Raw genomic sequence first — 72,089 nt, 5'->3', positions numbered from 1 at the left:
AAATAAACGCAATGCGGGCAAACATGTCAGTACAAAATAAACGCAATGCGGGCAAACATGTCAGTACAAAATAAATGCAATGCGGGCAAACATGTCAGTGCAAAATAAACGCAATGCGGGCAAACATGTCAGTACAAAATAAACGCAATGCGGGCAAACATGTTTGTACAAAATAAACGCAATGCGGGCAAACATGTCAGTACAAAATAAACGCATTGCGGGCAACATGTCAGTACAAAATAAAACGCAATGCGGGCAAACATTTCACCAGAAAATAAACGCAATGCAGGCAAACATTTCACCAGAAAATAAACGCAATGCGGGCAAACATTTTACCAGAAAGTTAACGCAATGCGGACAAACATTTCCCCAGAAAAGAAACGCAATGCGGGCAAACATTTCCCCAGAAAAGAAACGCAATGCGGGCAAACATTTCCCCAGAAAAGAAACGCAATGCGGGCAAACATTTCACCAGAAAAGAAACGCAATGCAGGCAAACATTTCACCAGAAAAGAAACGCAATGCGGGCAAACATTTCACCTGGAAAAGAAAGCATTTACTCACCTGGCAGAAGTCTCCGGCCTCTGACGCGCTGCTCCCGGGACCACCTTCCTCCTGCTCGTCTCCCGCGCTGACAGGGCTATGGCAAGATGGCGCCCGAAGCCCTGTACTGGAGACACAAATAGTCTCCAGTACAGGGCTTCGGCAGCCATCTTGCCGTAGCCCTGCTCGCCTGCCGGTGTCGGAACAGACACCGGAAGACTAAGGAGGCTGGAGCGGGGCTGCAGGCAATGAACTGGCACGGCGTCTATAGACGCCGCTGCCAGTTCATGAGGATAGAGTGGCCAGAGTCCCGAGCCCGGGACGTCCCGCTGCTGAAAGCGGGATGTTTCCCGGGACCTCATGCAGCCTGGGACAGCGGACCCCGAATCCGGGACGCGTCCCGGGCAATCCGGGACATCTGGTCACTCTGGACTTGATGCAATTTACCCTATTTGTATAGTTTCCCCTTTAAAAGAAGAATGTTCAGATATTTTTGGGCTCACAAACCTATCAATGGATTAGGAGCACACATCCTAACTTCCTCTCCTGGGAAAGACAGTGCATCTTACCAGTCGCACAAGGGAGCTAACATTATGTGTCCATGTGCACCATGCGCATACACCAGCATAAGCTGTCTGCATGCTGACAAACATACAGGGGAAGGGGGAGTGCACCGAATTGGACCCTAGCCACAGGGGTCAATGATAAGAATAAACATACATATATCCAGGCACATCGCCTCTAGTTAGGACATTAAATAAATTATTAGGGAAAGGGAGGTGCTGAAGGGGGTGTGGCTAGAAACAGAAAAAATCAATTAACCCTTCGCACACTCACATGCAAATGTTCAAACAAATGCATTCACAGATTTACTCATCCAGGCACAACTGTTATCCCTACAGCTAAATTAAAAGCCAGGGTTTTAGTCCACAGAAGAATGCATTCTTATGCTTAGTCACCTATACTGCGTAGAAGTACCCAGGTAAACATAGGTGTCCTAACTCTGGCCCTGTAACATGCATAGTGCAGACATGCAAACACATTCATTGCATCAAACCTATCAATGGATTAGGAGCACACATCCTAACTTCCTCTCCTGGGAAAGCCAGTGCATCTTACCAATCGCACAAGGGAGCTAACATTATGTGTCCATGTGCACCATGCGCATACACCAGCATAAGCTGTCTGCATGCTGACAAACATACAGGGAAAGGGGGAGTGCACCGAATTGGACCCTAGCCACAGGGGTCAATGATAAGAATAAACATACATATATCCAGGCACATCGCCTCTAGTTAGGACATTAAATAAATTATTAGGGAAAGGGAGGTGCTGAAGGGGGTGTGGCTAGAAACAGAAAAAATCAATTAACCCTTCGCACACTCACATGCAAATGTTCAAACAAATGCATTCACAGATTTACTCATCCAGGCACAACTGTTATCCCTACAGCTAAATTAAAAGCCAGGGGTTTAGTTCACAGAAGAATGCATTCTTATGCTTAGTCACCTATACTGCGTAGAAGTACCCAGGTAAACATAGGTGTCCTAACTCTGGCCCTGTAACATGCATAGTGCAGACATGCAAACACATTCATTGCATCAAACCTATCAATGGATTAGGAGCACACATCCTAACTTCCTCTCCTGGGAAAGCCAGTGCATCTTACCAATCGCACAAGGGAGCTAACATTATGTGTCCATGTGCACCATGCGCATACACCAGCATAAGCTGTCTGCATGCTGACAAACATACAGGGGAAGGGGGAGTGCACCGAATTGGACCCTAGCCACAGGGGTCAATGATAAGAATAAACATACATATATCCAGGCACATCGCCTCTAGTTAGGACATTAAATAAATTATTAGGGAAAGGGAGGTGCTGAAGGGGGTGTGGCTAGAAACAGAAAAAATCAATTAACCCTTCGCACACTCACATGCAAATGTTAAAACAAATGCATTCACAGATTTACTCATCCAGGCACAACTGTTATCCCTACAGCTAAATTAAAAGCCAGGGTTTTAGTTCACAGAAGAATGCATTCTTATGCTTAGTCACCTATACTGCGTAGAAGTACCTAGGTAAACATAGGTGTCCTAACTCTGGCCCTGTAACATGCATAGTGCAGACATGCAAACACATTCATATAGATTAGATAGGTAGGTGCCCTGCAGTATAGATTAGATAGGTAGGTGCCCCGCAGTATAGATTAGATAGGTAGGTGCCCCGCAGTATAGATTAGATAGGTAGGTGCCCCGCAGTATAGATTAGATAGGTAGGTGCCTCCAGTATAGAATAGATAGGTAGGTGCCCTGCAGTATAGATTAGATAGGTAGGTGCCCTGCAGTATAGATTAGATAGGTGCCTGCAGTATAGATTACATAGGTGCCCCACAGTATAGATTACATAGGTAGGTGCCCTGCAGTATAGATTAGATAGGTAGGTGCCCTGCAGTATAGATTATAAAGGTAGGTGCCCTGCAGTATAGATTATATAGGTAGGTGCCCTTCAGTATAGATTAGATAGGTGTCTGCAGTATAGATTAGATAGGTGCCAGCCTGCAGTATAGATTAGATAGGTGCCTGCAGTATAGATTAGATAGGTGCCTGCAGTATAGATTAGATAGGTGCCTGCAGTATAGATTAGATAGGTGCCTGCAGTATAGATTAGATAGGTGTCTGCAGTATAGATTAGATAGGTGCCTGCAGTATAGATTAGATAGGTGCCTGCAGTATAGATTAGATAGGTGCCTGCAGTATAGATTAGATAGGTGTCTGCAGTATAGATTAGATAGGTGTCTGCAGTATAGATTAGATAGGTGCCTGCAGTATAGATTAGATAGGTGCCTGCAGTATAGATTAGATAGGTGTCTGCAGTATAGATTAGATAGGTGCCTGCAGTATAGATTAGATAGGTGCCTGCAGTATAGATTAGATAGGTGTCTGCAGTATAGATTAGATAGGTGCCTGCAGTATAGATTAGATAGGTGGCTGCAGTATAGATTAGATAGGTGCCTGCAGTATAGATTAGATAGGTGCCTGCAGTATAGATTAAATATGAAGGTGGCTGCAGCGGTGGAGAGAGGGCATAGTATAACTCACGTGTCTTCCTCCAATCCTCACAGCTACCATCTATTTCCTCTCCCAGCATCTGTGTTTTGGTAACAGTGCCCCCCTGTGGTGACATGCGGTCACGTCATCATAGGGGGCGCTGTTACCAATACACAGATGCTGGGAGAGGAAATAGATGGTAGCTGTGAGGATCGGAGGAAGACACGTGAGTTTTAACTACTATGCCTGCTCTCCCCACCGCTGCAGAGGGTGCGGGGCCTCTTCAGGCGCAGGGCCTGGGCCGATTGCCCCACTTGCCACCCTCAAAGGCCGGCTCTGGTTGTGCCAAGCTGGGTATACAAATTAGCTGTGACATACAGCTTGATTCGCTAAGCTACACTGCTGTTAAAAATCAGCATGCGCACGCTACGCACAGTAGTGCTGCGTAGCGTGCAGTCCTAAGTTCTGCACGCTCCTTTTCAAATGACGCACGCTCCTTCATCTTCCGTGAGATGTAAAGTAGCAGTCGCGCTACTTCACATTTTGCAAGTGCCAGTACCTTGTAAGGAGCGCATTTAATTTAGAAAGGAGCATGCGTAATTTAGGACCGCACAATACGCACCACTACCGTGCGTAGGGTGTGTGCACTGATTTTTAAGCTTAGCTTAATCAAGCTAATAGACACCAAACCATTCTCCTGCGACCAAACTATCCTAAATTACATACAGTAAGCCACAACTGCACTCTTGCAGGGACAGTCCCTCTTTTGGGATCAGATCCCCTCTCCCTCTTTTACTCTCAGTCATCCAACTTGTTGGACTGATGAGAAGATCTGAATAATTAAACTAATTAAACTGATCATTTAACTACAAAGGAATGTGGAAAAATAAATAAATCAGTATGTTGAGAAGTTAAAGGATACCCAAAGTGACATGTGACATGATGAGATAGACATGGGTATGTACAGTGCCTAGCACACAAACTATGCTGTGTTCCTTTTTTTCTTTCTCTGCCTGAAAGAGTTAAATATCAGGTATGTAAGTGGCTGACTCAGTCCTGACTCAACAGGAAGTGACTACAGTGTGACCCTCACTGATAAGAAATTCCCCTTTTTATCTATTTCCTGCTCTCAGAAGTCATTTTCTGCTAGGAAAGTGTTTTATAGTTGGAATTTCTTATCAGTGAGGGTCACACTGTAGTCACTTCCTGTCTGAGTCAGGACTGAGTCAGCCACTTACATACCTGATATTTAACTCTTTCAGGCAGAGAAAGAAAAAAAGGAACACAGCATAGTTATTTGTGTGCTAGGCACTGGACATACACATGTCTATCTCATTATGTCATATGTCAGTTCGGGTATGCTTTAAAAGACAGAAGAGAGATCAAGAAATGATTATTATCCACCATGTAATTTGTTCATGTTGTTTGATCAACAATCAGCCTACACATAGTCATCTTTACTACTGGCAGACATGAAAAAAACAGACCGCACCAACTGTCATTATCTATAACCACACCCACTAACATTGCGATAGGCTAAATAGGCTTGTTTTTTAAAGGGATACTTAAGTCAAAAATAAAAAATGATTTTTACTCACCTGGGGCATCCCTCAGCCCCCTGAAGCTGTATGGTGCCCTCGCAGCCTCGCTCCGATCCTCCTGGCCCCGCCGGCGGCTACTTCCAGGTTCGGCGACAGCCGCCGACAGGCTGGGAACGCGAGTGATTCTCTGCGTTCCCAGCCGCTATATCACCCTCTATGCTGCTATAGCGTATATATATATACTGAGGGTCAGGGATGCCCCAGGTGAGTAAAAATCATTTTTTATTTTTGACTTAAGTATCCCTTTAATAGCTATACATATGTACAGAGGAAGATACTGGCTGCTTGGCAGTTGGAAACAGCTGTTATTTCCCACAAAGCAACAAGGCTCACAGACAAGAAACTGTCAAGACCTGACATCATGCAGTGGGAGGGGTTTCACCACAATATCAGCCATACAGGCCCCCCTGATGTTCTATTTGAGAAAAGGTAAAGATTTCTCATGGGAAGGGGAGTATCAGCTACTGATTGGGATGAAGTTCATTCCTGGGTTACAGTTCCTCTTAATAGCCAAATGTTGTACACTGTGTCCAGATGACGCATTTCTCTATCCTAGATTGTGGTGTAAAGGTAAAGCAGTGCTGATAATGCTGCTGTGTGTTTCAGCCGCTTCCATTTTCTCAGTACATTTCATATTTTTCCTTTATTTTGCTGACGAAGAGCATTGATTTTTCCCATCCAGAAAAATCCATGAAATGTGTCTTTTGTTAAAGATTTCCACTTGTGCTACAAGAGTGTGGCAAGGGCAGTTTTTTTAATGTATGTTTGTATCATTTTATATTTATTATTATTTCAAAATATCACTAGAAGATTTATGGCATTTGGGCATTGCACCAGTTGTGGGATAGATTACAGTGGGGGCAAAGCTGGGACAAGGTCCTCCAGCACCCAAGGCTGAGACACCAATGTGCGCCCCCCCCCCATCCCGCCCACCCCAGCCGTCACACTCTGATTGTTATTAGACTAAGAGGTGCCCCAGGGCCCCCAACTGCCCCCCAACACCTTAAAGGATACCAGAGGCGAAAGGCTCTGGTAAAAATGTAAGATGCAGTGCTTAGGGGGTGAAAAGTCGATACTGACCATGCCTCTTGTTCCCCGCAGTCAGCCGCCGGTCTTCGCCTATACATCCCGGTGTCCTGGCAACTTGGCTGACCTCTAACCCGGACAGTCTTCGCTTCTGCCAGGCGCATAATTACGGGCAGAAGTACACACACTCCCCCGCCTCTTCCGTCCTAGTGTCTGCACTCGAAGACAGTCGCGCTCACTTAGCATCTGACGCGTGCTTTTCAGTTGCTTCTTGCAAGTGTGTTTTCAAACGATCTGTGCAATGTGGGGCTGCCTGGTTAGGGGTGCACACCTAGCTATCCATACTAGGGGGGAGGGGCATCTGGCTATTCTGGAGGTCTGATACCAGGGACACATCTGGCTATACTGGGGGGTGATACTGGAGACATATCTACCCCTCTATACTGGGGGGGGGTACCTAATACTGGGGGCATATCTACCTTCCTATAGGGCTGGCACTTCCATTAAGGCAAGGGCAGCAATTGCCTCAGGTCCTTGAGCACCAGGGCCAGTGCTGCCATTGAGGCAAAGGGGGCAATTGCGCCAGGGGCCTCCGCACTGCCAGAACCCCCAAGTGGCCTCCCCCTGACTGCTGCCCGTGGCTCCCCATGTTCGGTACTTCAGCTGCCTTGCAATATCTCACCTGTCCTGGCAGCAGGAAGAAGACGGGAGCAGCGCCTCGGGACAGGTGAGATACAAGGCTGTTATTGTGCAGGGTCCCCGGGGAGTACAGAGGAGTTGAGGAGAAGATTGGGGGTGGTTAGAGGGCAGCAGCTAGCTCCAGGTGACCGTTTCCCCAGGGCCCCATTGTAAGTTGAGCCTGCTCTGCCTTTGCACAGACAATGACTTGATGAGTATTAATGTTACAACACACAACCATATAGACCAGGCTTTCTCAACCAGGGTTCCTTGAGTATTCTACATGGGTTCCTTGGCATTTTCCTCCATCGTGGGGGAAGCACATTATAATAGAGGATACTATAAAAAGAAGCTCTAAATTGGGGGATAGAATAATAATGATCACATTAATAAAAAGCACACGAATAAGGAGACAGTATGAGTGTCAATGTAATAGGGGGTAGTGAAATAACCCACCTCACCCACTTTTAAAGACCATGCCTCCTACAAAATAAATGCAGGGGTTCCTTGAGATCCAAAAGTTATTTCCAGGGTTTCTCCAGGGTAAAAAAGTTGAGAAAGGCTAATACAGGGTAAGTATAAACTGGCACTCTAAGGGCTTGATTCACAAAGCGGTGCTAACAGTTAGCGCGCTGTGAAAAGCCCTTTATCACGCCTAAACTCAGTTTAGGCATGATAAGTTTAGGCGTGATAAGTTTAGGTGTGATAAGTTTAGGCGTGATAAGTTTAGGTGTGATAAGTTTAGGCGTGATAAGTTTAGGTGTGATAAGTTTAGGCGTGATAAGTTTAGGCGTGATAAGTTTAGGTGTGATAAGTTTAGGCGTGATAAGTTTAGGCATGATAAGTTTAGGCGTGATAAGTTTAAGCACCAACTGCGTTAGCACCGCAGTGCACAGCTGATCAAAAGTTTTGCACTAGCAAAGTCTGGTGCACTTTCGCATAGAGTTTAATGGCGCTGCTTTGCGTGCGGGACTTTGCGCGTGATCTAACCTTATCTAAACTTATCACACCTATACTTATCATGCCTAAACTGACTTTTCGCCAGCGTGGTGCAATAGTTATCATGCCTAAAGTCTCTAACTGGGTTAGCACCGCTTTGTGAATCAAGCCCTAAGTAATTTAAAGGGTCTTTTTTTCTGCTAATCATTCATAATCCAATCTTTTGAGGCAGCGGAGTGCCTCTTTTCCAAGGAACACAAAAGCAGAACATGTGTACCAGGGAGCAACAGCAAGCATGGATGAGCAGCAGCAGCACCTGCTCTACGTTTTTATTCCTTGACTAGCTGGAAGCCCGGCGTTGCCTGGGTATGTATTTGGCTAGTGTTGGCTCTGCCCACTTTTCCTAACCCTAACACACAATTACTTAATGGCCAAGTATGTGAGCTTTGCTGTCTTTGGCATCAATAATTTGCATTGAAATGAAATTAATCTGATTGGATGTGGTTCCACCCATTTTCTGAATTTGAACCCCAATCACCCAATGGCCAACTGTACCAGGTACAGGTGATTAACAGTGCAAGAATGGCAGAAATTAAATATTCCCCTTAAAAATCAATAGGTGGATTTTGATTGGCTTTTATAGGCTCCACCCACTTTTCTGAATATTAATCCCAGTCACCCAGTGACCAACTGTGCAAAGTTTGAGAACCCTACCATTAACAGTGTAAGAATGGCTGCAGTTTACATTTGCGCAATGAAATTGTATTTTTCTCCACCCACTTATTTCCTAACATCGTTCAGGTATGTATTTGGCTGGTGTTGGCTCTGCCTACTGTTTCTAACCCTAACACACAATTACTCAATAACCAAGTTTGTGAGCTTTGCAGTGTTTGGCATCAATAATTTGCATTGAGATTAAACAAATCTGATTGGCTGTTTGTGGCTCCACCCCTTTGTCTGCATTTTAACTCCAGTCACCCAATGACCAACTGTACCAAGTTTAAGGCTTGTGCCATTAACAGTGCAAGAATGGTAGCAATTACATATTCCCTCTTGAAAATCAATAGGTGAATTTTGATTGGCTTTTGTAGGCTCCACCCACTTCTCTGAATATTAATCCCAGTCACCCAGTGACCAATTGTGCAAAGTTTTAGAACCCTACCATTAAAAGTGTAAGAATTGCTGCAGTTTACATTTTCTCAGTGAAATTTGCATTTGTCTCCACCTACTGATGACCTGGCATTGCCAGATTATGTATTTTGCAGGTGCTGGCTGCCCCCACTTTTCCTAACCCTAACACACAATTAATCAATCTAATTGATGCTGCCCTTTAGGTTTGAGGTATTTTTCGCATATTTATGAATGGGACTAATTGACGCTGCCCTTTAGGTTTGAGGTATTTTTCGCACAATTAATCAATTACTCAATGACCAAGTTTGTGAGCTTTGCGGTCTTTGGCATCAATAACCTGCATTAAAATGAAACAACTCATATTGGCTGTCTGTGGCTCCACCCCCTTTTATAAATGTAAACCCCAGTCACACAATGATCAACTGTACCAGGTTTGAGGCTTGTGCCATTAACAGTGCAAGAATGGCAGCAATGAAATATTCCCCTGAAAAATCAATAGGTAATTTTTGATTGCCTTTTGTAGGCTCCACCCACTTTTCTGAATATTAACCCAGTCACCCAGTAACCAACTGTGCAAAGTTTGAGAACCCTACCATTAACAGTGTAAGAATGGCTTTGTGGCTCCACCCCCTTTCTGAAATTGAACCCTAGTCACCCAATGATCAACTGTACTAGGTTTGAGGCTTGTGCCATTAACAGTGCAAGAATGGCTGCTGTTTACATTTTCCCAGTAAAATTTGTATTTGTCTCCGCCCACTTATGACCCGGCGTTGCCCATTTATGTAGTTGGCTGGTGTTGGCTGTGTCTACTTTTCTAACCCTAAGGGCCTATTTACACTATCGCGAATTCGCATGCGTTTTTCGCATGCAAATTCGCATAGCAATACAAGTGAATGGGACTGTTTTCACTTGTCAGGATTCCTTCGCGTTTTTCTGTGCAGAAAAAATTCGCATGGCAGAGCCATCAGAATTCGCATATCGCATACCGCTATGCGAATCGCATACAATGTATTTAATAGGAAATTCGCATGAGGTTTGGGTATGCAAATTTTCATGTGAATTCGCATGCGAATTCGCATAGAAACAATGGAAAAGCACACCAGCACTGCCATGGTTAAATTCGCATACATCGTCATCCAATGCGAATTTTCAATTTACCGCGGTGATTCGCACTGCACAAGTGGAAATGCAGCCTAACACTCAATTAATCAATTACCAAGTTTGTGATCTTTGCGGTGTTTGGCATCAATAATTTGCATTGAAATGAAACAAATTTAATTGGCTATTTGTGTCTCCACCCCCTTTCTGAAATTGAACCCTAGTCACCCAATGACTAACTGTACCAGGTTTGAGGCTTGTGCCATTAACAGTGCAAGAATGGCAGCAATGTAAATATTCCCCTTGAAAATCAATAGGTTAATTTTGATTGGCTTTTATAGACTCCACCCACCTTTCTGAATAGTTATCCAGTCACCCAGCGACCAACTGTGCAAAGTTTGAGAACCCTACCATTAACATTGTAAGAATGGCTGCAGTTTACATTTTCCAGTGAAATTTGTATTTGTCTCCGCCCCTTTTTGGTTATGGGAATAAAAAGTATCCTTTACTTTATTCCAGGTAATGTACTATGTGTGTGCCAAATTTCATTCAAATCCGTTCAGCCATTTTTGCATGATCGAGTAACAAACATCCAAGTATCCAAACATCCGAACTTTCCCATTTATTATATTACTAGCTGGTCGCCCGGCGTTGCCCGGGTATGTAATAGGCTAGTGGTACCTCTGCCCACTTTTTCTAATCCTAACACACAATAACTCAAGGATGACCTAGTTTGTGAGCTTTGCAGTCTTTGGCATCAATAATTGGCATTGAAATGAAATGAATCTAATTGGCTGTGGCTCCACTCCTTTGAAAATCAATAGGTGAATTTTGATTAGCTTTTGTAGGCTCCACCCACTTTTCTAAATATTAATCCTAGTCACCCAGTGACCAACTGTGCAAAGTTTAAGAAACCTGCCACTGACAGAGTAAGAAAAACAAAAGTTTGCTTTCTTAAAACAGAAAGAATTTGCTATTATTCAGGGTGGAGTGAACTTAAAATGTATCCCAGTGCATCACTGTTGAATATATGCAAATTAACTATTGTTACCCTTGAAACCTAAACACACCTCCAAAACTGCTGGAATGAAATGATGTGTCAGCTTGTTAGTTTGTACAGAGCCATAAAAATCCAACATGCATACAGACTGTTTTGGATTGCTTGATCCTCATCAGTGCATGGCATGGATTAATTTGGCTCTATGCAGTAGGGCTTGTAACACCGAGAGGTACAGACTAACCAGCAAGCTCATGGTGACCCAGAACTCATTGGAGTGTGTACGGGACTACAATGGTCCTAAAAGCCCCCTTACTAAGATATTAAGAAAAACAAAAGTTTGCTTTCTTAAAACAGAAAGAATTTGCGATAATTCAGGTTGGAGTGAGCTTGAGATGTCTCCCAGGGCATCACTGCTGAATATATGCAAATTAACCATGCTACCCTCAGAAGCTAAACACACCTCCAGTGTAACAGTGTAAGAATGGCTGCAGTTTACATTTTCCAGTGAAATTTGTATTTGTCTCCACCCCCTTTTTGGTTATGGGAATAAAAAGTATCCTATACTTTATTCCAGGTAATGTACTATGTGTGTGCCAAATTTCAGTTTACATTCTAGCAGTGAAATTTGTAATTTTCTCCACCCACTGATGTTTCCCGGGTATGTATTTGGCTGCTGTTGGCTGTGGCCACTTTTTCTAACCCTAACACACAATTGTCAATAGTCAATGACCAAGTTTGTGAGATTTGTGGTCTTTGGCATGAATAATTTTCATTGAAATGAAACACATCTGATTCGCTGTTTGTGGCCCCACCCCTTTTCTAAATATTTAACACCAGTCACCCAATGATCAACTGTACCAGGTTTGAGGCTTGTGCCATTAACAGTGTAAAAATGGCAGCAATTAAATATTTGCCTTGAAAATCAATAGGCGAATTGTGATGGGTTTTTGGAGGCTCCACCCACTTTTCTGAATATTAATCTCAGTCACCCAGTGACCAACTGTGCAAAGTTTTAGAACCCTACAATTAATAGTGTAAGAATGGCTGCAGTTTACATTTTCCCAGTGAAATTTGTGTTTGTCTCTGCCCACTGATGACTTGGCATTGCCCAGGTATGTATTTGGCTAGTGTGGGCTCCGCCCACTTTTTCTAACCCTGACACAAAATTACTTAATGACCAAGTTTGTGAGCTTTGCAGTTTTTGGCATCAATAATTTGCATTGAAATAAAATAAATCTGATTTGCTGTGGCTCAACCCCTTTTCTGAATTTGAACCCCAATCACTCAATGGCCAACTGTACCAGGTACAGGTGATTAACAGTGCAAGAGGCTTGTGCCAATAACAGTGCAAGAATGGCATCAATTAAATATTCCCCTTAAAGATTAATAGGTGGATTTTGATTGGCTTTTGTAGGCTCCACCCACTTTTCTGAATATTAATCTCAGTCACCCAGTGACCAACTGTGCAAAGTTTGAGAACTCTACCATTAACAGTGTAAGAATGGCTGCTGTTTACATTTTCCCAGTAAAATTTGTATTTGTCTCCGCCCACTTATGACCCTACGTTGCCCGCTTATGTATTTGGCTGGTGTTGGCTGTGCCCACTTTCCTAACCCTAACACAAAATTAATCAATTACTCAATTACCAAGTTTGTGAGCTTTGCGGTGTTTGGCAACAATAATTTGCATTGGAATGAAACAAATCTGATTGGCTATTTGTGGCTCCACCCCCTTTATGAAATTGAACCCCAGTCACCCAATGATCAACTATACCAGGTTTGAGGCTTGTGCCATTAACAGTGCAAGAATGGCAGGTTTGAGGCTTGTGCCATTAACAGTGCAAGAATGGCAGAAATATTCCCCTTGAAAATCAACCAACTGTGCAAAGTTTGAGAACCCTACCATTAACAGTGTAAGAAAAACAAAAGTTTGCTTTCTTAAAAAAGAAAGAATTTGCGATAATTCAGGTTGGAGTGAGCTTAAAATGTCTCCCAGTGCATCACTGTTGAATATATGCAAATTAACCATTGTTATCCTTAAAAGCTAAACACACCTCCAGAACCGCTGGAATGCAATGATGTGTCATCTTGTTAATTTGTACAGAGCCATAATAATCCAACATGCATACAGAGTGTTTTGGATTGTTTGATCCTCATCAGTGCATAGCATGGATTATTTTAACTCTATGCAGTAGGGCTTGTACACCGAGAGGTACAGACTAACCAGCAAGCTCATGGTGACCCAGAACTCATTGGAGTGTGTAAGGGACTACAATGGTCCTAAAAGCCCCCTTACTAAGATGTCAAGAAAAACAAAAAGTTTCCTTTCTTAAAACAGAAAGAATTTGCGATAATTCAGGTTGGAGTGAGCTTGAGATGTCTCCCAGTGCATCACTGCTGAATATATGCAAATTAACCATTCTACCCTTAGAATCTAAACACACCTTCAGTGTAACAGTGTAAGAGTGGCTGCAGTTTACATTTTCCAGTGAAATTTGTATTTGTCTCTTTTTGGTTATGAGAATAAAAAGTATCCTATACTTTATTCCAGGTACTGTACTATGGGTATCATTCATAAAGAGGCTGTCGGTAGTGCGGGAAAACACCGTTCTTCTCCGCAACCGGTACTTTAGACTTCTGGGTGGGCATTCATAAAGAAGTGTGTAGGTGCGGTGGCAGTGCGGAGATTCCCCGAACTAGGCTGGCGGTAGGCTGGCGGTAGGCAGGCGGAGACACGGAAGCTGCCGAGTTGATACATTTCTCCGTGTTCCGCTCTGCTGCAGCTGCCTGGGAGGTCTGTGTGTCTCCATTCACTTGCATTGGTATCGCCACATCAGAGGGAGCGGGACTTTCCGACCTGACACCGCTGGCGGTATTCTTTATGAATTAACATTTTGCTACATTGGTTCCGTTAATCACCGCACAAGGCGGTGATTTATCACTCTGCTCGGTATGTCTTTTTTTCATGCGGAAAGAGCCTTTATGAATGCTGACTTTGCCGAGTGGTCGGTAAAGTCAGCTGTTTTTAGCATTTCCGCATGCGGAAATGCTTTTATGAATGATACCTTATGTGTGTGCCAAATTTCATTCAAATCCGTTCAGCCGTTTTTGCGTGATCGAGTAACAAACATCCAAACATCCAAACATCCGAACTTTCCCATTTATTATATTAGTTGGATTAGGATAAAGAGGCACTCCACTGCCTCAAAACATTGGATTATGAATGATTGGCAGCAAATAAAGACCCTTTAAATTAGACAAGACAAATAACACTTATATCACGCTTTTCTCCTGGCGGACTCAAAGCGTCAGAGCTGCAGCCACTAGGACGTGCTCTATAGGCAGTAGCAGTGTTAGGGAGACTTGCCTAAGGTCTCCTACTGAATAGGTACTGGCTTACTGGAAATTACTTGGAGTGCCGGGCCATATACTGACTGAGGGCTCTATTCATAAAACCTTCCCGCAAGTTTTCCGCTCAAAACTGCGGATTTTCCCGTCCATTTAGCAAAGTGGGGATTCATAAAAGCTGTTCCCGCATGAAAATCTACAATCCCCCAGCAGAGCGAGAAATTTCCGCCTTCTCCAGTGTTTTTCTAGATTTATCTAGAAAAAAGTAACAAAATGGCCATTCATAAAGATTAGAGGAAGCGGTATGTGGACGGGAAATACCGCTTCCTCTGATTTTGCGGATTACATACAAGTGAATGGGACAGACCTCCCAGAGAGAGCAGTGCACGGAGGGACTCTGCCGGCTGAAGTGTTTCCGCATGCCTTCCGACAGCTTACCGCCAGCTTTCAGCGGGAGATCTCCGCTCTTGCATCGCAGCTTTCAAGATTTCTTTGAATGACCACCCAGAAGTGTAAAATACCGCTGCGGTATTTTACCTCCAGGATTTTTTCCGGCTCAGAAGTTTTATGAATAGAGCCCTTAATGGCTTGGTTGATCCAGTAACCACGACCTGAGCACCGGGATTAGTACAGGGCACTTACCAGATAGCGTGCACACTCCACCGACTACTATTATACAACACAAACTTCCTGAGTTTCTATATGAGAGAAATATTGAACACAATTACAGACTGCAGATGTTGGAAAAGAAACATAGACAGAGATATTATTATTATTTATTATTATTATTATTATTTTATATAGTGGCAGCATCTTCTGTGGCACTGTACAACAGCATACAGTGTATAACAATACAAAATAGACATTACAACAATTAAAGGTACTAGCCGACCTGCGGCGTAGCATACGCCGCATAAGAGGGAAGAGGGCAGGAAGGGGGTATTGGGCACAGCAGCGGGGAGGGGGGTTGGACCCCCCCCTCAACTGGGTCCCCCATGTGTGCTCTACCTCCAGCTTAAGCTCAGCAGAAACCCCTCCTCACCTGGGTCCCCCATGTGCGCTCCCCCTCCTGCTTAAGCACAGTAGCAGTGTAATGATCCGCTCAGCTGGATGCACTGGCAGACAGCTGTTTGACCATTCCTCTAGTCTGTGGGCTGCAGGTCTCTGCAAGAGAGACCTGTCTTTCCATTACAAGTTTCTGGTCTGTTCTGCTGCTGAGAATTTGCATACACTCGTTATGCAAATCCCCTACCTGCCTCCTTTGATGACTGGCAGTATAAAGAGCTATGTTTCCCAGAGTCCTTTGCCGGTCATAAGGGTTAGTCCTGTGGAACACTCTTGGAGTGTCAGCCTTGCTCATTGTTTGAAGATTAGTTTAGAGTAATTCCTGGAACTGCACTAGGCAGATTCTCTAGTGCAGTTAGGATTGCATATCTGTTTTGTTTGTCTGTTGCGATTGTCCTGTCCCAGCGGTGGCCGACAGGAAATCGTTCTGTGTGTCTGGGTGCTAACCGAAACAGCGGTTGTTATTGGTAGCCCCTTCTGATGTGTCTTGCCTGGATCGCACTCGCCTTGCGCTAGTGCTGTGGATCCTTCTGTCCTGTCTTCCTGGATCGCACTAGCCTCTTGCGCTAGTGCTGTGGATCCTTCTGTCCTGTCTTCCTGGATCGCACTAGCCTCTTGCGCTAGTGCTGTGGATCCTTCTGTCCTGTCTTCCTGGATCGCACTAGCCTCTTTTGCTAGTGCTGTGGATCCTATCTCTCGCTTGTTCATGTTTTTGTGTGTCTGTCTTGTCTGCTACGAACGCTTGCTGGAGGCTCGGTGAGGTAACTGTTAAGCAAGCGCTTGCGTCCTCTGTTTCATGTTTGTCTGTCGGTGGTTAGTTAGGCGTGCTTGTCTCTGTTGTGCTTAACACACGGAGACCGCGCATAAACGCGTGCACAGTTGCGAATGAGTGCGGTGTTTGCGTTTAGTTAGCGTTTGTTATTTTCCTTATCTCCTCATTGTATATTTGCTGTGCCTTTGCTACTCTCGTGCTCTGCCTTGCTGTAGCCTTGTGTCACCTCTGGCAATCGCCTCTCTCGCGATTGCGTTCCTACTTCATATCTGCTGTTCTGTATGCACCGTCGCAGGTTGGCGACTAGTTTGGTGCACACACATACAATCTGTCCCTTTGCTCAATCCTATTCGCAATCGCTTCTCAGGCGATTGCGTTCTCACTCGGTTTCCTTTGTTGTGTGTCCGCCGTCACAGGTGGCGGCTAGATTGGTGGACATACATACATTCCTCATCTGTGCTTATTCGGTCTTGTGTCGCTGTTAGCAATCGCCAATTCTGGCGATTGCCTTCTCACTTTGTCTTCATGGTTGTGTGTTCATCGTCGCAGGGTGGCGACTAGTTTGGTGGACACGCATACCCTCTGTCGCTCTGATCTCTCTCTTTCAGGGCTATCTTGCCCTGCGTTTCTTCCCTTCGTGCAATTCCTGTCTTGCGTCTGTGGCAGGGCAGAGGAGCTGTTCCTCTGCACTCCACAGCTCCACCTGCCGACAGGAATTTCCCTCTACAGGTGCATTGCACCTTTTGCTGGGTTCCCTCAAATTATACGCTTGTGTAGGATTTCCGCAGTGTCAGCGCACGTCTTGTGCGCTGATCACGGAGAGAATTCCACAATCGTTACAAGCAGCCACCACTATTAGTAAGAGGCAGCGGGCGGGGATGACTCACCTCTTCCGTGTTCCATCGTGCGTTCCACTGTCGTCACTTTCTGCAATGCCGCACACTGTATTGGTGTAATTTGCCTTTTTAAAACAGAAGGAAATCTGCAATAATTCAGCTATAAGTGAACATTTGTGGTTACCCACAATGCACTGCTTCTAAATATGCAAATGACCCCTTTTCCCCCTTGGTAAGTCAAGCAAGCATCCAGAACCACTGGTGTATAGCAAGCATAAAACTTTAAATTGTACACAGTCATATCAAACCCACATGTAGACAGCCTGTTTTTAGACTTTTGGTCCTCATCAGTACATAGCAGGGATTAATACGGCTGTATGAGATAGGGCTTGGACCAGTACAACAGAGTAACCAAGCAGCTCAGGGTGACCCAAACCACTCGGAACGTATAGGGGGATAAAAGGGACCAAAAAGACCTCCTACTAAAAAAAGCAAAGCTTGGTGTAATTTGCCTTCCTAAAACAGAAGGAAATATGCAATAATTCAGCTATAAGTGAACATTTGTGGTTACCCACAATGCACTGCTACTAAATATGCAAATTACCCCTTTTCCCCTTAGTAAGCCAAGCAAGCATCCAGAACCACTGACGTATAGCAAGCCTATAGCTTTAAAATTTACACAGCCATATCAAACCCACATGTGACAGCCTGTTTCAGACTTTTGAGCCTCATCTGTACATGGCAAGGATTGATATGGCTGTATGAGATAGGGCTTGGACCAGTACAACAGAGTAACCAAGCAGCTCAGGGTGACCCAAACCATTTGGAATGTATAGTGGGGTAAAAAGGACCAAAAAAACCTTCTACTAAAAAATATTGTTGTTCGGATCATGAACGATTCAGATCTTTGATCCAAATCTCTTTTGTGAGTCAAATCATCAAAATGAGTGATTCGGATCGCAAAGGGGGCGTGACCAGGAGCGGCATGCCCCCCTCTCAGCGGGCAGCGGGGTCCTGGAAGCAGAGCAGAGATGGATCGCTCTGTTGGAGGGGAGCCAACCTTGCAGGGACAGGTAGATGAGAGAGAGGGGACATGGGTGCCACTGCCAGATATGTGTAGAGCACACATACAGGCTACAATGGCTATCATTCATGAATCGGCTGTCGGTAAAGAGAATCAGTGCGGGAAAACGCCGCTGGCGGATTTTTAGACTTCTGGGTGGGCATTCATAAAAATGTATCCATGTGCGGAAGCAGTGCAGAGATTCCCCGAACTAAGCTGGCGGTAGGTTTGTGGAGACACGGAAGCTGCTGAGTTGATACATTTCTCCGTGTTCCGCTCTGCTGCAGCTACCTGGGAGGTCTGTGTGTCTCCATTCACTTACATTGGTATCGCCACATCAGAGGGAGCGGTACTTCCCGACCTCACACCGCTTGCAGTGATCTTTATGAATGAACATTTTGCTACATTTGTACCGATAATCACCGCACAAGGCGGTGATTTATCACTCTGCTCGGTAGTGTCATTTTTCCATGCGGAAAGAGGCTTTATGAATGCTGACTTTGCTAAGTGGTCGGTAAAGTCAGCTGTTTTAAGCATTTCCGCATGCGGAAATGCTTTATGAATGATAGCCAATGTGCTGCTTATTTTATGCTGTCTGTTCCGTAGTTGTGCACAGTGAACAAATTAGAAACTTTTGGCTCAGAAGCACAGCTCAGTAACTTTGTAGACAGCGTGCTGGGCTAGAAGGGCAGGCACTGTGATTGCAGGGCAATATGATCCTCCTGCACTGCTCTAAACAGCTGCACTTTACTTCTGGGAATGCTTTGGGGATTTCTTTCTTTCACTGTGCGACGTTTGCATTCCAAGTATACAGATGAACATATAGTTGAAATATATGTAAAGCATATGATTGCAGCATGTGGGTATTGTGTGCAAACAAACATTTCTGCTCTCTGCTCGTCCCTCCTCCCTTCTCTGTCCACTCCCTGCCCGTCTAAGTTCACCATCTTCCCTTCTCTGTGTGTCCACCCCCCTCCCCTTCTCTGTCCAAGGTAGGTAAAGTCCTGTCCTGCTAAGTCATTTCACCCCCGAATGCTTCCCTAGTAAAATGATCCGAGATTCGGATCAAAGATCCGGATCTTTTCAATGATCCGATTCGAATCATCCGAATCATTGAAAAGATCCGAACTTCCCATCTCTACTAAAAAAAAAATCAAAGCTTGGTATAATTTGCCTTCCTAAAACAGAAGGAAATATGCAATAATTCTGCTATAAGTGAACATTTGTGATTTTCCACAATTATTATTATTATTATTATTAATTGTATTTATAAAGTGCCAACATATTACGCAGCGTTGCACAATAGATAAAAGAGGTTAATATACAAGGTAGGACATACAGGAAACTCACAATGCACTGCTACTAAATATGCAAATTATTCCTTTTCACCCTTAGTAAGTCAAGCAAGCCTATAGTTTTAAGTTTTACACAGTCATATCAAACCCACATATGACAGCCTGTTTCAGATGTTTGGTCCTCATCAGTACATAGCAGGGATTGATATGGCTGTATGAGATAGGGCTTGGACCAGTACAACAGAGTAACCAAGCAGCTCAGGGTGACCCAAACTACTAAGAATGTATAGGAGGATAAAAGAGACCAAAAAGCCCTCCTACTAAAAAAAAGCAAAGCTTGGTGTAATTTTCGTTCTTAAAACAGAAGCAAATCTGCAATAATTGTGGTTACCCACAATGCACTGCTACTGAATATGCAAATTAACCCTCTTTGCCCTTGGTTTGATATGACACTACTTCTTCTTCTTGCTTGGACCAGCCCCTTCTTCTTGCTTGGACCGGCCCTGGGGGCGGGGCGCTACTTCTTCTTCTTGCTTGGACCAGCCCCTTCTTCTTGCTTGGACCGGCCCTGGGGGCGGGGAGCTACTTCTTCTTCTTGCTCGAAGGTTGAGGCACTTACTCTATTATATATATAGATTATATATATAGATATATATAGATTATGTTATCTTTGACTAATAGTTAACGGTTTTTGATGAGCAGAAACATTTAAGTGTGACAAACATGCAAAAGAATAAGAAATCAGGAAGGGGGCAAATAGTTTTTCACACCACTGTAGACCAGCAGGACTGCCAGGCAACTGGTATTTTTTAAAGGGAAATAAATATGGCAACCTCCATATTCTTCTCGCTACACTGTGCCTTTAAGTCTAAACAAATCTGGAAAAAAGACAGTGATTAGATACTGAAACTGTGAAACACACATGTCACTGTTTGTCTTTGCTTATATTTAAACTCTTGCATACAATTATTTAAAAGATAAAAAAAAAAGTGGAGTAGCTGAAAGAGAAACCATATGTAACGATTGGTGTCAGCAAGAACAGATTTTCTGGTTATTGGTGATCTGTAGTATCACCAACAATACAGATACTATACCTGATTATGTGGTGATCTGCAGAATCACCAATAATGCTAGTATAGCGAGACACAGGACAACCAGATGTAAAGATAGGTGTTTAGTGCAACAGTAATACAGATAGAGATACCAACTCCCCCAGAGAAGCTGGTAGAGGGAGATATCTCTACAGAACACAGGGATCAGCACTCCAGCAAGCTGGAGATGCAGATGAACTAGTAATCAGTTCACCCAAGGAGTGGGTGGTGCACAGTAAGACAACGTATAATGATCACCCGTGGAGCGAGTGATTCAGACTGTACTGCATCAGGTGATCACCTGAGGGGCAGGAGATCAAGACTGTACTGCAGCTCCTAATCACCTGAGGAGCAGGTGATGAGGACAGTACTGTAGTTTACTAGTCACCTGAGGAGCAGGTGATTAAGGCTGTACTGCAGCTACTGGTCACCTGAGGAGCAGGTGATTAAGACTGTACTGCAGCTACTGGTCAGTGGTCACCTGAGGAGCAGGTGATTAAGACTGTACTGCAGCTACTGGTCACCTGAGGAGCAGGTGATTAAGCTGTACAGAGAATCCCTCACCAGGGACTAGGCTCACTGGTGAGGGCAGAAGAGTCAGACAAGCAGATTCGGCAACAAACGGACAGATACGGTACAAAGACAGAAGGCTTAAATCAGAGTAGTGTTCAGGCTGAGTCGGCAACAGGATCAGATAGGCAGAAGCACAGAATCAGTAAGCAGAAGAGTAGTCAAGGCTAGCAGAAGGTCATAAAAAATAATACAATTCAATTAGTACTTTAGCTATCAACAGAATCTGACTGTGAAGTGTGGATCCCCAGCTCCAGCTGGTTCTAGCACACTTTGGGATCTGACTAAGGTCTGAGTGCTAACACGTAGCATTTGCAACAGCAGACGAGGAGCTACTGACAGGCAGGTCCTATATATACTGAGAGCGCCCCACAGCACCGCCCCAGTCACTCAGCCAAACAGAAGCACTGCTGGAGTCAGCTGACCGGCCGATCAGCTGACTCCCCTTCTATTCGCATAAAGGTCCTGTCGCCTGGCGCGCGCGCGCGTAGCCCTCAGTCTATGTGCAACTGAAGGACCAGGCAAAACTCCACCATGTAACTGCGCAGGGGAGACCGCGGGCTGAGACACGGAGACAGCCGCCATGCCGCTCACCGATGCGGCGGTATCTCCGCTATCTATTACACCATAACCAAGAACTGAGCTTCACCCCAATCAGTAGCCAATATTCCCTTTCACATGAGAAATCTTTTCCTTTTCTCAAACAGACCATCAGGGGGCTCTGTATGGCTGATATTGTGGTGAAACCCCTCCCACAGTGTGTTGTCAGGACCATGCTCCTGACAGTTTCCTGTCTGTGGACCTCATTGCATTGTGGGAAATAACAGCTGTTTCCAAATGTCAAAAAAGCAAGCAGCATCTCCTTCCAGTGACATCACCTGCCAGCAGTAAAAATGTCACCATGTGATAAATGTCAGAATGTAAATCAGGGAGAGGAAAGATTTTACAATGGTCAAACAATGACTAAATCATTTATACATAATTCTTGTAAAAAAAAAAAAAAAACTGCTTCATTTTATTACATTACTAGTAGACCTAAGCCTGTTTCAAAACGGTCTGTGTTGAAACCCCGCCTCCCTCTCCTCCCCTTCCCTCCCTCTCATCCTCCCCCGTGACCGCCGCACAGTCACCGTGCATCCGTGTGCATGCCGCGTACCCGCCGCGCATCGCACACCCGCCGCACGCCCCTTCTGGCCCCATCCTCCCTCAGCTCTCCTCAGTCTCTGCATCCCTCCCTGCACATGCGCAGTAGCGCAAAACACGAGACACACACACACCGGAAGTGCAGGGATGGGACGCAGAGACAAAGGGGTTTTTATTATAGAGGATTTTCACTGGAGTTCCTCTTTAAGAGAGCTGCAGCCGGCTTGGGTATGAGCTACCAATCACAGACGTGGACAAACAGAAAGTCTCAGGACTCAGAAGGCAGAAGAGGTGAACACAGCGATGATTTTTAAACAGGAGATTTGTATATATTGTATATAGCAAAGTTGTGCTCAGTCCAAAGTGTCAGTATGAAGATGCGTCACAAGATGGTGCTGTTGTAGCATAATGGGAGAGAAAACGTAGCAGTAGAGTCTTTGCAGGATTTTATTGAATGTTTCGAAACAGGATGAAACTCTCACTAGAAAACTCTTGTACCTAAATAATAGTTTAAAATAGTTTTGTTTTTTGTTTAATAATAACACCTGGCTGATCCTGCTAGCGCTAGGCAGGCAGAAACTGCATAGCACACTCCTCCCCGGCCTGCTCCATTGTAATGATGCCTCACCGTGGCAACAGCTGACATGTCACTTGTCAATGGACCTGAACTGTACTGCTTTCACTGGCCCAACAAGCTGTGAGGCAGGGGTCACACTTGTCTGCTTTTGTGCACGTTTTCTGCACAGAAAAAATATTTCAACTGAGAACTCACGTTAATCAATGTGCTAGGTCACACTTGAATGCAGATTTTGCACCTATATAAAAAACTGGCATCCTGTACATTTTGGCAGTTTTCTCTATAAATTACATCAGCTGCTGTAAGGCAGGGGTCACACTTGTCTTGCAGTTTTCTGAAAAGTGTAGAAAACTGAAAAGTGTACAAAACTGAAAGACAACTGAGAGGGATACGGGTGTTTCCTTTTAAACAATACCAGTTGCCTGGCAGCCCTGCTGATCTCTTTGGTTGCACACACCTGAAACAAGCATGCAGCTAATCCAGTCTGACTTCAGTCAGAGCACCTGATCTGCATGCTTGTTCAGGGGCTGTGGCTAAAAGTATTAGAGACACAGGGTGAGCAGGAGAGTCAGGCAACTGGTATTATTTTAAAAGGAAAAAATACATATCCTTCTCAGTTTAGGGTCCCTTCAATATGTCCAGTTTGCCTCTGTTAACAGCAAACGTACGTTTTAAAAAGTCACCCGCCACCATGCACGTGTGCTCCTGCTGTGCGCGTACCCGCCGAGACTGACACATCTTTCATTGCAAGAAGTTTTAAATCAGGATGATATCACTTATCGGCTAACTTAGGGCTGGTGCAAACCGAACGTTGTTTGTAGCGCTTTCAAAACCGCTGCCACCTGTGAAAACGTTTGGCTAATTTATCTCAATGGTATGGTGCACACCAGCGGTTTGAGGTTTTTAGCAAACCGCCAACGTGGCTCCTGCAGCATTTTTGCGGTTTGCAGATGTGTTTCTGCCTCATTGTAAAGTATAGGAAAAGCTCAAACCGCTCTGAAAAACGTTAGATCAGAGCGTTTTTCCAGGCATTTTTGTTACAGTAGTTGTTCAGTAACAGCTTTACTGTGACAATATATGAAAAAACGCTCCAAAAAACGCTAGGCATGTTTAGAAAATCTCTCTAAACATGCCTAGGAATCGCTCTGAAAGGGCCCTTTTCCACTAGCAATCGCAAGTGTTTGCGCTAAACGCTAGTGATTGTGATTCAGCAAAGTCATTTTTTTCCACTGCATGGCATAGCAAAATCGCGGCAATTATAGCTCCGCGGCGCAATCGCTCTTTTGTAATCCAAATTGTGGTAGTGGAAATAACCTACCGCGATGTTATTTAGCAAACCCTAGCGATTTGCGATTTTGGTATTCAGCAATCGCAAGCGCCTCTAGTGGAAAGGGGCACAAAATCTGCTTCAAAAACCTCTAGCGTTTTGCAAATCTGCTAGAGGTTTTTGGTGTGCACTGGCCCTAAATTGGTGAATGGGAACATTTGTGGTCAATCAAAGTGCCTGTAAGGTAATGATCATGGTTTTAACAAGAAGCCAATGATCATTCCTGTAATAACACTGCCTGTGTGCTTTGAACTCTGATCAGAACACACAGAATTGTGTGTGGGGACATCTAGTAATAAAAAAATTTAATACACATTTACACTATATTTTATACTACATGAATTAAATTAGTAAATTAAATAAATTAAACGCTGCTCCCCATACCATTACCAGAATAAAACACTTGTAAAAAAACAAAAAGCGACAACCTTAAAAAGAAAATACGTAAATAGTTTTGTTAGGGACCCAGCTTTTTTTTTACTATGTATGTCATGAGGGTATATTGCTGTTTTGTTGGCAAATAAGGGCTTGTAATTATTGATTGGAAACAAAAAAAACACAAACAAGGAAAAATACACCTTTATTTCAAAATAATAAATTGTCGCCATACAGTGTACTAGGAACTAGAGATGGCTCGAACCTCAGATTTTGGGTTCACGGACGCAAACTTCTACAAAAGTCAGTGAACCGAACCACAATAGACTTCAATGGGCAGGCGAACTTTAAAAACTACAAACACTGTTTCTGGCCACAAAAGTGATGGAAAAGATGTTTCAGGGGTTTTAACACTTGGAGGGGGGCATGGCGGAGTGGGATACATGCCAAAAGTCCCTGGGAAAATTATGAATTTGACACAGAGCAGGGTTATAATCCCTAAAGGGCAGACATCACATTACATATAATAGAGTGTGCTGCCACACAGGTACAGAGGAAAGGTATGCACTTGTATAATAGTGTGCTGTCACACAGGTACAGAGGAAAGGTATGCACTTGTATAATAGTGTGCTGTCACACAGGTACAGAGGAAAGGTATGCACTGGTATAATAGAGTGTGCTGCCAGTAGTGGAACTACAAATCCCAGCTGGCCTGGCAACTGTATGTGAGCTGTATCTATGCAGTGTCATCCACAAAGACAGATATACTTTAGTAAGTGAAATCACAAATACAGTGAAAAGATATGCAATGGTAATACAGTGTGCTGTCACTGCGAAGGACCGAAGGATCGGTTTCTCCCAGCGCGGGCACAGGACATCTGCAGGGGGTCGGTAGAAGTCCCAGGTAAGTTAAACTCTTTTATCCTCAGTTTAGGTTCACTTTAACCTTGTAGTGTGTAGGCAACACAATGACCACACACCTTTAGCAGGCCTCTAACTCTAGACTCCTGCAACAACACAACACTGGAACAAATTGAAGATGGACCAGCACACAAGAAGGCTTCTTCAAGTAAGCTGTATTGGAATCAAACACGACATGTTTCGGGCTACGCCCTTCACTTTAACCTCCCTGGCGGTAATCCAAAGTTATGTTTGGGCTAGTCGCCGGGAGCTCTATGCACAGTATAGCGCGCAGTGGGAGCTTTTACGCACCTCCCGGGGAATTCAAACATCGGTAGCCGTTCTCCTTCCTGTCCACAGAGGCTCTGAATCACTCTGGTGAGATCGCCATCTTTGATCTTACCAACGAGTTACAGCGCCACCGAGAGGACAGAGGTAAAATTGTAGCACTGGAGCTAAGGGAGGTGAGTGAGAGAGGGGGCTGCTGCTGGTGTTCTGGCAGCATGATTTTTTTCCCTGAATTTAAGGTCTGAAACATTTTCACAAAGACCCTAAAATCCAGAAATAATCATACCGCCAGGGGGGTTAATCACTTGGTTGAGTCTGAGCCAACAAGATTCTGGATGATTTGATTGTAGTTCTACTGCAAATTACTTTCTGTCTCATTAGGAGTTTCTAAACACAAATTGTACCATTTATATTTACAAGACTCCTAATCCTTTTATGATTTGATCTTTGCATTCTGACTTTTGCAAAACCTGTTGCCTCACTGCGCTGTAGCATTGGTTCTCTGGCAGGTTCAGTGCACTCCAAATAACATCCGCTGCACCATAGTACCATGAATGTGGTTTATTCTGTGAAAGTCCATGCTGATGTCATCAGATGACTGATCTGCCATCCAACAGCGATCTGCTGTACCTACCACAAGCCATTATTTTTAATATACTTTTAGTTTTTGTATTGACAGATTATGTTATTTGGATTATGAAGTAACTTGTTGTGGTTACCACTGGTACTGACCTCCTCTTAGGGAACTTAAAAAAATAATTTGGGGCCTTTTCTTATCTGATTTTCGGAATGCATGCACGTTTCTGATCACAAAGGCACCAGAGATTTGAAGTGAACCTAAATCAACCTGTAAAAAACGAGTTTTACTTATCTGGGGCTCCTACCAGCCGCCCTGTGCCCACGCCATCACTTGACAATCTTCCGGTCCCCCACAGCGCCTTTCTTTCATTTGGATGCACAGCCCTGGTCTGCGCACCTCTTAATCGTGCTCCCGTGTATGGGATGGGAGCGCTCTGTGCATGCGCAGTACGGGGAAATCTCTATTGCACATGCGCAAAAGCTCCCGACGAAGGGAGCGTGATCGAGGATGCACGCGGCCAGGGCCATCAACTTGCCGAGTCACTGGCCCAAAAAAGAGGCACTACGGGGGAATAGAGGACCATTCAGTGATGGTGTGCGCACACAGTGGATGCATGGGGCTGGTGAAATGAAGTGAAGTGGAATGTGCTTGCATAACAATTGTAAGTGCAGAAAATGCACAAGAGCTTTACGTCCTCCTAATTGGCATTGTTTAACTTAAGGTATCTATTAACAGTGTGATTTTTAGCAATCAATCTTATTTTTGATAAGATCATTCAGATTGAAAGGAAAGATCATATTCAGTTTATTCACACACATCATAGAATCTAACTTGTGATTTAAATTATTGACTTGTCTGAACAGGTGTGTTTTTAAAAGTATGTTTGAGGGTTCCCAGGCTTGGAGGGTGATGGACAGGGTGGGAGAGAGTTCCAAAACAGAGGTGATGCCTGTGAGAAGTCCTGAATGCAGGTGTGAGAGGAGGTGACAAGGCTGGAGAGACAAGAGGGTCTCATGGGATTACATCATTTCCACTCAAGAGGTAAGCGGCGATAGCACTGGTACACAACCTGTGGACAAGTAGCTACAACGAATGTGTTACTGGGGTTGTAAAGTTGGTAGTCCGACTCCTCCATCATGGCTCATCAGTGTGTGCTATCGCCAGATGGTTTCCTGTTTCTTCCCAGCACAGTCTCAAGGGCATGGAGGAGATTCCAGGAGACTGATAGGTAATGTAGGCGAGCTGGACAAGGCTGAAGAAGTTTCTTAACCCATCAGCATGACTGGTATCTAATCCTTTGGGCAAGGAGGAACAGGATGAGAACTGCCCCAACAAAATAACATCCAGTAGTCCACTGGCATGAGAGTCTCTGACCAAACAATCAGAAACACACATCATGATGATCCTCTCGTGGGCCCTGTACTCACTATCCGGTGATGTGGAGCACAATTGTCTGTAGCCAAAGAATTGTCAGGTCCACCACTGGCACCATCTGCTTGTCCAAGATGAAAGCTGATTCACCCTAGGCACATGCGGCAGACATAAAAGAATTTGGAGAAGTTGTTCTATATGACCAGTTTTGGTGGTGGGTTAGTGTCGGTCTAGGGATGCATATGTGTGAAGGAACACACAGACCTCCACTAGCTGAGCAGCAGCATCTTGAAGACCAGAAGATATCAGGATAAAATCGTTGGCCTCATTATTAACCCTAGGTTGGTGCAGTGGATTCTGGGTTGTTCTTGGTGCATGGCAATGTTTGACTTATGTGGCGAGAGTATTCAGGCAGTTCCTGGAGAATGACGGTTTTGATACCACCGACTGGCCTCACGCTCACCTAATTCACCTCTGGGACATTATGTCTAGTGGTGATTGTAATCTACTAATCACGGTTATGCTAAATTTTACGCAAAATTGTAGCAATTATGGACACATGTAATTTACTATTTTGAAATTCAATGGATTTTGTGTATTCCATTTGTAATTTTGTGTAATTGCACAAAAATGTTGTGCAGACTTAAGCAATTATTAGGAAAGCCCCGATACATGCTATTATCACCAAAATTGCTATGTATGTTAAATAGTGGTAACAACAAGGCAAAAAAAATTAATCAAAAAAACCTTGTAGTTGTTGAGAAAATCGATTTAAAAAATGTGATTTTTTTACCTTTGAATTTTTAACATCGCTTTTCTCTAAAAAGTCTTTATGATAAAAAATGTTTAACTTGTTCCCACTATTTTCCTCAAAGAGAAACTCCGACCAAGAACTGAACTTTATTCCAATCAGTAGCTGATACCTCCTTTTACATGAGAAATCTATTCCTTTTCACAAACAGACCATCAGGGGGTGCTGTATGACTGATATTGTGGTGAAACCCCTCCCACAAGAAGCTCTGAGTACCGAGGTACTTCTGGCAGTTTCCTGTCTGTGAACCCTGTTGCATTGTGGGAAATAGCTGTTTACAGCTGTTTCCAACTGCCAAAACAGCAAGCAGCAGCTACATAACTTGACAGCAGTAAAAATGTCACCATGTAATAAATGTCAGAATATAAATCAGGGATTTAAAATATTTTACAATGGGCAAACACTGACTAAATCATTTATACATAATTATTGTAAAAATGAAGCACTTTTTTTTACATTATTTTCACTGGAGTTCCTCTTTAAAATATGTAGCAATTTAAGTTATGATAGCATGTGCGGGGGCTTTGCAATTAAACGCTAAAGTCGGCATTCAATTCTGCTAAATTATGTGTAATTGCGAAATTCTGGTTTCTAATTCTGGTTACAAACAAAATGAATTATGATTGTTCTGGAAATGGTAATTGTGAATTATGATGGGAAATCACATTTATGTGAAATTTGTACCTATCACCAATTATGTCTTAATCTGCCTGACGCCACCAGGTCACACCTCACAGCTTGTCCATGACTGGAGCTCAGTGATGCCCCGCTCCAGATCTGGGACCTAGACATCATCAGGTATGCATACAAGCACATGGGGGGTATAACAGCTACTGAGTACAATTTTAATTGGTTGCAATGAAGCTTTGGGAAAATGGACTAGCCTATTCACTTTGATTTTTAGGGTGTCTTTCGCCCCTTGGTTGGTTGATCATTTTAATTTCCTTTAAATGATTCAAACATATATAGATACACTAGCTTGCCCGGCATTGCCTGGTGTTGGCTCCGCCTACTTTTTCTAACCCTAACACACAATTACTCAATTACTCAATGACTAAGGTTGTGAGCTTTACGGTCTTTGGCATCAATAATTTGCATTGAAATGAAACAAATCTGATTGGCTTTGGCTCCACCACTTTTTCTGAATTTGAGCCCCAGTCACCCAATGACCAACTGTACCAGGTTTGAGGCTTGTGCCATTAACAGTGCACAAATGGCAGCAATGAAATATTCCCCTTGAAAATAAATAGGAGAATTTTGATTGGCTTTTGTAGGCTCCACCCACTTTTTTGAATATTAATCCTAGTCACCCAGTGACCAACTGCGCAAAGTTTGAAAACCCTGCCATTAACAGTGCAAGAATGGCTGTAGTTTACATTTTCCCAGTGAAATTTGTATTTGTCTAGGCCCACTTTTTCGCTATGGGTAAAAACAGTATCCTATACTTTATTCCAGGTAATGTACTATGTGTGTGCCAAATTCCATTCAAATCTGTTCAGCCATTGTTGCGTGATCGAATAATAAACATCCAAACATCCAAACTTTCACATTTATAATATTAGTAAGATTAGAGATGGCCAGAACGGTTCACATTCGAACGTGAACAGTGCTGGTTCGCGTTCACGGTGAACCGTAAACTATATGCGAGTTCGACCCGCCCCTTATACTACATCATTAGGCTCAACTTTGACCCTCTACATCACAGTCAGCAGGCACATGGTAGACAATCAGGCTACGCTCCCTCCTTCACTCACTCGTGTGGCTGCAGTAATTAGAGAAGGGAGAGCTTGCTGCAGAGACATAGGGAAAGCTTAGCTAGGCTCTTGTTAGGCTTGTTAGCTTGTCCTTGCTGATACTTATTGCTAAAAAGCATCCCTCAACCGCTCTTTTGAGAGCTAATGTTGTTCTTTTGATCTTTTTTTTTTGTGTGTGTGTGTGTCCCACAGACACTTGTTGCACATACAGCCCTGTCAGTCGCAGCTGACCCTTGGCCCCTTGGTAATTTCTACTGTGCCACTGCCAGGCCCAGCACATTCAGTGACTACCTGTTCACAGTACCTGTGTGTGTGACAGCTGCACATTTGTAATACCAATCACTGCATACCTGTTCAGTGCACCTACCTACGTGACCGCAAGCAGTGTTAAATTATATACCAGTCACTGCCCCTGTCCACTGTACCTGTGTGGGTGACAGCTGCACATTTGTAATACCAATCCCTGCATACCTGTTCAGTGCACCTACCTACATGCCCGCAAGCAGTGTTATATTATATACCAGTCACTGCACCTGTTCACGGTACCTGTGTGTGTGACAGCTGCACATTGTATTGATACCAGTCACTGCATACCTGTTCAGTGCACCTACGTGACCACACTCAGTGTTATATTATGTCACTGCATACCTGCTCACGGTACCTGTGTGTGTGACAGCTGCACATTTGTAATACTAGTCATTGCATAATTATTCACAGTACCTGTGTGACCGCATGCTGTTTAATATACCAGTTCATGCATACCTGTTAACTGCACCTGTATGACAGCTGCACATTGTATTGTAATACCATTTACTGCATACCTTCCAATGCACCTGTGTGACTGCACATTGTATTAGTCAAGTCAGTGCATACCTTTCACTTCTTCCCTCCCGATATGGACAAAACAACAGGCAGAGGCAGACCCAGAGGCAGGCCACCAGGTAGGTCTGTTCGAGGTCGTGCTGACATGATTTCGTGCGGCCCTAGACCAAAGTACAGTGCCCAGAAGAAGGCACGTCCCATCAACTCCCAAGATTGTCACGTGGACGTGGTTGACTATTTAACACAGAACACCTCATCTTCCGCAGCTACCAGCGATACCACATCTGCTGCATTTGACACTGCGCAGGAGTTATTTGGTGGGGAATAACTGATTCACAGCCATTATTGTTACAACAAAATGAAGGCGCTAAGCAAGTTACACCAGTTATGTCTGAGTTAGGAGACACTATGGACGTAAGGTGCAAGGAGGAGGATGATGAAGTACCTGCTGTTGGCAATGGTGCAGTTTTGGAGGTATCTGATGCAAACGAAGCTGGGGAGGATGATTATAATGATGATGATTATGATGAGACGGATGCCACGTGGGTTCCCCTCCACATGGGTTCCCCCCTGTGTGGGAGGAGGTGGGGAGTGATGAGGGTGACTGCGGGAGTACAGAGCAGCATTGATTCGGCAGAATCTCTAACACGGGAGGGGATACGGCTTCATTTCATGCCTTGTAGCTCCACCCCATTACATCTCATTGCATGTGCCCCAGTATAATAACAATATTACACAGCGCAGTGTGGAAACAAAGGGGATCAAAGCATCGGACTCTGTCCAACACTTTGATCAACATAGGCTGAAGCCGTGCTGAACCAGACCTGGCAATGGCGCCCCTAGTGGTGAGCCCAAATGCTGTGTTTCCCCAAAAATAAGACATATTGTTTGCTCCAAAAGATGTGTGATCAAAGGCGATCCAAGTGTTGAACTTAGTCAGACACTGATATAAAGAGACTGATACTGTGCTGGATTTTATCCAGCAATAGCGCCCCCTAGAGGGAGACATGTTTTCCTATATCAGACATTTGACCTATGCTGGAAAAGGCCTCTGTCGGTCCCAGTCTTACATGGGATTCAAAGGGGTTAAAGGATGCTCATTGAGATATTTTTTTGACTACTGTTTAGGGCTGAGCAGACATCTCATCATCTATTGTTTTAGAGCTATTGTAAAGCTAAACAGATTGTGTTTGCAGGTTGATAAGTTTTAAGAAGTACACACTGTTCAAAAGACAAAGTTCTTCAATATATATTTGCTTGGTTTTCCTGCACCACTATTGTTTTAGTATTAGAGACTTCATTTACTTTCTGGAGATGGAGAACGGTATCCAAAAGAATCCAATTACAACCCACTCACCTCCAGACATGAGGACTGTAGCTAGACATACACTTCTTTTTAGTAATGGTCTAGTAGTGAAACAAACATTACATTTTTGGGAGAGCTTTTCCTGTTTGAATATACAGTTCAGCTTTCTGGGAATCAGCATGTTTTTCTTTACGTAGAGTGGAGACACAGGTGGAAGTGAGCTGCTTGCTAGCACCGTAGGCGGTAAGTAACACGAATGGTGGCCACACACATTACAATTTATTTTAAAAAAATAGATTCAACAATTTCAATCATTTTTTTTTCCCTCAAATAAAAAATTAGACTCTTGTAACCTATGTACCACACACGTTTGTTCGATTTTGACACAAACACAACAAAAACGATTGAATAAAAGATTTAAAATAGATGAAATAATATATACATTTTAACTTAACATTTGGTGCTCGGGCCTTTTCCTACGCAGCCCCTACTCTATGGAACTCACTTCCACAATCAGTACGAGAGGCTCCCTCTCTGGACAGCTTTAAAAAAAGGCTAAAAACTCACCTCTTTTCCCTAGCCTTTGAGACTGCATAATGCAGGTCACAGCGCTTTGGGTCCCCAGGGAGAAAAGCGCTATATAAATATTATTGTTATTGTTATTTATAAATGTGTATGGGGTGCTCTGTGCCATCACTGCTATGTATAAAGGCACACAACATAAACACCCTTAGAAAACGTACCTTACATTAACAAATCTATTCCACGTTTATTTTAATCAACAACACTACATTTCTACAGTGAAGAAATACATCATCTAAAGGTGCCCATACATGGTACATTTATTTTATTTTATTTTTTTTTCGATTAGATAAATTCGTTAGATTATCCCGTTAGAACAAAAAAATTGCATATGTTACGATTGGTGTCAGCAGCACACAGAGAGAATCTGATTATTGGTGATCTGCAGTATCACCAAGAATACAAATGTATACCTGATTATTGATGATCTGCAGAATCACCAATAAAACAAGTATGACTAACCTCTGGACACCTAATAATGTGTAAGTGTTTGGGTGCAACAGTAGAAGGCTATCTCCCGAGGAGCGGGAGATACAGACACTACTGCAGCCAGTGGACACCTGAGGAGCAGGTGACCTATGGCCGAGCAGGAGCTATCTCTAGAGATGAGATAGAGCAGCAGCCAGTGATTCCCTGATGGGATAGGAATCAGACTGTACTGCAGCCAATGGACTCCTAATGGGAAGAGACCACTGACTGAACTGCAGGAAGGCCTCTCTGAGGTACAGGAGGTCCTTGCAGCTAACTGACACCTGGTGGATTAGTGCCAAGGAAGTACAGACAGACTAATCACTCGGGGAACGAGTGACAGCCAGGAAGGTCAGACAGGCCAGGTCGGCAACACACGAACATATAAGGTACAAAGACAGAAGACTGATTCGGTAATAGGATACAAGCAGGGTCAGTAACTGGTAGACAGATGGGCAGAGGTACCGAATCAGAAAGCAAGAGAGAGGTCAGCAAAGCAGAAGGTCATAACAGATATACATAAGCACAATTCTAATCTGAGGTGTGAGGTCCTTGGTCTCGACACCCAGGAACTGGTCTAGAGTATAACAGAGTAATGACACAGCAATCCTAAGCTTGGGTGTGAGGTCCTTGGTCTCAACACCCTGGAACTGGTCTAGAGTATAACAGAGTAATGACACAGCAATCCTAAGCTTGGGTGTGAGGTCCTTGGTCTCAACACCCTGGAACTGGTCTAGAGTATAACAGAATAATGACACAGCAATCCTAAGCTTGGGTGTGAGGTCCTTGGTCTCAACACCCTGGAACTGGTCTAGAGTATAACAGAGTAATGACACAGCAATCCTAAGCTTAGGTGTGAGGTCCTTGGTCTCAACACCCTGGAACTGGTCTAGAGTATAACAGAGTAATGACACAGCAATCCTAAGCTTGGGTGTGAGGTCCTTGGTCTCAACACCCTGGAACTGGTCTAGAGTATAACAGAGCATATACAAAGGTAATCTGGCTAAGTGTAATTTCCCAGCTTCTGCTGGTTCTAACACACTGTAGGATCTGACTGAGGTCTGAGTGCTCACACGTAAGTATTCGCAACGGCAGACAACCAGCAACTGACAAGCAAGATCTATATATACTTGCAATGCTGTGCAGCTCCGCCCCCAGCCATTCAGCCAATCCAGAGTCCAGCTGGGATCAGCTGATTGGCCTGATCAGCTGATTCCTCTTCTGCTGGTATAAATGTCCTGTCGCCTGGCGCGCGCACGCGTAGCTCTCCATCTGTGTGCACTAGAAGGTCCAGACAAACCAGACATGTGTTGTTGCGCGGAAACCGCCGGTCTGAACGCGGAGATAGCCGTCCTGTCACTAGACCATGCGGCGGCATCTCCGCTGTTCATTACAGCATAGTTGTTTTTCGAGGTACCATACACGAACGTTCGATTAGGCTAAAAATCTGGGGAAAATTATAGAATATGCTGAAAAAGAAAATTAAGAAAACAGATCGAGATAAAAAAATAAAGTATTCGATCTAATGGTTTATTTGATCGGAAGTGACGTTTTTTTCAACCTGAATCTCTTTTTTTTTTCAGCTCGAGCTGTATTTTACCTCAAACAGTTAACACAGACGGCAGTTGTAGCTCAAAGCGTCTATTGAGCTGTATTTTTCCTCTGAGTGGTTCAATTTATTTATTGTGAAGTTTCACTCCAGTGAAAATAATGTAATAAAAAAGTGCTTCATTTTTACCATAATTATGTATAAATGATTTAGTCAGTGTTTGCCCATTGTAAAATCTTTTAAATCCCTGATTTATATTCTGCCATTTATTACATGGTGACATTTTTACTGCTGGCAAGTGATGTAGCTGCTGCTTGCTGTTTTGGCAGTTGGAAACAGCTGTAAACAGCTATTTCCCACAATGCAACAAGGTTCACAGACAGGAAACTGCCAGAAGTATCTCGGTACTCAGAGCTTCTTGTGGGAGGGGTTTCACCACAATATCAGTCATACAGCCCCCCTGATGGTCTGTTTGTGAAAAGGAATAGATTTCTCATGTAAAAGGAGGTATCAGCTACTGATGGGGATAAAGTTCAATTCTTGGTCGGAGTTTCTCTTTAATATTACCTCAGAGCAATTATATATGTGTGTTTCACCTCACAGTATTGTTTTGTTTTGTTTTCGTGTTGAGGGAATTTTTACGATATCGATTACAAATCGCTCTATTAACGAACAGGAAGAGGGCAAAAATTGCATTTGCATTGTACCTGTGGACTCTCCTTGATGAGGACAAACTTACTTTACTTTATTAAAAAAAAATATAATTATAATCAAATGATAATAATCATACACATACTTCAATATTTAATCTTTAATCTTGTTATGAAGATAATGCAAATAAAGATTACAGTCTTTGAAACAATTTTTACAATTAGGATCTTAAAGATCTTTTCAAACAATTTAGCATACATGATACAATTATAACACACAATCATCAACATTTTTCCAGCATGTCCGGGATAATCATTCGAATTTCTTGATCGAAAGAAAAAAAATTATTTTCAACTTTCATTCGATTCGACTGTTTTAGATCAAATACCGTGTATGGGTACCACAATGTTTCACTGTGACAAATAAAGTTTCTTTTTTCTTGAATGTAAACTTAAAATTAGGTTGAATTACTTTCACACAACCTACCACACACCATTCAATTTCTAACAAAATTGATCTGATTTTTCCAACCTTTTTGATCGATTTTAATTTAAAAAAATTACAATTTCGATCAAATTTATCGATCAAAAAAATATTTTATCTCCATTTTTTCACACAATTGATCGTTTTAATCGAATTGGGGTAAAATCGAACAGAAAAATTGTAACGTGTGGCCACTATCAGGGTCTGGGATGGTCTTCCAGAATAAGTGCCCATTCACTAATAACTCAGCGGGCATAGGGACCACTTGTACACATTCTGCAAAGGTGTCAACACCAATCAAAATCATTTGATTAGATGGAGTTGTATGAAAACAAAAAATCCCAGTTGATCCTGAAAAAATCAATCGGCATGGCAGATTTGGTAAATTATTAGTATGTATTTACATAGCACTAACATCTTTTGGAGCACTTTACGGAATACATAGCCAGGTCACTGATTGTCCTCAGAGGAGCTCACAATCTGATCCTACCATAGTCATAGTCCTACCATATCCTACCATTATTATTATATTGTGTAGTTATATAGCGCTGACATCTTCTGCAGCTCTGTACAGAGTACATAGTCATGTCACTGACAGTCCTCAGAGGAGCGCACAATCTAATCCTACCATAGTCATAGTCTAATGTCCTACCATATTATTATTGTGTAGTTATATAGCGCTGACATCTCCTGCAGCACTGTACAGAGTACATAGTCATGTCACTGACAGTCCTCAGAGGAGCTCACACTCTAATCCTACCATAGTAATAGTGTAATGTCCTACCATATTATTATTATGTATTTATATAGCACTGACATCTTCTGCAGCACATTACAGAGCACATAGTCATGGTACAATCTGATCCTACCATAGTCATAGTCTAATAGCCTACCATATTAATATGTATATAATTTATAAATTAATATTGTAAAAAAAATAAGCAATCTCTATTTTTACTACAGTTCCTCCTTAAAGCAGACCTAAGCTTTACTGCCCAATAGGAAAACTCTCAGGCTCAACTCATACCCAAGCTGGCTGCAGCTCTCTTGACGGAGTACTGTAACCCCCAAAATAACGCCTACATTAAAAAAGAGTTTAACTTACCTGGGGCTTCTACCGCCCCGAATCCCCCCTCCCCCCTCAAACATTCTGTGCCCGCGCCGGTACAAAACAATCCCCGCCCCCGGCTCCCTTCTGGTATTTGCAACTCTAATGTCGCAAGCCACCGAGCCTGCAAGGCCCTGCCCGCGAACGTCCTCACTCCCGCTGATGTCACCAGGAGCTTCCTGCGCAGGCGCAGTACACGAGAATGAGGACGCGCGCAGCAAGGACCGCACAGGCGCAGTGGCTTGCGGCATTAAAGTAGCAAATACCGGAAGTGAGCCGCAGCGGGGGACCGAAGCATCATTTTGTACCGGCACGGCACAGGACATCTGCGGGGGGCTGGTAGAAGCCCCAGGTAAGTTAAACTCTTTTTTATTTTGGGGGCCACAGCATTCATTTAAGCTGCTCCATTTTTTATCTTTAAACTAATTCTATGAAAGATAAGCGATGACAAACAGTGACATGGGTTTCACAGTTTCAGTGTCTGACCACTCTTTATTGTCCAGATTTGTTTAAACTTAAAGGCACAGTGTAGTGAGAGGAATATGGATGTTGCCATATTTATATCCTTTTAAAGTGGACCTGAACTCAGAACTACCTCTCTGCTCTAAAATATAAGCAACAGCATAATAACCTTTAAAAGAAAAACATTTCTTTTTTGCAGCTGATACAAATCCTGCAATAAATCTGCAGTGTGTCTACTTCCTGCTTTCCTGGAAGCAGACATTAACATCCTGTGCTTTCAAATGAGTTTATCTGCTATGGCAGTCAGGTGACACGGGGAGAGATCAAATTACAACTTGTGATTAGTCACAGATGAGGGGGAATTAGACAGGTTAAACGCTCTAAATACATACAGGGTGCTGTTCTCTATGTTTCCCTTCTGTCCTGTGCAAGAGTTCAGGTCCACTTTGAGTCTGTAAAGATCTGAAGATGAATTGTTTATAACTTTACCTTTCTGGTACAAAGCGAGCTAGCTGGTGTGTGTTTTTTCATACAGTATTTTGTTAATTTTCTTTCTATTGATTAAGTACAATTTCTACCACAGTTTTTTTATTTCTTCTACCTGGAAGAAACTGGTTATGGTTGTAAACACAATAGGAGTTGTTTCTGAAATGTCACTTTAAGTCCCGCAAGTGAGGGGAAAGAAAAGCAGTCTCTCAATGCAGATTATCAGCAAGGACAAAGCCATATTCAAGTATTAGGTGCCTCAGATGACATAATTAGGGGGTTCTGTACATTCAGTGCCTCCCGGAGTTATGCCTTAATGTTGGAATACTCGAGCTGGGAGAAGGAAGGAGGGAGTTGAAGTTTCTTGTTCTGAACTGGCGTAAGGTTTGACATTTGCCGTGACTCCGCCCAGGTGAAATATTGGCAACGTCTCACAGACAGTGCAAGAGTAAAGCTGAGTCTGTGGCCAGGTGAGCAGAGCTTTATTACTGACCTTCTTGCTGGTGATGGCAGCCAGGGCCGGGCCGAGGCATAGGCTGGAGAGGCTCCAGCCTCAGGGCGCAGTGTAGGAAGGGGCGCAAAATTTATTCAGCTGTCATTCCTAATTGTGTTTGAAGCAGAAAGAAAAAAGAAAAGGGGATACATGGCAGTGACTGCAAGCCAGATAACTAGATATTAAGGTGTTGGGGAGGTTGTGGGTCCTGTGGCCCTCTTAGTCTAATAGTAATCAGTGTGTGATGGCTGGGGTCGGGAGGGATGGAGGGGCGCACTTTGGTGTCTCAGCCTTGGGTGCTGGAGGACCTTGTCCCGGCTCTGATGGCAGCTGCCAAGATAATAATAATAAAAATGACTTCTGTATTGCATTTATATGATATAATTCCTGGCAGGGGAAAAGGTGGTTAGTTTGGTATTAGCAGGAATTGAAGATACAGATGGAATACTGACAATGCTGCTCTCAGACATTGCAGAGGTGAGACATTGCTGTACTCTGATACTGTCAAATGATAATACTGATCATTAACATTACTGAATTATAATGCTGCTGTATACCAAAATCACTGAATTATAATGCTGCTGTATACTGAAATCACTGAATTATAATGTTGCTGTATACTCACATGTATTATAAAATTCTGTATAATAACATCACTAAATTATAATGCTACTGCCTACAGTATATGAACAATGCTGAATTATAATGCTGCCATATGCTAACATCCCTGAATTATAATGCTGCTGTAAATTATAATACTGCTAATTAACATTATTGAATTATAGTACTGCTGTATAATGACATTACTAAACTATAATGCTGCTGTAAATTATAATACTGCTAATTAACATTATTGAATTATAATGCTGCTGTTTACTGACATCACTGAACTGTAATGCTGATGTATACTAACTGTACTGAATTATAATGCTGCTGCCAACTGTATATTAATATTGATAAATGATAATGCTGCTATATAATAACATCACTGAGTTATAATGCTGCTGTATATTAAAACTGTATTACTAAATTATAATGCTGCTGTATATTAACATCACTGAAATATAGTGTTGCTGAATGCTAACATCATCAAATTATAATGCTGCTGTATAATAACATCATTGAATTATAATGCTGCTGTGTACTAACATTACTCAATTATAATGCTGCTGTATAATAACATCACTGAATTATGATCCTGCTGTATAATAACATCATTTAATGATAACGCTGCTGTATTCTAACATTACTCAATTATAATGCTGCTGTATAATAACATCACTGAATTATGATCCTGCTGTATAATAACATCATTTAATGATAACGCTGCTGTATACTAACATTACTCAATTATAATGCTGCTGTATAATAACGTCACTGAATTATGATGCTGTTGTATAATAACATCATTTAATGATAACGCTGCTGTATTCTAACATTACTCAATTATAATGCTGCTGTATAATTAGTGTTGGGCGAACAGTGTTCGCCACTGTTCGGGTTCTGCAGAACATCATCCTGTTCGGGTGATGTTCGAGTTCGGCCGAACACCTGATGGTGCTCGGCCAAACCGTTCGGCCGCATGGCCGAACTAAGAGCGCATGGCCGAACGTTCCCCGAACGTTCGGCTAGCGCTGTGATTGGCCGAACGGGTCACGTGGTTCGGACCCGAACGCACTCTGATTGGTCGAACGGTCACGTGGTTCGGGTAAATAAATACCCGAACCACGACATATCTCCGCCATTTCTCTGTGGGTTTAGCTTTGGGTAGGCAGGCAGGGTAGTTCGCTCTCCAGCCACGCTAGCCAGGGTCCCCCCCAGTCATTGTGTGTCGCTGCTGGGAACAGTAGTACACCGCTCGCTCAGCCACACTATATATAGCATTGTTTACTGCCACTGTGTACCTCGCTCAGCCACACTATAAATATAGCATTGTGTTTACTGCCACTCTGTGTACACGGCTCAGCCAGACTATATAGCATTGTGTGTACTGCCACTGTGTACCTCGCTCAGCCACGCTATATATAGCATTGTGTTTACTGCCACTCTGTGTACACGGCTCAGCCAGACTATATAGCATTGTGTGTACTGCCACTGTGTACCTCGCTCAGCCACGCTATATATAGCATTGTGTTTACTGCCACTCTGTGTACACCGCTCAGCCAGACTATATAGCATTGTGTGTACTGCCACTCTGTGTACACGGCTCAGCCAGACTATATAGCATTGTGTGTACTGCCACTCTGTGTACACCGCTCAGCCAGACTATATAGCATTGTGTGTACTGCCACTCTGTGTACACGGCTCAGCCAGACTATATAGCATTGTGTGTACTGCCACTCTGTGTACACCGCTCAGCCAGACTATATAGCATTGTTTACTGCCACTCTGTGTACACGGCTCAGCCAGACTATATAGCATTGTTTACTGCCACTCTGTGTACACCGCTCAGCCAGACTATATAGCATTGTGTGTACTGCCACTCTGTGTACACCGCTCAGCCAGACTATATAGCATTGCGTACTCTGCCAGTCAGTGTGTATATTGCTGGGATCAGTAATACTCCACTCACCGCCAACCACTATATGAGCTCACCATGAGTTCCTCAGAGACCTCCGCTGTGAGCAGCACTCCCAACAACAGCAACAGCCAACGCCCCACGCAAGCTATAACATCCACCCCAGCAGCCAGTGGTCAGCAGCAGCCCTCCCCGGAGGAGAACGTTGTGTCCATCGGTCCATCGCCAGAGCGATTAATGAGGGCTGCCATTGAGGAGATGATGGGGCCTGATGTGGAGGAGGAGGTCTGGCTCAGGCCAGCATCCCAAGTTAATGTTGAGGACGATGAGGGGTCTGTGTCTGGGGATGTTGGGGTGGCAGAGGTGGTGGGTGGGTCAGACTCAGGAGAAGAGTTGTATGATGAGGATGATGATCGGGACCATCTGTATGTGCCTCAGAGTCCGACCCCGGAAAACATGTTGTATCGTGTGTTTAGGTACTAAAATCTGCGTTCCCACTTCCCAGTACTGCCCGCAGTGCCCGGGTCCACGGATCCATATAATTTTTTGGGCAGCACTATCAAACTGTGGTACTATGAGTGAGTTGCCATGGTCCTTCTGTGCTGCCTGTCACACTCACCGTCTGTCTGCAGATGGATTGTTCAACACAGCTACGCCATCCGACATGTAGTCCTGGACCTTGACCATCTTCTCCAGGCGATTGGTGTTGGAGGACGTGGAACTGCCCGATTGCTGTTCTGTGGGCTGCTGCATGGGTGTCAGACCCATTGTGTCTTGAAAACTACTCATAGTATTGCTTTGCGCACACATTTTTTTGTCCTCATGCAAGGCCTGAGTTGCACCTGAAAGCGTGGCCTTCTCCTCCTGCGCCTCCTCCTGTTCCATCACGTCTGCTGCTGCTGGGTTAGCATTGACGCCCGGTCCGTGTTTATTGAACCTCTTATCTTTATTACATTTATGACTGCATGGCGGTAAAAAGCATGCTATCCGCACGCTTCTTGTCCTCATGCAAGGCCTGGGTTGTTGTGTCTCAAAAAGCATGGCCTTCTCCTCCTGCGCCTGCTCCTGTTCCATCACGTGTGCTGCTGCTGGTGCTGGGTTAGCGTTACCGGTCCCTTTTCCTGGAACCTCTTCTCTGTATTACATTTATGACTGCATGGCGACAAAAAGCATGTTACCTGTGCAAAGAAACATGACATTTTCCACATTTAAAAGACAGTTTTTCCTTTGAAACTTTACAATCAATTTTCTCAAAAACTATAAGCTCTTTTTCAAATATTTTTTTTCCTCTTGTACCCACTCCCAAGGTGCACATACCCTGCAAATTTGGGGTATGTAGCATGTAAGGAAGCTTTACAAAGCACGAAAGTTCGGGTCCCCATTGACTTCCATTATGTTCGGAGTTCGGCGCGAACACCCGAACATCGCGGCGATGTTCGGCGAACGTTCGCGAACACGAACATCTAGGTGTTCGCCCAACACTATGTATAATAACGTCACTGAATTATGATCCTGCTGTATAATACTATCATTTAATGATAATGCTGCTGTATACTAACATTACTCAATTATAATGCTGCTGTAAACTAACATCACTGAATTACAGTATAATGCTTCTGTATACTAACATCACTGAATTATAATGCTGCCTCATGCTAAGGTCTGGTACACACCATGCAACTTTCACTTCAGATCCGACTTCCATTGAAGCAAATTATCTGATTGGGGTAACAAATATACAGCCAATTCTTTGCTAGCGTCCAATTTCAAGCTAAAAATTAAAAATAGTAGCAGATGGAACACGGTAGAAATAATTTAAATACTGGCCACCCTCACTTTTGTTGCCAGTGGTTTAGACCTTAACCACTTCACCACTGAGGTGCTTTACCTCTTATTTTCACCTGTCAGCGCCCCTCCCTTTCATTCGCCAATAACTTTATCACTAGAGATGGCCCGACCGGTTCGCCGGCGAATGGTTCCCGGCGAACTTCCGGGGGTTCGCGATCGTGGAGAACCGTGAACTTTATCGGAAGTTCGGTTCACCCCCATAATGCACCATTAGGGTCAACTTTGACCCTCTACATCACAGTCAGCATGCACATTGTAGCCAATCAGGCTACGCTCCCTCCTGAAGCCACTCCCCCCTTATAAAAGGCAGGCAGCGCCAGCCATTTTACTCACTCGTGTGCCTGCAGTAAATAGAGAAGGGACAGCTGCTGCTGCTGCAAACTATCATAGGGAAAGATTAGTTAGGCTCTTGTAGGCTTGTTAGCTTGCTCCTTGCTGATTCTTATTGCTAAAATAGCACCCCACAACAACTCTTTTGAGAGCTAATCTTGTTCTTGTGATCTATTTTTTTTTTATGTGTGTCCCACTGACACTTGTGTTGCATAGACAGCCTTGATAATTCATACTGTGTGTGTGCCCCTGCCAGGCCCAGCATATTCAGTGACTACCTGTGTGTGTGACAGGTGCACATCGTAATACCCAGTACTGCATATACCTACCTACCTGTTGTTCACAGTGCACCCACCTACCTACGTGAGTTGAGCGTATGCAGTGTCATTGTGCCTGTCCGGTACCTGTCTGTGTGTGACAGGTGCACATTGCAATACCCATCACTGCATATACCTACCTACCTGTTGTTCACAGTGCACCCACCTACCTACGTGAGTTGAGCGTATGCAGTGTCACTGTGCCTGTCCGCTACCTGTCTGTGTGTGACAGGTGCACATTGCAATACCCATCACTGCATATACCTACCTGTTGTTCACTTCAGTGCACCCACCTACCTATGTGAGCACACGCAGTGTCACTGTGCCTGTCCGGTACATGTCTGTGTGTGACTGACAGGTGCACATTGTAATACCCATTACGGCATATACCTACCTGCTGTTGTTCACTTCAGTGCACCCACCTACCTACGTGAGCGCACGCAGTGTCACTGTGCCTGTCAGCTACCTGTCTGTGTGTGACAGGTGCACATTGTAATACCCATTACTGCAAATACCTACCTGTTGTTCACACTGCACCCACCTCATCACTGTATATACCTACCTGTTGTGTTCACTGCACCCACTTAACTACGTGAGTGCACACAGTGTGATATACTGCTCCGTGCATACCTGTTAACTGCACCTGTGTGACAGCACATTGTATTAGTCAAGTCAGTGCATACCTTTCACTTCATCCCCCCCCCCCCTTCCCCCCGATATGGACACATCTAACAAAACAGATAGAGGCAGAGGTAGAGGCAGACCCAGAGGAAGGGGGAGTTAATTGGTGGGGAATTAACTGATTCACAGCCATTATTGTTACAACCAGATGAAGGCGCTAAGCAAGTTACACCACCTCATATGTCTGAGTTAGGCGGCGACGCTATTGACGTAACGTGTGAGGAGGAGGATGATGAAGTACCTGCTGTTGGTTCAGTTTTGGAGGTGCCTGAGGCTTGCGAAGCTGGGCAGGATGATTATGATGATATGGATCCCACATGGGTTCCTAAGAGACAAGATGACTAAGGGGACAGTTCACAGGGGGAGTCAAAGAGGAGTAGGAGGAGACGAGTTCCTGAAAGAAGCAGGGGGAGCTCATCATCAGAAACAGCTGGTGGCAGTGTCCGGCGCCATGTATCGCCACCTATGTACAGCCAGCCAACATGCCCTTCAACTTCAGCTGCTGTCAGGGGGGCTCAGCGGTTTGGAAATTTTTTAATGTGTCTGCCTCAGATCGGAGCAATGCCATCTGTTCTCTCTGCCTCCAAAAATTGAGCCATGGAAAGGCCAACACTCACGTAGGGACAAGTGCCTTACGAAGGCACATTGAGAAAAGGCACAAACTGCAATGGGAAGAGCACCTGAGAAAAAGCAGCACACAAAAGAAAAGCCACCCTCCTTCTCCTCTTCCTCCTTCAGGTGCAGCATCTTCAGCCGCTTTCTCCCTTGCACCTTCATAGCCACCCTCCTCCACTCCACCTCTGCCTTTGAGCGGTTCCTGCTCCTCTGCCCACAGCAGCCAGGTGTCCGTAAAGGAAATCTTTGAGTGGAAGAAGCCAATTTCTGCCAGTCACTCCCTTGCCCGACGTCTGACAGCTGGCGTGGCGGAACTGTTAGCTCGCCATCTGTTACCATACCAGCTGGTGGTGTGGCCTTCCGTAAATTTGTGGCCTTTGGGACACCGCAGTGGAAGATACCAGGCCGCAATTATTTCTCTAAAAAGGCGATACTCAAACTGTACCGTGAAGTTGAGAGGCAAGTGGTGTAATCTCTGGCACACAGTGTTGGGTCAAGGGTCCACCTGACCACGGATGCCTGGTCTACCAAGCACGGTCAGGGCAGGTACATAACTTACACAACCCATTGGGTCAACCTGGTGAACGATGGCAAGCAGGGAGTACGTGGCTGTGCAGCGGACCAACTTGTGACACCTCCACGGCTTGCAGGCAGGCCTCCTGCCACCTCCTCTCCTTCTGCTACATCCTCTTCGCTGTCGTCCTCCTCCTTGGCTGAGTGGTAGTTCAACTCTACTGGTGCTGCAATCTTTTCTCCAGCTGCACAGCTCCATCTCCCCAGGGCCTTTGCTGCATAACAGGTACGACAGTGTCATGCCATATTAGACATGTCTTGCCTCAAAGCGGAGAGTCACACTGGACCAGCTCTCCTGGCTGCTCTTAACAAACAGGTGGATCAGTGGCTGACCCCGCACCAGCTGGAGATCGGCAACGTGGTGTGTGACAACGGCAGCAATCTCCTTTCTGCTTTGAATTTGGGAAAGCTGACACATGTACCATGCATGGCACATGTGCTGAATCTAGTCATTCAAAGATTTGTGTCAAAGTACCCAGGCTTAGAGGACGTCCTGAAGCAGGCCAGGAAGTTGTGTGGGCATTTCAGGCAATCTTACAAGGCCATGGCACGCTTTGTGGACATTCTGCAGAGAAACAACTTGCCGGTGAGACGCTTGATATGTGATAGCCCGACTCGCTGGAATTCGACTCTGATCATGTTCTCTCGCCTGCTAGAACAGGAGAAAGCAGTCACCCAGTACCTGTAAAATTACAGTAATAGGACACAATCTGGGGAGATGGGGATGCGACCGTTTGAGGAGGTGACCAACCTGGTGAGTCGCAGTGAAGGCACCATCAGTGACTTGATCCCGTACGCTTACTTCCTGGAGCATGCCGTGCGTAGAGTGGTGGATCAAGCTGTGGAGGAGCGTGAACAGGAACAGTTACATCAGGAACAGTTGTGGGAGCAATTTTTATCAGAATCAGATGTTTCCTCAAGAACTGCGGCAGCACAGAGGGGGGAGGAGGAGGAAGAGTCGTGTGGGGAAGAGGAGTCAGACTCAGATGATGAAGAAGGTGTTTCTTTGGAGGAGGAGGAGGCGGAGGCAGAAGTACAACTGCAGCAGGTGTCGCAGGGGGCTTGTGCTGCTCGACGTTCCCGTAGTATTGTTCGTGGCTGGGGGGAGGAGGAGGACTTACCTGACGTCACTAAGTAAAAGCAAGAGGAAATGGATAGTACATCTGGATCTAACTTTGTGCAGATGGCGTCTTTAATGCTGTCCAGCCTGTTGAGGGACCCCCATATAAAAAAACTCAAGGGGAATGAGCTGTACTGGGTGGCCACGCTACTAGACCCTCGGTATAGGCACAAAGTGGCGGACATGTTACCAACTCACCTGAAGGCGGAAAGGATGCAGCACATGCAGAACAAGCTGGCAACTATGCTTTACAATGCGTTTAAGGGTGATGTCACAGCACAACAGAATAAAGGTACCACTGCCAGTAATCCTCCTCCCATGTCCACACAGGCAAGGACAGGACGCTCCAGCGATCTCATGGTGATGTCGGATATGCGGACATTCTTTAGTCCAACGCCTCGCCTTAGCCCGTCCGGATCCACCCTCCGCCAACGCCTGGACCGGCAGGTAGCCGACTACCTGGCCTTAAGTGTGGATGTAGACACTGCGAGCAGCGACGATGAACCCTTGGACTACTGGGTGCGCAGGCTTGACCTGTGGCCAGAGCTGTCCCAATTTGCCATCCAACTTCTGTCTTGCCCTGCCGCAAGCGTCCTGTCAGAAAGGACCTTCAGCGCAGCTGGAGGCATTGTCACTGAGAAGAGAAGTCGCCTAAGTCAAAAAAGTGTTCAGTACCTGACCTTTATCAAAATGGAGGAGGCATGGATCCCGGATGGCTACTGCCTGCCCCAAGACTAAGTCAGTCCCCACACACAGCATCTCTGCCTGCACGCCGTGTGACTGACTGCCTGCACCAAGACTAAGTCAGTCCCCACACACAGCCAGGGACGGATCTAGGGGGGAGCAAGCGGGTCTCTTGCCCCAGGCGCAGTTTGTTGAATTCTTAAAAAGGCACACAGCATCTCTGCCTGCACGCCGATTAACTGCCTTCTCCGCCACCACCAACAGGGTTCAGGACTCCACGCGGATTACTGAATTTTTAAGGCCGCTGCTAGCAGCGGCTGCTATACTAATTTTACTGGTGCGTGTACATGCCTGCCTAATTTTTCTGGCTGCAGTGCAGCTGCAACAACAAAACAAAAGGCATGTACATGCGCCCATTCTCCTTCGTGATCATCACCTTGCCGCAGTGAAGGGGCTTGCGTATCACAATGAAGCAATGACCGCCGGCTATATGAGTGTCTCGGGGGGTGGCACACCAAAGATAATAAGGTCGTTGCTTCATTATGGACAGACCAAATTTGATCAGCTGGACAGTCACTGTTGTTCTATCATTGAGCTACCACAGCCCGGCGACCATATGGGCTTTAAAACCGCCACGGCCTGCACTCTGGCCATGGTGCGCACCAGTCCAGCACGGCCGTCACTACACAAATAGCTGTTTGCGGTGTGTTACACAGTGAGTTTGGTGTGTCAGTGTGAAGCAGTACTCTAATTACACTCCCTGATTGACGTATACACATGCAAGATGTTTTAAAGCACTTTAGGCCTGCAATTTAGCATTCGATGTGATTTCTGCCCTTAAAACACTGCTTTGCGTCCAATCCAGATTTTTCCCCAGGACTTTTGGTGTCTGTCCCACTCCGCCATGCCCCCCTCCAGGTGTTAGACCCCTTAAAACATCTTTTCCATCACGTTTGTGGCCAGCATAAATTTTTCGCGAACCGAAAATCGGAGGTGCGGGCCATCTCTATTTATCACTACTTATCACAATGAAATGATCTACTGTATATCTTGCTTTTGTCACCACTGATTAGGCTTTCTTTGGGTAGTATAATTTGCTATGAATTATTTTATTCGAAATGCATTTTAACGGAAATAATAAGAAACAATTGAACAAAAATCATTATTTCTTTTTTTGGTCATTATAGTTTTAAAATAAAACATTCTACTGTGTATAAAATCCACACATTTTATTTGCCCATTTGTCCCGGTTATTACAACGTTTAAAATATTTTCCTAGTACAATGTATGGTGACAATATTTTAATTGGAAATAAAGGTTTATTTTTTCTGTTTTGCATCCATCACTAACTTCAAGCGCATATTTCAAAAATAATAGTAATATACCCTCAGCACATAGATATTAAAATAGTTCAGTCTCTAAGATAGCTATTTATGTATTTTTCTAATATGCAAATTATTTATTTGTGTAACTATGGGAGAGAGGGGGAGGTAAGGGGCTAATTTTAATGGTATATGTAGGTCTTTTTATTAAATAAAATGTATGTAGGTGTAATTTTACTATTTGGCCACAAGATGTCCTTGCACTTTTTCTTCCTGCCGCATGCTGTTAGTTCGCTAAGTAATGCGTGGACGTGTTGCTTCCTTAGATACAATGACACAGGCATCACATTGATGCCAGCAGTCATTGACATGGGGACTTGAATGGATCAATGAATGGGTGGTTAATGGCTGTGGGTTATTTTGATGGGGCAGCAAATTTACACTGTTCAACAGTATAGAATTTAAATGTAGACTGTCAGTTGTACACAGACTACTTTATATTGTATCACAGTGTCATATCCTTAGTGTTGTCCTATGAAAAGATATTTACAAAAATGTATGAGATGTACTTACTAGTGTGAGATACGATAGCTGCTATATGCTGACACTTCTGAATTATAACGCTTCCATATACTGGTTGATTCTGCTGAATTCTAGCGTTGTGTTTAAAGATGCTGCTGTATGCAGCCGGCTATTGGTTGATTATAATTCTCCTATAGGCCTCGTTCACACTAGGTACGTTTTTGTGCGCTTTTCACAGCACATAGCCCTGTGCGTTCTGCAAGGTATTGATTTTCCAATGGAATTAAACGTGCCTGGTTCACATCTATGCACTGCGCTGAGCAGCGTTACAAAAACGTGGTGTTTAATGCATTTCAGTGCGTTAAGCTGTCAAGCGCACATCAATGCAAGTGAATGGGTGCGCTTTTTTAGCGCATACAAGTGCAGAGAAGCGCATGCGTTTTTTACCCCTATTTGGAAAAATATATATTTATATATGAAAACAAAGCTTTATTGACAACTGCTGCTGCTACAAAAAGCAAAACATGCTTAAAAAATGCGCACCGCAACGCACTAAAATTCGCACTAAAGCACGCACGAGCACATGCTTTTTAATCATGCACTTTTACACATTTTTAAATGCACCCAATGTGAATGAGGCCACATTCTGACCTTGCTGATACTGTAACATCGCTGGATTCTAACATTTGTTGAATTGTTACACTTTGTAACAATCCGCTGCATTCCTTTTATCCCTGACAGAATCGCTGAGTGGATGGATCATGTCGGCCCCTCTGCCTCTTCTCCTCAGTTTAGGTAAGACCTGAGTAAGGAATAGAGTTCTGGGTTCCTGTCTAATGGGTGAGTTGTCCTTTGTCACGGTACAGCCGTTATTACAGTGACACCCTCAGTTTGTTATACTGCTGAAGGTGCTCATTAAAGGTACAATTTTTCCTTTCAACGCACTTTTTATGATCGAATTGTATTGAAAACGGTGCTGTTTGTGGCGCAAATGGATGTGATACAGCTCCAGGCAGCGATCCAGAGCACAGAGGATTGGAAATGTCCCTCACATCCAGGCCATCGTTTCCTTAACCCGGCTTCCATCTGAGACTGGGAGGAGGTCCTGGGCCATCTCCACTAGGACAGCCAGGCACAGGAACTCTTTCTTCCCCTCCGTTGTCAGCCTCTTGAACTCTATACATTGGCTCTCCCCACAAGCACTGTAGCCATGGCAAATGCTCCCAATAGACACTTGTCCCCTGTCGAGTAACACATCATGTTAGCTGCTGATTTGGGTTCCAGACCCTTGTGTCACACTCTGTTTCAAGCTGCTGTCATTATTATTACTGACTTATTGCTGTTTCATCTGTTCCAGATCACTATGTATGGTTTGTTTTATGTTCAGCTTACTTCTATTGCTTATTACTATTACTATTGTATTACTGTTTAATGTCTTCTCATAGGAGCCTTTCTTTTTGTGCGAAACCTAATTCCGAGCACAACCCAGCCGTGCTTGGCGAATAAACCTGTTTCTGATTCTGATTCTTTGGTCGATCGGAAAAGGAAAAATTATCAACCCGAAAGTTTATCAAATCGAAATGTAAAACCTTCTTATATCGTTCTGTTAAAGGGAACAATTGATAATTGCCCTCCAATTCAGCCTTTTTCAACCTTTCTACCCTGGAGGAACCCTGCAAATAACTTTTGGATCTCAAGGAACCCCTGCAAAAAAATTTTTGATTTTGAGGAACCCCTGCATTTATTTTGCAGGAGGCATGGTCTTTGAAAGTAGGTGTGGCTGCTTATTTCACTACCCCCTATTACACTGTCACTCATTCTACTGTCTCCTGAGCCCCCAATTTACTGATTCTTGTTACAGTACCACCTATTATAGTGTGCTCTATTATACTTCCCCCACGATTGGGGAAAATGTCAAGGAACCCCTGCAGATTACTCAAGGAACCCTGGTTGAGAAAGCCTGCTCCAATTAGTTACAATCATTCAAATTGAGTCAAAAGATCACTTCTGATGAAAAATGGTACCGTTAAAGGGCACTTTTATAGAGCTGTGGTTCCAGAACAGGGAACATAGGAGGAATCCTCTTGTGTGGAAAGTGGTCCTCTCAATGGGCCCTAATGCACTAACTAGCTGTAATATTGCTGTGCAGAGACAGCACATGGAAATATTACCCATACTGCCGCAGCAGTGTACCGCGAGTTCTGCTATTAGCACAACTCGTGGTTGCTATGGTAATGCCCGTTAGTAACGTGCATTACCGTAGCAATGCTTGCATTACTCAAGTACCACGGGTCGCCCTGATAGCAGGGCAATATTTCCGCTAGTTAGTGTATCAGGCCTAATAGCCCTTATTTACTTATTCAATTTACCTTTTCTCCTCAGTGATCAATAAAATGTATTTTAAGCCACCAGCAAGCAAGAAAATCCTCTGAATATTTTAGGTAGTCCTTTTCCACCTATTTTTTGTTACATTTTCAATTGCAGAGTGCTAAAAAGTTATATTAAACAGTAGATGAAGAATGACCTCCTAGGAGAACACTTAGGAGAAAAAGTTTATGGAATAAAGGTACAAAGCCCATATAGGGTTTTTTCTTCGGTGATTCTTGTAAGGGCCAAGAATACCTAGGTGAGAAGTAGGGAGAGACCAGGAGCCCAATGGTGCAGTATCGTCAGGTATAGGGAGGATAACCTTATATAGATATATACTCACAAAGGTGGGGTGCACCAGGTCCTGCTGGATACTGGATGGTTGCTCTCCTGTAGCCTGGCTCAGTACTCCAGGTCCTGCTGGATACTGGATGGTCGCTCTCCTGTAGTCCTGCTCAGTACTCCAGGTCCTGCTGGATACTGGATGGTTGCTCTCCTGTAGCCTGGCTCAGTACTTCAGGTCCTGCTGGATACTGGATGGTTGCTCTCCTGTAGTCCTGCTTGGTACTCCAGGTCCTGCTGGATACTGGATGGTCGCTCTCCTCTAGTCCTGCTTGGTACTTCAGGTCCTGCTGGATACTGGATGGTTGCTCTCCTGTAGTCCTGCTCGGTACTCCAGGTCCTGCTGGATACTGGATGATCGCTCTCCTGTAGTCCTACTTGGTACTCCAGGTCCTGCTGGATACTGGATGGTTGCTCTCCTGTAGTCCTGCTCGGTACTCCAGGTCCTGCTGGATACTGGATGGTCGCTCTCCTGTAGTCCTACTTGGTACTCCAGGTCCTGCTGGATACTGGATGGTCACTCTCCTGTAGTCCTGCTCGGTACTCCAGGTCCTGCTGGATACTGGATGGTTGCTCTCCTGTAGTCCTGCTCAGTACTCCGGGTCCTACTGGATACTGGATGGTTGCTCTCCTGTAGTCCTGCTTGGTACTCCAGGTCCTGCTGGATAGTGGATGGTCGCTCTCCTGTAGTCCTGCTCGCTACTCCAGGTCCTGCTGGATACTGGATGGTCACTCTCCTGTAGCCTGGCTCAGTACTCCAGGTCCTGCTGGATACTGGATGGTTGCTCTCCTGTAGTCCTGCTCGGTACTCCAGGTCCTGCTGGATACTGGATGATCGCTCTCCTGTAGTCCTACTTGGTACTCCAGGTCCTGCTGGATACTGGATGGTTGCTCTCCTGTAGTCCTGCTCGGTACTCCAGGTCCTGCTGGATACTGGATGGTCGCTCTCCTGTAGTCCTACTTGGTACTCCAGGTCCTGCTGGATACTGGATGGTCACTCTCCTGTAGTCCTGCTCGGTACTCCAGGTCCTGCTGGATACTGGATGGTTGCTCTCCTGTAGTCCTGCTCAGTACTCCGGGTCCTACTGGATACTGGATGGTTGCTCTCCTGTAGTCCTGCTTGGTACTCCAGGTCCTGCTGGATAGTGGATGGTCGCTCTCCTGTAGTCCTGCTCGCTACTCCAGATCCTGCTGGATACTGGATGGTCGCTCTCCTGTAGTCCTACTTGGTACTCCAGGTCCTGCTGGATACTGGATGGTCGCTCTCCTGTAGTCCTGCTCGGTACTCCAGGTCCTGCTGGATACTGGATGGCCGCTCTCCTGTAGTCCTGCTCGGTACTCCGGGTCCTACTGGATACTGGATGGTCGCTCTCCTGTAGTCCTGCTCGGTACTCCGGGTCCTACTGGATACTGGATGGTCACTCTCCTGTAGTCCTGCTCGGTACTCCAGGTCCTGCTGGATACTGGATGGTTGCTCTCCTGTAGTCCTGCTCGGTACTCCGGGTCCTACTGGATACTGGATGGTTGCTCTCCTGTAGTCCTGCTTGGTACTCCAGGTCCTGCTGGATAGTGGATGGTCGCTCTCCTGTAGTCCTGCTCGCTACTCCAGGTCCTGCTGGATACTGGATGGTCGCTCTCCTGTAGTCCTACTTGGTACTCCAGGTCCTGCTGGATACTGGATGGTCGCTCTCCTGTAGTCCTGCTCGGTACTCCAGGTCCTGCTGGATACTGGATGGCCGCTCTCCTGTAGTCCTGCTCGGTACTCCAGGTCCTGTCCAGATTCCTCTGCACTGAACTTTTAAAGTGAATGGGAACCGCATTTAAAAAAAAATGAAGCAAATACTTACCTAAGGAGACGGAAAGCTCTGGGTCGTATAGAGCCTTCTGTCTCCTCTCTCAGTGCTCTCTATCCTGTTCTGTTCCCCCCCACCCCACCCCACCCCCCGTTTCAATCCCCCACCGGAAGGGTATTTGGAAGTCTTCAGGAGCCGTGTCCTCCCGAAGACGTGCGGCTCCATACTGCACAGGCGTGAGCGTGCAAGAGAGCGTGCTTGCGCAGGCACAGTACAGGGATGGCCTTCTTCAGGAGCACTCGGGCTCCCTGAAGACTTCTGAAGCCTACTTCGGTTGGATAAAGCAGTATTTGACTAATTTAGTATAGGACTACTATAGGACCCAGAGCCTTCCCTCTCCTTGGGTAAGTATCTATCTCATTTTTTAAATGTGGTTCCCATTCACTTTAAGCTCTGTGTTTAACTAATTGAATGCTGTTCTAGTAAAAAAAAAATGGTGGTAGTATATAATATGCTGTAAATATTTTTTAGAGCAAAAAAGAAATGCTGGGTCTCGTTCCGCTTTAAAGGGATACTGTAGGGGGGTCGGGGGAAAATGAGTTTAACTTACCCGGGGCTTCTAATGGTCCCCCGCAGACATCCTGTGTTGGCGCAGCCACTCACCGATGCTTCGGCCCCGCCTCCAGTTAACTTCTGGAATTTCTGACTTTAAAGTCAGAAAACCACTGCACCTGCACGCCCGTGTCCTCACTCCCGCTGATGTCACCAGGAGTGTACTGCGCAGACACAGACCCTACTGGGCCTGCGCTGTGCGCTCTTGGTGACATCAGCGGGATCGAGGACACGGCAACGCAGGCGCAGTGGTTTTCAGACTTTAAAGTGTGAAATTCCAGAAGTGCACCGGAGGCGGGGCCGGAGCATCGGTGAGTGGCTGCGCCAACACAGGATGTCTGCGGGGGATTGTTTGAAGCCCCGGGTAAGTTCAACTCATTTTCCCCCGACCCCTCTACAGTATCCCTTTAAGGTGGCCATACACTAATAGAGGTGCCACCAGATCGACCAATAGATAGATCCCTCTCTGATCTAATCTGATTAAAGAGGGATCTAATTTTGCCCATGCACTGCACACAGGTTTGAATCGATTTCAGCATCATTCACTAACGTAAACACGCAAGTTTACACTACTTCCTGTGTACTGTTCTGTACACAAGATAGTGTGGGGACATTTAGTGGCCAAAAATAAAATTACGCAGATACATACACTTACATAGGTTAAATTGAAAATCTCCCATTAATTTTAACCCCCTTACTTCCCCCTCTGCTATAGTTACCAAAATAAAACATTTGTTTAAAAAAAAAAGAAAAGTGATAGCATTAAAAAAAAAATCATAAATAGTTACAATTAGAGATGGTTCGAACAGTTCGCCGGCGAAACGGTTCCCGCTGAACTTTCGGGGGTTCGCAATTGCGGAGAACCGCGAACTTTACCGGAAGTTCGATTCGCCCCCATAGTGCACCATTAGGGTCAACTTTGACCCTCTACATCACAGTCAGCAGGCACATTGTAGCCAATCAGGCTACACTCCCTCCTGGAGCCACTCCCCCCTTATATTAAGCAGGCAGCACCGGCCATTTTACTCACTCGTGTGCCTGCAGTAATTAGAGAAGGGACAGCTGCTGCAGACTCTCATAGGGAAAGATTGAGTATACTGATTGACTGAGTATATTCTGGGGCCAGAATTACGAACTTTTGGAATATAAGACGCACCCACTTCCCCCCCCCCCCAGTTTTGGGGAAGAAAAAGTGTGTCTTATATTCCGAAAAATATGGTCTTCCTCTAACTAAACTGCGGCTGCGTGGCCGTGGTTACGTTGCGGCAGCATACTGGGCAGGCGCAGTACAAGAAAACGTTGTACTGTGGCGGGGAACGGAGAATCATAGGATGGTGCGGGACATGACAGCCGCAGGGGGCTGATAGAAGCCCCAGGTAAGTTTTTTTTTCTTTTATTAGCCTCCACAGAACCCTTTTAAACCACCAGCAAAGCAAGAAAATACTTAAAATACTTTTGATAATGATTTTTCACCAGCTTGTAAAATGGTTAAATGTTATTTTAAAGACAATATGAAAATTATCTCCTGGGGATAACTCAGGAGAAAACGTTAATTGCATATGGGCCCATGTGTCCTCCTAATTCCAAATATCCTCAAAAGAACCAGAGAAACAAAAGAACATAGTGCAGCCCCGCTTTTAACTTGTACCCCAAGGATTGCGACGCTGCGTCTGCCACCCTTTAAAATGTAAATCTGTCAATATCTGGTAATGATTAACCCCCTTGGCGTTATGATTCTTTCTGGATTTTTGGGTCTAAAAGCAGTAAATGTTTTTGCACGCTTTTAGATCCTAAAACCTGGAAAATATCATGCTGCTAGGGAGATCATTAGCACTCACTCACCTCCTTGGGATCCAGCGCTACAGTTTTCCCTCCGTCCTCCAGGTGGCACTGTAACCCTATAGTGATATTGCCGGCTGCCGTCATGACAACAGACAACAGACAGCGATCTCACCAGGGGGAAGCAGAGCCTCAGAGGAGCGGAAGAAGAATGGCGGCTGACGTTGGGATCCCCGGGAGGTGAGTGATAAACGCCTGCTGCGAGCATTGCTCTAGACCTCCGATGGCTACCACGAGTTATGCTCGGCCGGGGTTACCGCTCCTGGCTTGTTTTTTCCACCCCGAGCTGAAATCATGATTACCGCCAAGGAGGTTAAAGGGACTCCGAGCTCAAAATAAAAACAAAATTAGTACTCACCCGGGGCTTTCTGCAGCCCAGTGTAGGTCGGTAGGTCCCACGACGGCGTCCTGGCTCTTCTCCTAGGCCTTCCCTCAGAAATGGCTGCCCGGCAGCTCCCGGTGGCTCCCCGCGACACTGGGACCGAGTGTCGGGCTCCTTCTTCCGTATACGTCACGTCTGACGTCACCACGCCAGCCCCCTCGCGTCATCACGGCGGCAGGCGTGACAGTACAGCGCATGCGCGATTTAAGCATTTTCATTTTGAGCTCGGAGTCCCTTTAAGGAGATGCTACTGTATTAATTCAGAGTTCATGCAAAGTTTATGCAAATGTATGCATAATTTATACCTAACAAAAGCAGCACCTGTTGCCTTTGTGTGGACCTTTTTCAAGCCCAAAATAAATTGTATAAAGTCACCTTCAACTTTGACTTATTAGCATCTCATTGACCACCTACTTATAACGAATAACCTGGTGGACTGTGTTGCAGACACATGTGATCTGACTCCTCTCTGTCTCCAGCACTGCTGCTGCTGCTGCCCGCATACGCCAGTATCCTTAATTTTGGCCTCATGATCACCAGAGTGGTTCGCAGATCACCATTTTCATACGTCTACTACGGCTGCCACTGCGGGCTGGGCGGGAGAGGGATTCCGGTGGACGACACGGACTGGTGAGTAAAATCCTCCTTTTCAGCCTTATTTCTTTCTGGAGAGGGAGTTCTGTCTAGCAAAAGGTTAACTTCCTACAGCCAATCAAATCCATCTATTTGATTGCCCAAATTCACCATTAATTAACTAATGATGCTGAAAGGAAATTAGTAACTCAGCTTAGGCAGATGTTTCCATTGCTTAAAATTAATGATGATAGTAATCTGATAATTATGATCACGCAACATTTCACGTAAATTTTCACAATTACAGTCATACATAATTACAATTTGGACATTCAGTTGATTTTTTTGTAACCCATTCATATGACATTTTTTGCGTAATTTTGTTCCATCTTTAGTGGTTAATTGCAAACATACATGCTGCTATCGTCACCAAAATTGCTACATATGTTAAAGAGACTCTGAAGCGAGTCTCCATTCTCTTTTTTAACCTATATTAATGTTAAGCCCCATAAGCACAGCTAAACCGCCGTTATCCCACGGCAAAACGAGGGGTTAATACCTCCAAATCCCCTCTCCTGTGTCGGGGGAGCGCTTTCTAATTGAGGCGGAGCTACAGTCATAAGCTCTGCCTCAAGAGCGTCAATCGGAGGCGGAGATCCGCGCGGCGATTGACGCGAATGGAGGCAGAGCTACAGCTCATAGCTCTGCCTCCAGGAAGAGCAAAATCCACGACCAAGAAAGTCGTGGATTTTGCTGGGGGGATTTGGGGGGTATTAACCCCTCGTTTTGCCGCGGGATAGCGGCGGTTTAGCTGTGCTTATGGGGCTTAACATTAATACAGGTTAGAAAAGAGAATTAAGATTCGCTTCAGAGTCTCTTTAAGGTGAAAGGTGGGAACAAGGTAAAAAAGACCTTGTCGTTTTTGGAAAAATCGGTTTTAAAAATGCAAAGAAAAAAGGGTTCTTAAACTCAGAAAAATGACAGTTTAAAAACCATTCTATTAACATACTTAGCAATTTTGGCAACGATAGCATGTATGGGAGCTTTGCTATTAACCGCTAAAGTCGGCACAAAATTATGCAAAAATTATGCAAAATTGTGAAATTACAGTTTCTAATTACGTTTACAAATGAAATCAATTACGATTTGACCTAAAATTTCAAATTACAATTTTGTGTCGTAATTGCAAATTACGATTATGTGAAATTTGTGCTCATCAATACTTGAACTCCCATTTGCTTCCCTTTGTTGCCTACACAAATTCAAATACACCACACTGCAGACCGGCTCACACAGGAGACATACGCCCCGCCCTGTATTCTCTAGCAATGCATGCTAGAGGAATGCAGCTACAGGAAAGGGGTAGATCTGGCTAAATAAAATAACAAGAGCAGTGGATACATTTTCAAGGATCAGGAACAAGAGCTACAGAAAAGGGCAGTGTAGGGCATGCAGGGTACAGGAAATGGCAAGGAGTGCCAGCTACAGGAAAGTGCAGGAAGTGCCGGATACAGCAAAGGGCAGGAGGAGCTGGCTAAAGGGGAGGGCAGGGAGTCCTGGCTAAAGGGGTAGGCAGGAGCTCTGGCTACAGGGAAGTGCAGGGAGTGCTGTCTTTAGGGAAAAGCAGAGATTGCCAACTACAGGGAAGCACAGGGAGTCCTGGTTACAGGGAAGAGCAGGAAGTCCAAGTGACAGGGAAGGGCAAGAGGAGCCGGCTATAGGGAAGGGCTGGGAGTCCTGGCTACAGAGAAGGGCAGGGAGTCCTGGATACTAAGAAGAGCACGGAGTCCTGGAAACAGAGAAGGGCAAGGAGTCCTGGCTACAGGGAATGGCAGGGAGTCCTAGCTACAGGGAATGGCAGGGAGTCCTGGCTACAGAGAAGGGCAGGGAGTCCTGGCTACAGAGAAGGGCAGGGAGTCCTGGCTACAGAGAAGGGCAGGGAGTCCTGGCTACAGAGAAGGGCAGGGAGTCCTGGCTACACAGAAGGGCAGGGAGTCCTGGCTACACAGAAGGGCAGGGAGTCCTGGCTACAGAGAAGGGCAAGGAGTACTGGCTACAGAGGAGGGCAAGGAGTCCTGGCTACAGAGAAGGGCAGGAAATACACCTAAAGAGAAGGATAGGGATTAATGGCTACAGAGAAGGGCAGGGAGTCCTGGCTACAGAGATGAGCAGGGAGCCTGGGCTACAGGGAATGGCAGGGAATACTGGCTTCAGGGAAGGGCAGGGAGTCCTGGCTACAAGGAAGGGCAGGGAGTCCTGGCTACAGAGATGAGCAGGGAGCCCAGGCTACAGGGAACGGCAGGGAATACTTGCTTCAGGGAATGGAAGGAAGTCCTGGCTACAGGGAAGGGCAGGGAGTCCTGACTGCAGAGAAGGGCAGGGAGTCCTGACTACAGAGAAGGGCAGGGGGTCCTGGCTACAGAGAACGGCAGGGAGTCCTGGCTATAGAAAAGGGCAGGGGGTCCTGACTGCAGAGAAGTGCAGGAAGTCCTGACTACAGAGAAAGGCAATGAGTCCTGACTACAGAGAAGGGCAGGGGGTCCTGGTTACAGAGAAGGGCAGGGGGTCCTGGCTTCAGGGAAGGGCAGGGGGTCCTGGCTACAGAGAAGGGCAGGGGGTCCTGGCTACAGGGAAGGGCAGGGAGTCCTGGCTACAGAGAAGGGCAGGGAGTCCTGGCTACAGAGAAGGGCAAGGGGTCCTGACTACAGAGAAGGGCAGGGGGTCCTGGCTACAGTGAAGGGCAGGGGGTCCTGGCTACAGGGAAGAGCAGGGGGTCCTGACTACAGAGAAGGGCAGGGAAACTTGGCTACAGAGAAGGGCAGGGGGTCATGACTACAGAGAAGGGCAGGGAAACCTGGCTACAGAGAAGGGCAGGGAAACCTGGCTACAGAGAAGGGCAGGGGGTCCTGGCTACAGGGAAGGGCAGGGGGTCCTGACTACAGAGAAGGGCAGTGAGTCCTGACTACAGGGAATGGAAAGGAATCCTGGCTACAGGGAGCAGCAGGGAATCCTGGCTGTAGAGAAGGGCATGGAGTCCTGGCTATGGGGAAAGGCGGGACCTTTGGCTAATTATCATAACTACAATTAAAATGGCTAGTAATTTTAGCTTTGGGCTGAGGTTTCTCATAGGTGTAGTTTGGTGATCACTGCGGTATGCCAGGCATGGTCCAGGTTTGAGAGCCTGGGCTGTGGAGTCTGCAGCTGATGCTGGAGTTCTGAGAGCCGGACGCTGGCCACAGCACAGCACAATTGCTCCACTCTGTGTACTATACATCATTCTTTACAAGAACACATTTAGGTAATGGCTTAATTGCTACTCTGCCAAGTACCGTAAATGTAAACCTTGTTTATTAGAAACGAGATCAGATATCACTGTTACGCTCCCTGGAAAAGCACAATGTGTGACTGGCTGTAAGGGGTTAAAGCATCTTAGTCGTTTTATGATCATGTTTCTAAATAAACCATCTTGTTGAATTTTTCATGCTGTGCAAATGTCACATGGTGATCTCATCCTCCAGTATAGTCCTACCAAATAAATGTACACGTCAGATGAGACAGCCCTCCTAACTCAACGTACGAAAATCAAGAAGTCATCAGATGAAAAGATAGGCTGCATTCTCAGTGATGTCACTGGTCTCTAGTGAATGGATAGGCTGCATTCTCAGTGATGTCACTGGTCTCTAGTGAATGGATAGGCTGCATTCTCAGTGATGTCACTGGTCTCTAGTGAATGGATAGGCTGCATTCTCAGTGATGTCACTGGTCTCTAGTGAATGGATAGGCTGCATTCTCAGTAATGTCACTGGTCTCTAGTGAATGGATAGGCTGCATTCTCAGTTATGTCACTGGTCTCTAGTGAATGGATAGGCAGCATGATCAGTGATGTCACTGCTCTCTAGTGAATGGATAGGCTGCATTCTCAGTGATGTCACTGGTCTCTAGTGAATGGATAGGCTGCATTCTTAGTGATGTCACTGGTTTTAGTGAATGGATAGGCTGCATTCTCAGTGATGTCACTGGTCTCTAGTGAATGGACAGGTTGCAGTCTCAGTGATGTCACTGGTCTCTAGTGAATGGATAGGCTGCATTCTCAGTGATGTCACTGGTCTCTAGTGAATGGATAGGCTGCATCCTCAGTGATGTCACTGGTCTCTAGTGAATGGTTAGGCTGCATCCTCAGTGATGTCACTGGTCTCTAGTGAATGGACAGGTTGCAGTCTCAGTGATGTCACTGGTCTCTAGTGAATGGTTAGGCTGCATCCTCAGTGATGTCACTGGTCTCTAGTGAATGGACAGGTTGCAGTCTCAGTGATGTCACTGGTCTCTAGTGAATGGGCAGGCTGCATTCTCAGTGATGTCACTGGTCTCTAGTGAATGGATAGGCTGCATTCTTAGTGATGTCACTGGTTTTAGTGAATGGATAGGCTGCATTCTCAGTGATGTCACTGGTCTCTAGTGAATGGACAGGTTGCAGTCTCAGTGATGTCACTGGTCTCTAGTGAATGGATAGGCTGCATTCTCAGTGATGTCACTGGTCTCTAGTGAATGGATAGGCTGCATCCTCAGTGATGTCACTGGTCTCTAGTGAATGGTTAGGCTGCATCCTCAGTGATGTCACTGGTCTCTAGTGAATGGACAGGTTGCAGTCTCAGTGATGTCACTGGTCTCTAGTGAATGGGCAGGCTGCATTCTCAGTGATGTCACTGGTCTCTAGTGAATGGATAGGCTGCATTCTTAGTGATGTCACTGGTTTTAGTGAATGGATAGGTTGCAGTCTCAGTGATGTCACTGGTCTCTAGCGAATAGATTGGCTGCATTCATAATAAATACATATTTTCTCTTTCATTCCCCAGGTGCTGTCATTCTCACGATTGCTGCTTCGAGTCTCTTATCATCAGCGGATGTGATCCTTACAAAAAGTCTTATAAATTCAGCTACAGCAATAACAACCTATTGTGCTGTAAGACCAATCACTGTCTGTACATAAGAGCTTACAATCTACATGTGTATATTTTGTTCTGTTACTATACACTCACCTAAAGGATTATTAGGAACACCATACTAATACGGTGTTTGACCCCCTTTTAGCTTCAGAACTGCCTTAATTCTACATGGCATTGATTCTACAAGGTGCTGAAAGCATTCTTTAGAAATGTCGGCCCATATTGATAGGATAGCATCTTGCAGTTGATGGAGATTTGTGGGATGCACATCTAGAGCACAAAGCTGCCGTTCCTTCATATCCCAAAGATGCTCTATTGGGTTGAGATCTGGTGACTGTGGGGGCCGTTTTAGTACAGTGAACTCATTGTCATGTTCAAGAAACTAATTTGTAATGATTCAAGCTTTGTGACATGATGTAGAGATGGGAAGTTCGGATCTTTTCAATGATCCGGATGATTCGAATCGGATCATTGAAAAGATCCGGATCTTTGATCCGAATCTCGGATCATTTTACTACCGAAGCATTCGGGGTGAGATGACTAGCAGGACAGGTCTTTCCCTGCTGTGGACAGGAGAAGGGGAGGGGGGTGGACACACAGAGAAGGGGAGAAGATGGACAGAGAGCAGGGAGTGGACAGAGAAGGGAGGAGGGACGAGCAGAGAGCAGAAATGTTTGTGCACACAATACCCACATGCTGCAATCATATGCTTTACATGTATTTCACCTATATGCTCATCTGTGTACTTTCCATGCAAACGTCGCACAGTGAAGGAAAGCATTCCCAGAAGATAAGTGCAGCTGTTTAGTGCCGAGTGGAGGAGGATCATTTTGCCTTGCAATCACAGTGCCTGCAAAGTTACTGAGCTGTGCTGAGCCAAAAGCTTCCAATGTGTTCACTGTGCACAACTGGAACAGACAGCCTATAATGGGCAGCACGTTATAGCCAGTATGTGTGCTCTACACATATCTGGCAGTGGCACCCATGTCCCCTCTCTCTTATCTACCTGCTGTCCCGGCAAGGCTGCCTCCCATGCAAAAGAGCGATCCCTGCTTCCAGGACCCCGCTGCCCGCTGAGAGAGGGCGTGTCGCTCCTGGCCCCGCCCCTTTTGCGATCCGAATCACTCATTTTGATGATTCGGATGATCGACTCATAAAATAGATTCGGATCAAAGATCCGAATCGTTCATGATCCGGACAACACTAACATGATGCATTATCCTGCTGGAAGTAGTCATCAGAGGATGGGTACATGGTGGTCATGAAGGGATGGACATGGTCAGAAACAATGCTCAGGTAGCCTGTGGCATTTAAACAATGCCCAATTGGCACTAAGGGGCCTAAAGTGTGCCAAGAAAACATCCCCCTCACCATTACACCACCACCACCAACAACAAGGCATGATGGATCCATGTTTTCATTCTGTTTACGCCAAATTATGACTCTATTGAGACTCATCAGACCAGGCAACATTTTTCCAGTCTTCAACTGTCCAATTTTGGTGAGCTTGTGCTAATTGTAGCCCCTTTTTCCTATTTTTTTAGTGGAGATGAGTGGTACCCGGTGGGGTCTTATGCTGTTGTAGCCCATCCGTCTCAAGGTTGTGCGTGTTGTGGCTTCACAAATGCTTTGCTGCATACCTCGGTTGTAACCAGTGGTTATTTCAGTTGACGTTGCTCTGCTATCAGCTTGAATCAGTCGGCCCATTCTCCTCTGACCTCTAGCATCAACAAGGTATTTTTGCCCACAGGAGTGCCGCATACTGGATGTTTTTCCCCTTTCACACCATTCTTTGTAAACCCTACAAATGGTTGTGCGTGAAAAGCCCAGTAACTGAGCAGATTGTGAAATACTCAGACCGGCCCATCTCTCACCAACAACCATGCCACGCTCAATTGCTTTAAAGGGGAACTGAAGAGAGAGGTATATGGAGGCTGTCATGTTTATTTCCTTTTAATCAATACCAGTTGCCTGGCAGCCCTGCTGGTCTATTTTTCTGCAGTAGTATCTGATTAAAACCAGAAACAAGCATGCAGCTAGTCTTGTCAGATCAGACTTATAAGTCTGAACCACGGAAACACCTGATCTGCTGCATGCTTGTTCAGGGGTTATGGCTAATAGTATTAGAGGCAGAGGATCAGCAGGGCTGCCAGGCAACTGGTATTGTCTAAAAGGAAATAAACATGACAGCCTCCATATACCTCTCTCTTCAGTTCCCCTTTAATCACCTTTCTTTCCCATTCTGACATTCAGTTTGGAGTTCAGGAGATTGTCTTGACCAGGACAACACCCCTAAATGCATTGAAGCAACTGCCATGTGGTTGGTTGATTAGATAATTGTATTAATGAGAAATTGAACAGGTGTTCCTAATAATCCTTTAGGTGAGTGTAGAGCTAACATATCACCATATTAGTTTTGATGACCTGCACCCTGCACTGAGAGAATCATGGAGGCTGCCACTACAGAACCACGCTAATGGAAATGCTAGACGATTGGCTGTTATGCCTTTTACCAGGTCAGTGGATCGGTAAGAGCAGCGAGTAGATAGGACAGAACTTTACACAGGGGCTCAGCCATGGCAACCTGCACGATTCTCTTTATGTTGATTGAAAATGAGCCAATCGAGTTCCACCTCGGCAGGATTCGATTGGTACATTTTCAACCTACAAACAAAATGTGCATACTTGTGCATGAAATCGGAATGAATTGCATCTCCCGGGCCATCCCTATTAACCCTTTAGCAGCCAATTTATTTAGAGGCTTGCAAGTAATTAAAATTAATTGAAAGGACCAATCAGAATTAAAAACGCTATTCGCTACACAATCACTGGCAAAACGCTTACACTTTTTAAAACCGCTACTAAAATCGCCAGAAAACGCTCATGAAATCGCTTACAAAACGCTCATACAAAACGCTAGCGATTACTATTAGCGATAGCGATTTGTAGAGGGTTCAAGGCCTAAATCAAACCTGAACTGCAAATTAAAATTCAAAATAAACATATACATAGGTCATACTTACCTCCCGTGTAGTCTACTCATCAATCTCTTTCTCCTCTCCCGCTTCCTGTTTGCACACTGTGATCAATGGAATTCTCCATCTTCCATGGTCATTACCCCATAACAGCTTTCTGGTCAGCACACTGTTCATATGTAATAGAACCCACATGAGCCATAGGGAAACATGGCCATTACCTTGCTCATCAGTTGTCCTTTCAGTTATAACTGACAGCAACTGCTACATTTCAATTCTGACAAAATCTTGTCCGAACTGGAAGGGATTGTTGTAAGAAGAAAATGTTGAGCTTCTGAGAGGACCTGACGGCAAGGTAAGTATGTAGTATTCATTAGCAGGTACATCATGTGTTTATTTTAAATAATTTTCTTGGTTCAGGTAAATAAAAAAAAAAATCTGTTTTATAGCTGTGCTTACCTGCAGTGATAGTACACCTATCCATACATAGGCAAGACACCCTGCAGGTAGCTGAAATCCTGTACAGAATGTGAGGTCTTGAAATCCCACTTCCTATACAGTACAAGACTACAACAGACTGTGCCAGCATAGTGACTGGTACAAGCTCCACCCATCTCTTGTGCATAAAACTGAATATGAATAAGGTGGGCAGTGAACTGTGCAGCTAAAGAAACAAATGTGCAAACCATTTAAATTCTCCATCACAGTTACTTCCTCCAGACACATTTTTCAGTGTGGTTATGTGAGATGTAGTCTGGCCTCTGTTGCTCTTGCTACTTTGGGAGTAGCATGGTCACTTCTGACTGACCCACCCACCTACTCTACATCAGGAAGCTAGTTGTAATGAAGTGGCAAGTGTAGCACTTGTCTTCTGTCCACCACTTTGCAATCTATACACCATTCACACTCACTTAGGAAAATATTTGGCTTTAGAACTTGCTTTGCTTAACCTCAGGTTTATTTGAGCATTAGAATGCTACCCAGCTGTTTCCTTTCCTTCCCTGCAGCTCCCTGGAATCTGAACGAATGCGCCAGGAAAACCTGTGAATGTGACCGTGCGGCTGCCCTCTGCTTCAAGCGTCACAAAAAATCGTACTCAATATGGAACTACGGCATTCGAAAAACGCACAGGTGTGACCAACCAACCCCAGCCTGCGACTTTACTCAACTACCAATACACTAAGGCTGCAAATGCCGCCAATAAAATAGTATGTCTTAAGTTACTCTGTAGTACTTGTTGTTATTTAGGAATGGTGGCGCTTACAGGAAACCTGAAGCAAGAAGTATATGGAGGCTGCCCTATTTATTTCCTTTTAACCACTTCAGCCTTCAGCATCCAAGCAATTTTCACCTCCCTTTCATTCGCCAATCACTTTATCACTACTTATCACAATTAATTGATCTATATCTTGGTTTTTCCGCCACCAATTAGGCTTTCTTTGGGTAGTACATTTTGCTGAGAATTATTTTATTCTAAATGCATTTCAAACGGGCAATATTCAGAAAAAAATTGAGAAAATGAATTTCTCCGTTTTCGGCCATTCTCGCTTTAAAATAATACATGCTACTATAATTAAAACCCAAGTATTGTATTTGCCCATTTGTCCCGGTTATTACACCATTCAAACTATGTCCCTATCACAATGTATGGCGCCAATATTTTATTTGGAAATAAAGGTGCATTTTTTCAGTTTTGCATTCATAATTAGAAGCTTATAATTTAAAAAATGTTAGTTATACACCCTCTTCACATGCATAATAAAAAAGTTCAGACCCTTGGGTAACTATTTATGTTTTGTTTTGCTTTTTTAATTGTAATTTTTTTTTATTTATTTGGGTAATTTTTAGTGTGGGAGGTAAACAGTTAATTTTAAATGTAATAATGTGTGTTTATTTAATAATAAAATGTATGTAGATGTAGTTTTACTATTCCAATTTTTTTTTTTATTATTATTTATTTATTTATTTTAGTCCTGGAAGCAAACACTCTTGCTTCCAGGAAGTATAGGGAGGACAGGTATTATTTTTTTTTTTTCAGAAAGAACGCGGCTTCTCATAGAAGCTGTCGGTCTTTCTGCCGGGGACTTAGATGAATGAGTGGGAACTATGTCCCCATTCATTGATCTCCGGCCTAATGGGCGGCGGCACACGATCGCGCACGGGAGCACGCAGCACCAGCCTTTTGGACGTGGTACAAACATCCAAAAGGCTAGACAACAATACCAGGTGCCTGGCAGTCCTCCTGATCTATTTAGCTGCAGTAGTGCCTGAATAACACCGCAAGCATGCGGCTAATCTTGTCAGAAACACCTGATCTGCTGCATGCTTGTCCAGGTGCTATGGCTAAAAGTATTGAAGGCAGGAGGATCAGCAAGATACAGAAAAATTAATGCCGAGTGTGCAGGGAAGCTTTCGCCATACTTTACCCTCTCCTGCCGCTGCGATCCTTTCCCACTGGCTCTGGGTCTTGCATCTTCTGTGATCCTCACCAGCATCAAGCCTTCTCCCATCCTTTCCTCCTGGCAGCACACTCCTCTTCAGTGGCAGCGGGAGGCAGGGACACTGGCCTCCTACCCGCTGATCAGAACAGCTGGGTTCTCCATACCGCTGTCTCCATACACGCCATCCCTGTACACTAGCCACGCATGAGAAGGCATGATTCTGGAGAGGATCGCGGAAGATGCAAGACCCAAAGCCAAGTGTACTGCAGTGTAGTTTAGTTAATTGTAGTGTAGTGTAGTGCTTTGTAGTTTAGTTGGCAGGGGCAACAGGGATTAGTGTAGTGTACCTAGGCAGTGTAGACGGAGCAGTGCTTTTCAGCGCTGCTAGATTTGGGCGCAGCCGGCGCCTCCATAGACTTCAACAGGAATCATTCCTATTGAAGCGCTCAGTGAGTAACGTCGGCTCCGTCAGAAGACGGAGCCGAGGTTGCTTAAAAACATAATAATTCGGCCTCCAGCAATCGCTGGAAACCGAATTATTTCATTCCCCCACTATCCATGTCGGCCTGGAGGGGGAATAGTAATTAAATCGGCCCGGACTTGTGCAGAAGCAGGATCAGCCATATACCGCTGTATCCTGCGCCCAAGTCTACCGGCGCCGATTTCAAATGTACTCAGTGTAGATGTAGGTCAGAGACTGTTTTTAGGGGGTAAAAGGTCCATGAGGCCTGGATCCCACTACAAATCACTAATCGCAATCGCTAGCGTTTTGTAAGCGATTTCATGAGCATTTTCTGGTGATTTAGGTAGCCATTTAAAACAGTGTAAGCGTTTTGCCAGCGGTTGTCTAGCGATTAGCGTTTTTAATTCTGATTGGTCCTTTCAATTAATTTTTATTTTTCTACAGTGTGCAGTAATTTAAAAACACGAGCAAAATTGCTCTGTGTAGGTTTTGACGAGCGATTATGCCAGTGTTTATACACTTTACATTACAGAAACGCGAACGCTAAAAATGCTGCATGTCCTGCATTTGCCATTTTGGTAATTGCAATCATTCCAGTGGAATTTGGCACATCTATTAACATTAGCCGAGCATTTAGTGTTTTAAATCGCTCTCTAAACGCTCACAAAATCGCTCTAGTGGGTTCCAGCCCTCAGACGCCCCTGCATTATGGACGCACCTAGGTTTAGTTTTTGTGGGGGGGTTTTTTCTGATTTTTGCCCTCTAGGAGCGTCTTATATTGCGAAGCATCTTATATTCCGAAAATACAGTAAGTACTGTTCCCCCTCCGAGTTGTGGCAACTTGGAGGAAGATGTAATTCGAGGTCCTACGAAGGTTACTGACAAGCTCTTGCCGGTAGGAACATATTTGTTGCCATGCCACCTTACAAATGTCAGTATGGCTTTTTACGGGGACCTTGGTGCAGTGGCTTCTTGCTGCTGACCAACCTTTTGAGTTGTAGGACTTCTTTTACTGTGGATGTGGATATTTGCCTACCCCTTTCCTCCAGCGTTTTCACTTTGTCCTCTTCTGTTCTGGTATTGTCTTGCACTTTTCATGTCAATGTACGTTCCTCTAAAACAGGGGTAGGGAACCTATGGCTCGGGAGCCAGATGTGGCTCTTTCGACGGCTACATCTGTCTCACAGACAAATCAGTAAGGGTTGATTTACTAAGCTACACTGCTCAAGCAGCGCAGTTTAATGAGGCAGAGCAAAGTAGTGCAAGCTACTGCTGTAGCATGCACTACCCCAAAACAACCAGCTGCTCCAATTGTCCCACTCTGGACCCTGTCAGGTCCAGTGACTTTGTAGAATGAGATCCCCGCACTTTGATTGGCCCAATAGGCTGGTTGTCACTTGACAGGGAGCCTATTGGGCCAAAGTGCGGGGATCTCGTTCTACAAAGTGAATCAATCCCCAAGTCAGCTAGCTAATTGTACAAGCTGTTAGTCTGTATTTCTCCTGTCCGGTTCTTGGGGAAATTCCTGTTGTTGCTGAAAGCCAAGAGAAGCTGAAGACGTGTTTGACACTTCCGCTGCCAGGAGGATCAACTGTATTCACATCACCATGGCAACAGGGATGTGAGCCCTCTGCTGCACATGTGCACTGTTCCAGTTTGAAACATATTGTATGGCTCTCACAGAATTACATTTTAAAATATGTGGCGTTTATGGCTTTCTCAGACAAAAAGGTTCCTGACCCCTGCTCTTAAATATAGAATGTGCCGCTTACTGAGCAGAAACATGGCTATGTGGTTCCACTGTGTTTATACTTGCATATTAATGGTTTGTAAAGATGAACCTTAAAGGGAAGGTTCAAGCAAAAAAAAAAAAAAATGAGTTTTACTTACCTGGGGCTTCTACCAGCCCCATGTAGCCATCCTGTGCCCTTGTAGTCACTCACTGCTGCTCCAGTCCCCCGCTGGCAGCTTTCTGACCTCGGAGGTCAGGGCCACATTGCATACATTTTTACGCATTCCAGCTAGTGCAGGAACAAAAATGTACGCGTTGCACCACTAACGCGTAAAAATGTATGCGTTAATGTTCCTGCACTAGCGGAAATGTGTAAAAATTTACGCAATTCGGCCCTGACCTCCGAGGTCAGAAAGCTCCCAGCGGGGGACTGGAGCAGCAGTGAGTGACTACGAGGGCACAGGATGGCTGCATGGGGCTGGTAGAAGCCCCAGGTAAGTGAAACTCATTTTTTTTTTTTGCTTGGACCTTCCCTTTAAGGATTTTGGACACTGCTCCAAACAATGAACCAGATTGTGGAGGTCCACATTTTTTTCTAAGGTCTCAACTGATATATTTGAGTTCAATGTCAAGCAAAGAGGCAACACATTTGATGGAAGGCCTTAACATACTGTATCTACATGTTAATTTCAGTTAGGCTAATTGGCTATCAGGAGCTACTTGTATATAGTCGACTATAAGTCTAGAAATGTAGGTCTGACTCACTACATAAAAAGTATAGGAGTCGACTTGTACTCGAGTCAGACCTACATTTCGGACTCATAGCCATTCCCATTTGCAACAATTTATCCGGTGCTAAGTGACACTTTTATGATAAAGGAAATGGCAAGAACGCACAGGTGTGAAAGTCCTGCCCACAACAATCAACAAGGAAAGGGGCAAATGGGAAGATACTGAGCTTTAGTACTTACTACAGAAGGGGAGAGGATAACGGCTACACTTGGGGGCTTGGAAGAGTTATTGGCGGCACTTTAGGAACAGGAGGGGTTTAAAGGTTGCAAATCTTTTATGCAGTGCAGTCATTAACCCGTCCTGGTCCCCAAGTGCAGCTGTTAATTCCTTCTGGTCACTATTGTGCATTCCAATAACTTTGCTGGGTAGACTTATACTTGAGTCAAGGAAAAAAATCCAGCTTAAGAGGAGGGTCAAATATTGGATTAGATTATATACATGAAGGAAACTTCTATTCAAGTATATACTAATTGTTTGAAGGCTTATATTTGACTGTATACTAATTGCCTGAAAGCTTATATTCAAGTGTATAATAAATTGCCTGAAGGCTTATATTCGAGTATACACTAATTGCCTGAAGGCTTATATTCGAAAGTGTAATAAAATTGCCTGAAGGCTTATATTCGAAAGTGTAATAAATTGCCTGAAGGCCCTTTATATTCGAGTATATACTAATTGCCTGAAGGCTTATATTCGAAAGTGTAATAAAATTGCCTGTAAGGCTTATATTCGAAAGTGTAATAAATTGCCTTGATGGCTTATATTTGAATGTATACAAATTGCCGGAAGGCTTATATTTGAGTAATCGTCTAATTCCTGGAAGGTTTCACATAATTTTTATAAGGTTTTCCAAGCCATATAAGTGCACCAGTGTATGTAAGATTGTGACCCTATGGAATTTGCCAGTCAATATTGGTGGATCAAAAATAAAAATATAAAAATTCCTGGTCTAAAGAAGAGGTTATAAAAGATGTGGAAAATGTATAGCGTTTTGAGTTATTTATACACGCTACATGAAACTCATCCAAGGCAAAGAATCCAGCGTGTGAACAGCAGCCTCCGACCCCCAACGATCAGCCCAAGTGTTTCGTTTCGGGGGAGCGACAAGCATCGTTCCCCTTCCTCCCCCCCCCCCCCCCCCCCCCCCCCCCACTCACACACACACACACACACACACACACATCAGATTTCTCTCGAATAATGAAAAAAAATTCTATGAAATACACATTACCTGAGCTGAGGCTTATACTGTTACATGTACAGAACGAGACAAACACAGCTGTACACAATTTGCTGCAGAATAAACCTTTAATGTTCTCCGTTAGATTGGCTGCCTTTATATACATCTGTTTAAAAAATACAACTTTTCAAGATCCATCCAGCATGGATGGTCAGTGAGCTGCTGCCAATTCCAAGTTGGTGCAATTTATAGGCCAATTTACTCAGCCTGGACATTGAAAGCAGCTGCAGTATTGGATCAGTCTATATCGAAGGTATTTAATATTTACATAACAATAGCATCAACTCAGAATCACCAGCAGCAACCGGACAGCCCTAAACACAGGTAAAGGGGCCCCATACACCTAACGATTTTCCCGCCGATATAGGGCCGTTTCGATCACAGTGATCGAAACGGCTGTGAAATCGCCGCGCACACCGCTGA

General features: G+C 44.7%; 1 protein-coding gene across 3 annotated transcripts; it reads left to right on the top strand.

Annotated features, from left to right (window-relative positions):
- The first annotated feature begins 38,486 nt into the window (after positions 1-38,486).
- On the top strand, positions 38,487-66,378 carry LOC137522997 (phospholipase A2, membrane associated-like). 3 transcript variants are annotated; one of them, XM_068243169.1, is made up of 5 exons: positions 38,487-38,619; positions 49,914-49,967; positions 56,987-57,137; positions 61,934-62,040; positions 66,006-66,378. In XM_068243169.1, the coding sequence occupies exons 2-5, from the start codon at positions 49,934-49,936 to the stop codon at positions 66,179-66,181; spliced, it is 468 nt and encodes a 155-aa protein (XP_068099270.1). In that variant the 5' UTR covers positions 38,487-38,619; positions 49,914-49,933; the 3' UTR covers positions 66,182-66,378. The 3 variants fall into 3 exon arrangements, with proteins under 3 accessions (XP_068099270.1, XP_068099272.1, XP_068099273.1); XM_068243171.1 differs by lacking the exon at positions 38,487-38,619 and adding an exon at positions 39,037-39,119; XM_068243172.1 differs by lacking the exon at positions 38,487-38,619 and having other exon boundaries at positions 56,955-57,137; positions 66,006-66,375.
- The last annotated feature ends 5,711 nt before the right edge of the window (positions 66,379-72,089 follow it).

This window comes from Hyperolius riggenbachi, chromosome 6 (assembly GCF_040937935.1).
Source record: "Hyperolius riggenbachi isolate aHypRig1 chromosome 6, aHypRig1.pri, whole genome shotgun sequence".
In the NCBI taxonomy this organism is placed as follows: domain Eukaryota; kingdom Metazoa; phylum Chordata; class Amphibia; order Anura; family Hyperoliidae; genus Hyperolius; species Hyperolius riggenbachi.
This window is presented reverse-complemented; position numbering and strand designations above follow the sequence as displayed.

What these genes read in the sequence shown, in the direction of transcription:
- LOC137522997 (XM_068243169.1), top strand. Translation starts at nt 49,934, where the DNA reads ATGTCGGCCCCTCTGCCTCTTCTCCTCAGTTTAG. An exon ending in GCCTCTTCTCCTCAGTTTAG is followed by an intron (nt 49,968 to 56,986) that starts GTAAGACCTGAG and finishes CTCTGTCTCCAG; the next exon opens with CACTGCTGCTGCTGCTGCCC. An exon ending in CCGGTGGACGACACGGACTG is followed by an intron (nt 57,138 to 61,933) that starts GTGAGTAAAATC and finishes TTCATTCCCCAG; the next exon opens with GTGCTGTCATTCTCACGATT.